The sequence below is a fragment of the Xenopus laevis genome, chromosome 9_10S (genome assembly GCF_017654675.1).
Source record: "Xenopus laevis strain J_2021 chromosome 9_10S, Xenopus_laevis_v10.1, whole genome shotgun sequence".
NCBI classification, from domain to species: domain Eukaryota; kingdom Metazoa; phylum Chordata; class Amphibia; order Anura; family Pipidae; genus Xenopus; species Xenopus laevis.
Window position 1 is genome coordinate 116,362,798 of NC_054388.1, and position 72,089 is coordinate 116,434,886.

Genomic DNA, 72,089 nt, shown 5'->3' on the forward strand with positions numbered 1-72,089 from the left:
GAAAAGAGTCATCTCTTAAAAGTCGATTTCTGTCTGTTTTTTTGACAAATATGTTTTTTCTCCACCATCACATCCAAAAAAGGAATATTATCACATCACAGTACATTGTAAACTTTACATGAGGAATGCATTTATTTCATCTATCCACAAACCTGACTAGGTCTGAGCGTTGCCCCGTTCTTATTGCGAGAATCTCATCTATGTAGCGATACCAACATTTTCAGTACCGTCGGAAATCATTCCGGGGCAACATTTGAACCCATTGCTGTTCCTTTAATCTGTAAATAAAAATCATCTTGAAATAAAAAATAGTTTTTATATAACACAATTTGTAATAATTTCACAAGAAAGTTTTTTTTGTGCTCCATCCAGTACAATATCATTATTCAGATGTTCAATGACACACACCTCCATCATGTGGGATAGACTTGTACAGGCTCCACATCAAGATTAACCAACAATTTACCAGGGGATAGATTTTGGAAATTGCCAATTTTTTGTAAGAAATCAGAGGTGTCTCTGATATATGATTTGGTATGAGACACACACTCCAGAAGCAGCTTATCTAGAGACTTGGACAAAGTAAAGAAAATACCGAGTTTCTGAGGTTTTACAGCTGAGCACAGGCAGCGGCAGGAGTTGGAACATGAGCTCAGGGTGTGAGGGGTTAATATTAACAGAAAGGAGGCGGAGCTGCTGCAACCAGGTGCTCAGAGAGAGACAGAAAAAATACTTAACCCCTACTTGGATGTATTGGGCCAAATGGAAATAGGGATTTAACCCTTAGTGTGTTAGACTTCGTTGCATTAAAGGGTGTGTGTGTCCAGCTTGATGTAACGGAGAGACACTCGGGCAACACCCAAGGAAAAACATTGTGTGTCTGTCTCTGTGTCTCAGTCTGTTTTGTGTTTGAAGATGAAAGTGAAAGGAAATCCAGTCTGGACTCTGTCCCTGCCATGAGGCTCTGCACAACTGGATATTGGATTTGTAGAAATGATTCTGTAACTTTGCCCCAACTGTGTGAGGGGAGGTGAGAGGACACACACAGGAATAAGGGGCACAACATGTGAGGGTTACTGGAGAATAAGGAGGAATGTGGGGGACAATCATGGGAGACCCAGGAGGAGTCACTGTACTGATCCCGTTCCTCAGGATCCAGGGAATTCTCTGCCTCTTCCTCCTGCCCCAGACACGTAAGTCATTCCCCTGCACTGGGGGACAAAGATTTTTATTTACTAATATTACTGTGTATTTATATAGCACTGACACACATTTATTTATTAGTCCCATCACTCACTGGGATGGTTTACCTCGTAAACATCTGTTGGCTAAACATGGCCATTGTGGTAAAGCTATTGAGCAAAAGGGCATAAGAGACAGGCTGACACTCTGCTGACACTCTTCTAAGTAACAGAGTGGAGATCATTTATTTGTATGGCCTAGTATAAGTTATATGAGTGACCATTGTCCACAGTTGACCATTAGCCCTTATAGTCCATCCTGCCTTAGGCCTTATAGTGTTATGGCGTCATAGAGGGCGGGGGTAATAGATATCGACCCCTGACACTAGCCATTCGTCCCTCATAGGAATTAGACCGTTCCAGGTATAAAAGATATAAAATATATGAACATTTCTTTCTTGAAACGTTTCAAAAATATTTCATATTAGTATATTACAGGCACAGTAAGAGAGCTGAGGAACAAGGGAGGTCTGTTATAATTAGGACAGTGGTGTGTGCTGTTGTCAGTTACAGTTCAACGTCATGGCAGCACCAGTACAGAAGTGCAGCTGAAAGCTGAAATCAGTGTATCACGGACACGGTACTTCCAGCCGCACGTGACTTTAGGTGGGACTATCAGGGGTCACTCAGTCTCTCACCCACCTTGCGCACAGGTTAGACTAACACAACAGCCCCCCCAAACACCAACCAACACCCACAAAACTCATTCGCTGACACCATCTATCATTCACAGGCGATAGAAACCTAATGTGACTATTCCCCTGTTCTCTCTAACAGGTAATAACTCACAATACACCAATGCATTAAACACTCTCTCTCACTATAGTCAGTTAGTTCCTAGTGATTCAACAAGTACTTTAGCATGCAGAGGGTTAAGGCTCACAGTTAACTCTTTCAGGCTAGGTTCATTTAGCGCACCAAAGACAATCTTATTAAATTCTCTTTAATATTATAAAAGGTATAACAGTGCAATATACAAAAGGATGTTACAAAAAGAGACATACATTCAATAATACAATTACAAACAGTTGTAAAATAAAAGGGAAAACATGGAAAACCTATACTTAACTCCAAAGATATAGAATTCCTGGTCCTGGAGGAAAGGGGAAACAAAAGGGATAACTACCAATCGCAATTGGTCCTCCAAAGTAAATCCCACGTTTAGTCAGAAGAGCTGACTATTTATTAGTGATTTCAGGGCATCAGGTCACTACACACTCCCCCTCCCTCAGGTCTTCCTATTCTTTTATATGGCAGGGAGGAATCTATAGTAGGCAAAAGGCTATGTTGTTTAACAGGAAGTCTTTAACATGGATTGGAAAATTCTCTTGTGATTGGTCAACTTTGACCGATATGGAAACGATGAAGAATTTGCCAGTTTTTCTCTCCCTATGGTATTACGGGATAGGGAAGTTGAGGCTTACTAGGCACAGGTCAACACATGGCGATGTGTTGGAATGTTAGCTTTTATCATGGGAGTGCTTAGGCAAAGGGATATGGGACTGACAGCTCTTGTCATAGAAGGCTGTGGGTCTTCCTATTCTTTGTATGGTACGGAGGAATCTATAGTAGGCAAAAGGCTATGTTGTTTGACAGGCAGTCGTTAACATGGATTGGAAGAACTCTTGTGATTGGTCAACTTTGACCGATATGGAAATGAAGAAGACTTTGCCAGTTTTTCTCTCCCTATGGTATCACGGGATAGCGGCAATGTCAGATTGTCATAGAGCCTATGCAAAGGGCTATGTTGTTGACAGGCAGTCTTTGACCTGGATTGGAAAGTCCTCTTGTAATTGGTCAACTTTGACCGATATGGAAATGAAGAAGACTTTGATGTTTTTTCCTCTCCCTATGGTATTACGGGATAGGGAAGTTGAGGCTTACTACGCACAGGTCAACACATGGCTATGTGTTGGAATGTTAGCTTTTATCATGGGAGTGCTTAGGCAATGGCTAATTTGCCATAGAGCCTAGGCAAAGGGATATGGGACTGACAGCTCTTGTCATAGAAGGCTGTGGGCCTTCCTATTCTTTGTATGGCAGGGAGGACTCTATAGTAGGCAAAAGGTTATGTTGTTTGACAGGCAGTCTTTAACATGGTTTGGAAAGTCCTCTTGTGATTGGTCAACTTTGACCGATATGGAAATGAAGAAGACTTTGCCGTTTTTTTCTCTCCCTATGGTATACGGGATAGCGGCAATGTCAAATTGTCATAGAGTCTAGGCAAAAGGCTATGTTGTTTGACAGGCAGTCTTTAACATGGATTGGAAAGTCCTCTTGTGATTGGTCAACGTTGACCGTTATGGAAATGAAGAAGACTTTGCCGTTTTTTTCTCTCCGTATGGTATTACAGGATAGCGGCAATGTCAAATTGTCATAGCGTCTAGGCAAAGGGCTATGTTGTTTGACAGGCAGTCTTTAACATGGATTGGAAAGTCCTCTTGTGATTGGTCAATTTTGACCGATATGGAAATGAAGAAGACTTTGCCGTTTTTTCTCTCCCTATGGTATTACGGGATAGGGAAGTTGAGGCTTACTAGGCACAGGTCAGTACATGGCTATGTGTTGGAATGTTAGATGTTATCATGGGAATGCTTAGGCAATGGCTAATTTGCCATAGAGCCTAGGCAAAGGGATATGGGAATGACAGCTCTTGTCATAGAAGGCTGTGGGTCTTCCTATTCTTTTGTATGGCAGGGAGGAATCTATAGTAGGCAAAAGGCTATGTTGTTTGACAGGCAGTCTTTAACATGGATTGGAAAGTCCTCTTGTGATTGGTCAACTTTGACCGATATGGAAATGAAGAAGACTTTGACAGTTTTTCTCTCCCTATGGTATCACGGGATAGCGGCAATGTCCGATTGTCATAGAGCCTATGCAAAGGGCTATGTTGTTGACAGGCAGTCTTTGACCTGGATTGGAAAGTCCTCTTGTAATTGGTCAACTTTGACCGATATGGAAATGAAGAAGACTTTGCTGTTTTTTCCTCTCCCTATGGTATTACGGGATAGGGAAGTTGAGGCTTACTAGGCACAGGTCAACACATGGCCATGTGTTGGAATGTTAGCTTTTATCATGGGAGTGCTTAGGCAATGGCTAATTTGCCATAGAGCCTAGGCAAAGGGATATGGGACTGACAGATCGTGTCATAGAAGGCTGTGGGTCTTCATATTCTTTTTGTATGGCAGGGAGGAATCTATAGTAGGCAAAAGGCTATGTTGTTTAACAGGCAGTCTTTAACATGGATTGGAAAGTTCTCTTGTGATTGGTCAACTTTGAACGATATGGAAATGAAGAAGACTTTGCCGTTTTTTCTCTCCCTATGGTATTACGGGATAGCGGCAATGTCAAATTGTCATAGAGTCTAAGCAAAGGGCTATGTTGTTGACAGGCAATATTTGACCTGGATTGGAAAGTCCTCTTGTGATTCGTCAACTTTGACTGATATGGAAAAGAAGAAGAATTTGCCAGTTTTTCTCTCCCTATGGTATTACAGGATAGGGAAGTTAAGGCTTACTAGGCACAGGTCAACACACGGTTATGTGTTGGAATGCTAGCTTTTATCATGGGAGTGCTTAGGCAATGGCTAATTTGCCATAGAGCCTAGGCAAAGGGATATGGGACTGACAGCTCTTGTCATAGAAGGCTGTGGGTTTTCCTATTCTTTTGTATGGCAGGGAGGAATCTATAGTAGGCAAAAGGCTATGTTGTTTAACAGGAAGTCTTTAACATGGATTGGAAAGTTCTCTTGTGATTGGTCAACTTTGACCGATATGGAAACGATGAAGAATTTGCCAGTTTTTCTCTCCCTATGGTATTACGGGATAGGGAAGTTGAGGCTTACTAGGCACAGGTCAACACATGGCGATGTGTTGGAATGTTAGCTTTTATCATGGGAGTGCTTAGGCAAAGGGATATGGGACTGACAGCTCTTGTCATAGAAGGCTGTGGGTCTTCCTATTCTTTGTATGGTACGGAGGAATCTATAGTAGGCAAAAGGCTATGTTGTTTGACAGGCAGTCGTTAACATGGATTGGAAGAACTCTTGTGATTGGTCAACTTTGACCGATATGGAAATGAAGAAGACTTTGCCGTTTTTTCTCTCCCTATGGTATTATGGGATAGGGAAGTTGAGGCTTACTAGGCACAGGTCACCACATGGCCATATGTTGGAATGTTAGTTTTTATCATGGGAGTGCTTAGGCAATGGTAAATTTGCTAAAGAGCCTAGGCAAAGGGATATGAAACTGACAGCTCTTGTCATAGAAGACTGTGGGTCTTGCTATTCTTTGTATGGCAGGGAGGAATCTATAGTAGGCAAAAGGCTATGTTGTTTGATAGGCAGTCTTTAACATGGATTGGAAAGTCCTCTTGTGATTGGTCAACTTTGACCGATATGGAAATTTAGAAGACTTTGACGGTTTTTTCTCTCCCTATGGTATTACGGGATAGGGAAGTTGAGGCTTACTAGGCACAGGTCAACACATGGCTATGTGTTGGAATGTTAGCTGTTATCATGGGAGTGCTTAGGCAATGGCTAATTTGCCATAGAGCCTAGGCAAAGGGATATGGGACTGACAGCTCTTGTCATAGAAGGCTGTGGGTCTTCCTATTCTTTGTATGGCAGGGAGGAATCTATAGTAGGCAAAACGTTATGTTGTTTGACACGCAGTCTTTAACATGGATTGGAAAGTCCTCTTGTGATTGGTCAATTTTGACCAATATGGAAATGAAGAAGACTTTGCGTTTTTTCTCTCCCTATGGTATTACGGGATAGGGAAGTTGAGGCTTACTAGGCACATGGCAATTTGTTGGAATGTTGGCTTTTATCATGGGAGTGCTTAGGCAATGGTTAATTTGCCATAGAGCCTAGGCAAAGGGATATGGGACTGACAGCTCTTGTCATAGAAGACTGTGGGTCTTCCTATTCTTTGTATGGCAGGGAGGAATCTATAGTAGGCAAAAGGCTATGCTGTTTGACAGGCAGTCTTTAACATGGATTGGAAAGTCCTCTTGTGATTGGTCAACTTTGACTGATATGGAAATGGAGAAGAATTTGCCAGTTTTTCTCTCCCTATGGTATTACGGGATAGGGAAGTTGAGGCTTACTAGGCACAGGTCAACACATGGCTATGTGTTGGAATGTTAGCTGTTATCATGGGAGTGCTTAGGTAATGGCTAATTTGCCATAGAGCCTACGCAACGTGATATGGGACTGGCAGCTCTTGTCATATAAGGCTGTGGGTCTTCCTATTCTTTGTATGGCAGGGAGGAATCTATAGTAGGCAAAAGGCTATGTTGTTTGACAGGCAGTCTTTAACATGGATTGGAAAGTTCTCTTGTGATTGGTCAACTTTGACCGATATGGAAATGAAGAAGACTTTGCCGTTTTTTCTCTCCCTATGGTATTATGGGATAGCGGCAATGTCAAATTGTCATAGAGTCAGAAGAGCTGACTATTTATTAGTGATTTCAGGGCATCAGGTCATTACACACTCCCCCCTCCCTCAGGAATATAAGGGGCGTGGCCTAGCAGGACACGATTGAGTGAGTATGAGCTCCTGTGAGTAGGAACTGGACCAAGAATATAATGACCATAACTCCTTATAGGAACATAGGAGAGAGATGATATTATATTCATCGGTTATTAATTCTCTCAGGGATTCCATAGATACTAAACATCAATACTGTGTGACCTGCCCCTGCCCAGATATTCACATCTAATACACAGAGTAACTAACCCAGTCATGTTTGGACTCATCTGAAATCTGAAATTGCCTTGAACCCACCAGCAGTTCTTTATACTGTTGGTACAACAGGTCTGGGTTCTGTGAGGCTAAATATATTCGAGTATACCTTATATGTGACCTTTACTTCACCTGTGAGGGTCTTGCTGGGAACTTTAAGTTCTCCCTCCTTGGGCTTCCCCCTCCCCATGGAATGGCTCTTATCAGCCAGGACTTACAGGAGGGCATTACAGCTCTGACCCCTCTGACCATGGTAAAAAGAGGCCTGTTATGTGTCTGATTTAGATACTGGCAGAAATATTTCTCATGATACCTTGTTTTATTAACTATTACAGGCCTGTATCATGACACAGTGAAAAGAAAAACCAGGAAGCTCGGGAGCTACATATAAATCCTGTTTCATGAAATAACTTGTTTAAGTGCAGCCGGGAACAGAAAACCCTATTAAAATGACAAAGAATATATAATATATATATATATGTAACATGTAATATGTAACCTCTTATAAGAGACTAATATAATACTGATTTCATTACTATTGATTCATTACTATATCCCCATGTACGGCTGAGAAAAGCTTTATCTTATAGATGTAAATCAAATGAGAGCAGAAGTTGGGAGGAGCACAAATTCTAACAGAGAAATATAGAGCAAGTATTAATGCTAGGATAACATGGATAGACTTAATGAAACTTCCAATGGAGTTGTTTAACCAGCTATAAACTTTACCTAATCATTTGGAATAACTGAACTCTTCTATGAAAAGAATACACTTAGAGACACATTTACTTAGCTCGAGTGAAGGAATAGACCATCAAATTGGCTACTTCGACCTTTGACTTTGACTTCAAATCGAACAATTCGAACTAAAAATCATTCGACTATTTGACCATTCGATAGTCGAAGTACTGTCTCTTTAAAAAAAAACCTACAGAGCATCAATGTTATCCTATGGGGAAGGCTTTCTAGCCAATTTCTGATTGAAGGAAAATCATTCAATCGATGGATTAAAATCCTTCGAATCGTTCGATTCAAAGGATTTAATCATTCGATCGAACAATTATTCCTTTGATTGTTCGATCGAACGAATATCGCTAAATCTTTTGACTTCAATATTCGAAGTTGAAGGATTTAACTTCGAGGGTCGAATATCGAGGGATAATTAACCCTCGATATTCGACCATTAGTAAATGTGCCCCTTATTGTTGCAGCTCTAAAACTTTGACTATATGACATTCAACAAACATTTCAGAAACAATATGAGTACAACCTTCTTTCTCCTATCAAAACACATACTAATCTAAAGTCACACTATGTTGGTCAGTTACTCTATTTATTTGGACAACCTCTATGTTTATGACAGTGATAGATTTATAGATATTAATATTATGGGCGGGGCTAGTCTTGGAATGTTGACTCTATTCAATACGAATATTAGCACATGACAAAGTTCTATTATTATGGGGTCTATCATTATGTTTATGTCAGTGCCGTTTACACACAACCAGCTACATATAGAGCTGAGGACCTGGGGCAATAATACAATAATAAGTAATTACAGGAAACTTTCCTTCTAAAAACTTTTTTAAACAAATACAATTTTACCTTTGTTGTTTTTATAACTAATCTATAACTAAACATATAGAGAAAATGTTACATTATCACATTTCCATTGTTCTTGTCTATTGCACACAATTTAACTATATCACATTCAATACTGTATGAATCTAAACCTTATAATTAACCCATTTCAATATCAGTCCATCAGTTCATTATAAGGGAAAGTCCAATCAGAGAGACATCATGGCTGTGGATAGACACATGAAGAAATATTCAACAGTCACTTGTATTCAGTCAATGCAGCAGTCTCTGTACAGTTCTTAAGAGTTCATAATCAGTCCATAGATCTGATATTAGGATATGCAATAGATGTAAAGGCATCACAGATATGAATGGAAAACTTATGAAATGGCTCTTTGTATGTATGTAGAGTTTCCTTCAATGAGTGGTGGGATCAATGATAGCTGTTCTATTTGGAATGGATTGGAATATAGTGAATAATCTCAACAGCTACTGATGGAGTTTTGCTCAGATCACCAACCTGGAAACAAAGAGACAATTGGGGCTCATTTATTAACGCAGCGCAGCGCTAAAAAGAGCGCAGTGGCCAGACATTTGCCCAGCGCATGCGAGTATTTAATAATGTAGCGCACGATACCTTAACAGTGCGATTTGTGCGCTAATGTAGACACAAGACAGGTGCGACGTGTGAAACTGCGTATCAGCTGTCGCAGTGCTTATAATAAATTGTGCGCACAGGAAGATACCGCAAAGGTAAGGATTAGTTGTGCTCATGTATGAATGCGCTGCTTTAATTAGTTGCGTCACATATTGCGCATATTGCGTTCTCTTAGACGCATCTGCATTTGTTTCTGTGCTAATATTTGTTTGGTTGCAAAGGTGTTTAGCCTACCTGATACCCTTAAAGGAACCTTGGTCAATATAAACATGTTGGGTGGAAGGCGTGGTTAATATGCACTTTACAAGGGTTGTTCATCTTGAATATACTAGCGCAGCTGGGCAGGAATGCGCATTTTGAAGAGCGTTACTATTACGCCACGAAGAGGCAGGCGTAAAAATTGTGGTGCTGTTGCCCGGGTGCAGTTTTGCACATATACAGACGCAAATCTGCGACGGCCGCAGTGCAAGCGCATTGTAGCCACGCCCACAGCCACGCCCCTAACAACCACGGCATCGTTTGCGACATAAATGCCCAATCTTTTGCGCAATGCGCATAAACAAAACCATCGCAAAAGCTCTGTGTTATGCGCAATATCACGCAAATATATTAGCGATCACGCTTGTGATGGCGCAGACAACCTTTTGCGTCCACTTATGCGCTGCGCTGCTTTAATAAATGAGCCCCAATGTGACAATATCTGGTGTTCTGGTAATACTGACTTATCTAATGTACTAGCTAAAGAACTCTAATGAAACTACTGTATGAACTGTCAGTAATGAGAAGTGGTTGTGTATTTATGATATGAGTGAAGGACGTTTGTTTTCTTGTGGTTAATTCAAATTTAGAAAGTCCACAACAGCTGATAGGATTGTTACAGAGAATTGACAGGACAACTGGGAGTAAATCCAACCAAATGCTGCCAGTGATTGTGTTGTTGGAAGTGGGATGATACAAAGACACAACTCCACTTAATATCAGTGTCATTTGCAAACAATGTAATTGTGTAAACTGTCAAATACAACCTGTACTGTTTCCTACTTATAATAAAACCATTTTTTAATTAATCATAACTAGGAAAAAACATTTAATAACATTTTTATATCTTTAGCCTAAATGAGAATGACATAGACCCATTTTAGTAGCATCATTTATTTCTACAAATTTGGTAGTGAAATGACTGGTTATCAGATGAAATGAACAATAAATCCATTAAGTCCCTTCTGCATTTTCTTACACTTGCAGACGTGAGATACAAGATACACAAGTGCAAAGATTACGGGAGAATTATTTCTGTAGCAGCGGCACAAGCACATAAGCTGCATTTTTATGAACTGAAACTTATTTAATTAGAAAAAATACAAACAACAACAGAACCCACAATATAATACTCCCCTCTTGTTGTACTGCAAATGCACTACAATAATATGAAATAATAGATTCACATTTGTGTAGAAAATAATGAAAATAATTTAACCTGTACCAATGAGTGAATCGGGTATGTGTCCAAACTGCATCAAGTTCACCTTCATGTTGGTGAAAAAGATCCAGATTGAGGAGATACAGAAAAAAATACAGATGATTATGAAATGGTAAAGTTAAAAGTATTTGCTGTGGTTAAAAGTTCCTGAGCCAGCGGCTGACAAACGAGGAAGTTACAAAATATTGAGAGAAGTTGAGCATTTGAAATATTGTGCAACGGAGGATTCTGGGAAGTGTAGTTTTTATTTCAATTGGAGTAGACCCTCGCACACCCGTTATGCAGTATAGATTAGCTCGGTGCTCAATGGATGGAGGATATGGTGACCTCCCAGTAACTGGAACAAGAAAACACACCAGCACACGAGACTTTTATCTGCAGGGCGAGCCCTTGCAAAAGTTTTTACTGCGGTGGTGCAACGTTTCGGGGCTGCGCCCCTTTGTCAAGCATACTACATACAGGTGCAGATGAACATTATAAAGGCAAACCAATTAGTGCGTCATTATACAAAAATGTGAAGAATCAATTTCAATACAAAAGGTTTTTCATTATAAAAATTACCAAATTATCAAAGATACGTAGAATCAATTCATATCAGAAAAAAGATTGTTATAAAATGACTTTGTTCTTTTCGCAATTATTGTACTTGGGTGTCCGTATAAATAGAAAAAACACACAATACTTAATAACACAAAGCAGCAAATTCAAAGTCCCAGTGTTGAACACCTCAATTGAAACAATTGTTGCAATTGACCAAAGAGGAAGATAAAAGTTACAAAAAAAATCTATACAAAGATAAAAAAGTTAAAAAGTAATCTTACCCTACATATCAAGGGAGAAAAATTACAGATACCTGTCCCTGTAGTTTAGGCAAAGAAATTTTCTTATCTGTAAGGGAAGTAAGAAAGCTTATTAGACACTTATTTTACAAGAAACAGGACAAATTAAACTCTTCATTTAATCCCCTCGGATATCTTGTTTGTAGTGATGGGCGAATTTATTCGCCAGGTGCTAATTCGCGGCGAATTTGCGTGATTCGCGGGCAGCGAATAAATTCGCAAAACGCCTGTGAAAATTCGCGGGAAAAATTCGCTGGCGTTCGAAAAAACGGGCGCCGGCGTCAAAAACGAGACGCCGGCGCCGTTTCGTGAATGTTTCGCCATTTCGTGAATTTCGCGAATTATATATGAAAATAAAGGGGGGGCCTGAAACAAATGTCCAAATTTAGGATCAGATTTTAATAATCCCCAATGTTTGAGAATAATTATTTTACAAAATTGGGAATTACTATCAAACGAACTAATAAAAGGAATTCTTTTGACTTTATCCCCCTGGCTGAATTGTTTTTTAACTAGTAGCTCACCCCTTGGGAGTTTTCGTACTTCTTCTTTTTTTGTTTGTAGGTTTGCTCTGTCATTGCCGCGTTCTTTAAATTTGTTAAGCATTAATTCCGCTTGAGTATCATACAGGTTATCCGAGGATGTAATACGCCGAACGCGTAATAACTGACTTTTTGGTAACCCCTTAGTAAGCCCAGGGGGGTGGAAACTAGTGGATATTGGTATATTATTTCTGTCAGTGGGTTTAGTATAAAATGAGGTTACAAAACTTGCCCCTGTAGCTGTGATGTTAACATCCAAAAAATGTATTTCTTTGGAGTCAAATTCAAGGGTAAATTGGATTGTAGGGTGGACTGTATTTAGATGTTTCAAAAAATTAGTCAGTGTTTCAGGTGTGCCAGACCATAGAAAAAATGTGTCGTCCACATATCTCATGTATATCTCATGTATGCATTGATATATTTGGCATACTCCTCATTGAAAAAATAAACGTATTTTTGAAAAGATCCATAAAGATGTTAGCGTAGGCTGCTGCCATGTTGGCACCCATGGCACAGCCCTGTAACTGGAGGTAGTACTCCTTATTGAATAAAAAGTAATTTTTAGTTAATACGTTCTCCAATAGGTCACAGAGAAAATGTATTTTAAAATTAGGTAGGTTACCTTGAGACACCACCGCAGTAAAAACTTTTGCAAGGGCTTGCCCTGCAGATACAAGTCTCGTGTGCTGGTGTGTTTTTGTGTTCAAGTGTAGTTTTTATGACAGTTCCAGCAAATAGAATCCTACTTGTTATTGTTTGGACTATGAACTAGATTTCCTCTAAAGGTGCTGTAAGTCTAATGCACCATTAAGTACGTCAGTGTGAGTGGGCCCTGGTGTTTGAAACAACTGACTGTGATTTATTTGGTTGTCAGGACTTTTCTCTTCAGAATATTCAGGGGAAGTACTACTGTTAATATACTACTGTTAATATACTACTGTTAATATACTACTGTTAATATACTACTGTTATTATACTACTGTTAATATACTACTGTTAATATACTACTGTTAATATACTACTGTTACTACTGTTAATATACTACTGTTACTACTGTTAATATACTACTGTTAATATACTACTGTTAATATACTACCGTTAATATACTACTGTTATTATACTACTGTTATTATACTACTGTTAATATACTACTGTTACTATACTACCGTTAATATACTACTGTTAATATACTACTGTTAATATACTACCGTTAATATACTACTGTTAATATACTACTGTTAATATACTACCGTTAATAAGCTTACAACATTCTGAACCATTAGCCCAATAAGAATCTTTATTACTGGGGCTGCACCGTCTGTGGAAGCAAAAGTTGTGAGATTGTGTAACTCTGTGTCACTCTAAGGTTGCCAATAGGAATATTTAAATGGCATTTAATTGCTCCTGAGTTTCCATATTAAGGACTGGATCTAAGTTTGCTGAGCAAGGAGCAGAGAATAGGTGTAATGTCTCAGCTGAAGTATATGTGAGAAATATCACTTTCTATTGGTTGGCATAAGCCTGCTAGATCTAATGGCATGTAATGTGTATAGTAATATATTTGCTCTTACACTTATCCTTTATCTGTCACAGTAGAATCTCAAGTTCTGAGGGGAGAAAACTGTCGCCTTCTGACCAGGAAAACGCAGTCTTGTCCCCTCCACTGTGACACTTAACAAAGGCTTTGATACTTAAAATCTTTTGGGCACTCAACTAGTATATCTAGGAGGATTGTTACATATTCTAAACTAATGGAACATGCTTCTTTCAGATCACAAGTAAAACATAATACACTAAGAAAAGAGTTATCAATCTGACACATAGGGACACATTTACTATGGGTCGAATATTGATATTCGACCATCGAAGTTAAATCCTTCGACTTCTAATATCAAAGTAGAAGGATTTACCGCAATTCTTTTGATGGAACAATCGAAGGAAAAAACAATTAAATCCTTCGAATCAAATGATTCGAAGGATTTTAATCCATCGATCGAATGATTTTCCTTCGATCAGAAATTGCTAGAAAGCCTATGGGGACCTTCCCCATAGGCTAACATTGGTGCTTGGTAGGTTTTAGGTGGCGAAGTAGGAGGTCAAAGTTTTTTTTAAAGAGACAGTACTTCGACTATCGAATGGTCGAATAGTCAAACGATTTTTAGTTTGAATCGTTCGATTCGAAGGTCGTAGTCGAAGGTTGAAGTAGCTTATTTGATGGTCGAAGTAGCCAAAAAAATACTTCGAAATTCAAAGTATTTTTTATTTTAATCCTTCACTCAAGCTTAGTAAATGTGCCCCATGAAGACAAAAATAGAAGTAAAGTTAGTTTGAGACAAAAACTATAACAGAGAACATTTAAAGAGACAACACTAATATTTCTGTTAACACTATAAAGACAATTGGAGTGTATTAACCTTATTCACAAGTAAAACATTCACAAACAGAAATACACAAGAGAACTAATGTTACTATGAGAATAATAACAAAGAAGACAATGTTAGGATAAGATAAGAATAGTGACATGATAGTCAAAGACACAATGACAATATTAGTATAATAGTCACAGACACATAGAACAATATTATATTACAAGAGGTACCTATGAAAACATATAAACATTAAAGAGAACCAAAAACAGTAAGATCAACATATTCATTACAGACACATCAAATTCATATAACCGTCAAGTCAAATCCTTTTCTTTCTAACTAGTGATGGGCGTCTCGTTTTTGACGCCGGCGCCCGTTTTTTGACGAATTTTTTTGGGCGAATTTTCGCGGGCGTTTTGCGAATTTATTCGCTGGCAGCGAATCGCGCAAATTCGCTGCGAATTCACGCCTGGTGAATAAATTTGCCCATCACTATTTCTAACATACAAACAAGTATTACATTCAAAATATGCTCTAGCAGACCTGTAGGATGCAAAAAAGCTTAGCAGCGAGCTATTAACATTGGTTTATAAAACAAACAGGGAAAACAGACATATAAACTGGAGTCACCTGCAGGAAAAAATTAAGTTATACTTTTCTCTGTAATTTAGAAGAGGCTTACAATTGAGTGGAAAGGGAGAAAACAGGTTTGAAGTTGGACAACACCTAGATGTTTGTAGGGCTCTCGTTTTTCATCTGACAATTCAGGCAGGAAAGGAAAGTGATTTACACTCTAAAGAATTTCCTTTAGAAAGACTAGTTTTCGGTATTTCTGGCCTGCTAGGTCGCCCCATAAACAGGAACCGCAGAAAAACTTGTAAACAGCAAGCAGACTCTGAGATAGAGCCACAAATTCTCTCATGTACTATCACACCGATTACAGTTACACTAAAGTTACTCACACACTCAGCTAGGCAAACCTTCAACATTCATTTTGCATTCATCATACAACGTGTAATTTATATTTCAAGATGTTTTAGACTAAACTTCATGATAAGGAATAAGAGACGTACAAAATACAAAAACAGGAAGGAAACTGCGGATTCCTATCATGAATGGCAAATCATTTCAGCTGATTAACACAACAATTAACAAAACAAGAGGCAAAAAGAAGAAGTTAGAATAAACATATACGCCCACCCCAAGGGGCCTTTCCGCGTGTGTCAACCATCCGGGGGTAAAGCTCCAGGGAAAACCTTCCGGGAGTAGAGAGCTCCGTGGGTAGACTCCAGTTGCCTATAGCGGCCAGAGTACTCGACTTCTCAACTTGCCTGAAAATATGACTGGGAAAAGACTGGTCGGCGGGTCACCATATGATGGTATTTTTAGTATTCCCATTTTGACCTTGTGTAAGACAAAACTCAGCAAAGGAAAACCTTTAGTAATAGACAGGCAATTAATTCATACAGAATATAACAACAGTTGTGTCTGGGTAATCTGTTGGAGTAACACACAGAATGTCACCCAAGGACTCGCCAAAGACCTACCACTTGGTCCAAGCGTTATATCGCTTTCAGAAGGTATTTATAGTAATTGTGACAAGGGGAATACAGAAAAATACCATACATGGTCTGGAGAGGTGACTTACTGACATATATATTTATACATTCCTGTAAGTTGTGCAGTTTTGCAACATAAGAGATTTCTGGTTCCAACTGTCCACAGTCTCATAGACATCTGTTGGCTAAACATGGCCATTGTGGTACAGCCAGTAATTGAGCAACACTTCTGCAAAAGGGCATAAGAGACATGCTGACACTATGCTGACACTCTGGAATCTAAGTAACAGAGTGGAGATCATTTATTTGTATGGCCTAGTATAAGTTATATGAGTGATCATTGTCCACAGTTGACCATTAGCCCTTATAGTCCATCCTGCCTTGGGCCCTATAGTGTTATGGCGTCATAGAGGGCGGGGGTAATAGATATCGACCCTCTGACACTAGCCATTCGTCCGTCATAGGAAATCCAGATATAAATGATATAACATATATAAACAACTGCCCCAAGGGACTTTAATCTGCCCTTAGATTTAGTCATATTCACCCACTGCCTGACCATCCAACAATAATCCTGAAATTCTGTAGGACTTAGAAGCTTCAGCGCAATTCTGCATCATCCTCACTCTATAGAGCTATACATTGCAGGCTGTTGGAGGTAGTGGTGAGCCCCAGGTACCCGGTCCAACACTGAACAAAGGGAAAGATTTACTAACCATTCAGTATATGGGCGAGACCTGCATGTGGGGGTTAGAGATGGGACATGTAAATGTAGATCCGTACTCACACACCCGGGCCTACGTTCTGGTGATTGAATTCCTGATGCCCAAATCCTAAAAGGGCAAGAGAATTCACTGAATTGTTTAATTGGACTGAACCACAAACCCAGAGCTATTGATACTGTGTTTCTTCTGCTTGTGTTTAAACTGTGCAGTCAATTTTAGTTACTGTACAGATATAATAAATCCTTATTGGAGACAAAACCAGATTTATCACACCTCAACCTTGGAAACAGTTCTAATTTGAATATTCGCCAACTAAAACCTGCCAAGTTAATGACAAAGTCAATAGTAGACATGAGCAAAATTTTTGACAAGTAGACGTCCCAATGGGAGAAATAAAAAGTTGCATGTCATAAAAAAAATTCATGAGAAATATTAGAGGTGTTTTTTTTTGGAGTTCAAATTTGATTCAAACTTTCGGGTTGGGACTATTTAATCAATTTGTTTTCTCATAAATATTGTTTATATAAACTATAGTAGTACTTATCCGTTATCTACTGTGTATCCTGTGCTTGAATGGCTGCCCCCATGGCTACACAGCAGCTTGTTTATATAAACTATAGTAGTACTTATCTGTTATCTACTGTGTATCCTGTGCTTGAATGGCTGCCCCCATGGCTACACAGCAGCTTGTTTATATAAACTATAGTAGTACTTATCTGTTATCTACTGTGTATCCTGTGCTTGAATGGCTGCCCCCATGGCTACACAGCAGCTTGTTTATATAAACTATAGTAGTACTTATCTGTTATCTACTGTGTATCCTGTGCTTGAATGGCTGTCCCCATGGCTACACAACAGCTTGTTTATATAAACTATAGTAGTACTTATCTGTTATCTACTGTGTATCCTGTGCTTGAATGGCTGCCCCCATGGCTACACAGCAGCTTGTTTATATAAACTATAGTAGTACTTATCTGTTATCTACTGTGTATCCTGTGCTTGAATCACTGCCCCCATGGCTACACAGCAGCTTGTTTATATAAACTATAGTAGTACTTATCTGTTATCTACTGTGTATCCTGTGCTTGAATGGCTGCCCCCATGGCTACACAGCAGCTTGTTTATATAAACTGTAGTAGTACTTGAATGGCTGCCCATTCAAGCACAGGATATATATATATATATATATATATATATATATATATATATATATATATATATATATATATTCCCTAGCAAAGTTAGGGATAGGGGAACATTAAATAACATGGGGGTGTCATGGCATCACATCAATACACTATACGGCATTACTATGGGGTTTCAGTATGGAATACAGAGATGGAGCAGGATAGAGAATGGTGAATGGAGACATTTCCCTATGTCTTTATTCCCTAATCTGGACTATCCACACCACAGGTCACTTTCCAGCTAGTTAGCAGAGCATGGTTATATTTGGACTCACACCTCAGGATCAGGGCCTTCGCTAAGTGGAAGCATTCCCTCTAAGGTGTAGTGCAACTACAACACTCAGTCTACTGTGCATATAAAACATACAAAATGATTGGGTGCCAGGAGGTTCTTATGATGCAAACAAGAAACTGTTTATTAGTCTGAAGACAATATCCCCAGGTTTACTCACGTACACAGATGAGTTATTAGCACTTGACACACAGTCACATCAGGTAATGGGTATTTCAGCTGAGGAAGGACATCCATTCGGCATTTGCAGTATTCAGTAGCCGTCCCCATCCAGTGTAATGATCAGGAACTGACAGATAACCTAACACCCTCTTCACTGAGGTCCCTGACTGGAGCCAATCACACAGAGGGGAAGCTACTCCCCAATGCAAATCCTTGTTGGAGCTTCAGCTGCTCTTTCTCTCTCACCTCTCTGCCTTTCTCTCCTAGAGAGACTATGACAAGTCTGCCCTAGTAGGGTTTCCTGGTCCTCAACTTGTTCTTTCAAGAGCACATGGCTTTCTGGGCCTTACTATACTCAGGCTCCCCTGGGCACACCCAGTTGGATCAGCATCCAGCAGCCAAAGAAGAAGAGGCCACTCCTTACACTCACTATAGCATACCTCCCAACTGTCCCTTTTTTGGAGGGACAGTCCCTCATTTGACAGCTCAACCCGCAGTCCAAAAATTAAAGGATGAGGAGAGCACTTCTCAATAGCAAAACGCTGTGGTTATGTTTATTAAAGGCTACTACAGGACGTTTCGGGTCATTACATACCCTTTCTCAAGTGTAACAAACACAGAACAAACAAGGCTATAAAAGCCCTTCCATCGAGTGAGAAATTAGTCAAAGGGGTGTGCCATCAATTAAGTTAACATCATATGAAAAACAAGCAATTTTTTAAAAATTTCTAGAAACATTATTGTGTTAAAAAACTTTTGAAAAAACATTAATGTCCATATATCCATATATCAACATAGATTAAAATCTTCTGTGTTCCCATCAGTGCTGTAGAATAATGATATAAATACACACTATTTAAAAACATATAAAATCCACATGAGTACAAGGCATATAGAACCTAATGCTGTTCTTATCTTGTCTTTTTCGAAACAATGTATTACAATCACATACTGTATCAATTCCTAATGTAACATAGTATTATACTTGATTAACCTGCAATGGACAGGATCCTCTATTCAATTTGACATAGCTATTAATTCACCGTTTATTTAGCATGTCTTTATTATCAGCATTAGATAAATCTTACCATATACTTTATTCCTCTATGTTGAAGTAAAATCAAGGCCTGCAAAATCAAAAAAAAAGAAAAGTACAATATAAAATATTTTATAGAAATGGTTTTAAACTCCAACTGTCATTTAACCCATCCGGGGTTAGTGTATTCAGCCTTGAGATACTTTCGTTTCGTGGACGACATTTTTCTTGTTTGGATTGGCCCTATGGCTGACCTAGTGAATATGATGGAGGAGGTAATCGAAGCCATAGTACCATCAAATTCACGTATGAATGTTCACAAAAAGAGCTGAACTTTCTGGATGTTAAAATGTCTCTAAATGAAGGGATAATACAAACTGACCTGTACAGAAAAGCAGTAGATAAAAATAACCTTCTACACGCCAAAAGTTATCATAGCCCTTAAGTGAAAAGAGCGATACCTAAGGGACAGTTTATGAGGGCAAAAAGGATTTCTTCTAGCTCAGAAGGATATGCGGAGGCCTCTGAGGTCCTCGTCAATCGTTTTTTGGAAAAAGGTTATAGACCTGAGTCTATTAATAAGGCCATTAAAGAAACAGATTCACTTTTAAGAGACGACCTACTAGTCAAAAAACAGAAAAATGTGAGTGAACAAAGAACAGCATTTGTATCCACGTATAGTCAGCATAGTGATAGAATAGAAAAGGTGATCACTAAATACTGGCCGTTACTACAAACAGACAGACAATATGGTCAGTTGTTTGCTAAGCCGCCATTATTTTGCTATAAACGTCGTCGTACATTAAAAGATATGCTTTGCGCTTCGGACACAAGACCTAATAAAAGAAAATTCTTCGGTAAACCTAAATATGGAACAGTTCCGTGTTTAGGATGTAATTGCTGCTCGTCAATAATGAAAGGAGCTAAGATTTATCATCCAACAAAGGGACATGAAATCAACATAAAATGTCATGCCACTTGCAATTCGATGTATGTGGTTTATATGTTGAAGTGTCCTTGTGGCATGGGATACGTGGGTCAAACAAAAAGAGAAGTTAAGAAAAGGATCCAGGAACATAGAGGTTACATCGGAAATTTTAAAGAAGGAACACAGAATGACACACAGGTATCGAGACATTTCTATGAACATAGACATAATCCAACGCAACTTAGGTGGTGCCTGTTAGAAGAGATTGCTATTAATATAAGAGGAGGGGATAGACAGAAAAAATTACTTCAGGCAGAAGGGAAATGGATAAAAAGGCTGAATACACTAACCCCGGATGGGTTAAATGACAGTTGGAGTTTAAAACCATTTCTATAAAATATTTTATATTGTACTTTTCTTTTCTTTTTGATTTTGCAGGCCTTGAATTTACTTCAACATAGAGGAATAAAGTATATGGTAAGATTTATCTAATGCTGATAATAAAGACAAGCTAAATAAACGGTGAATTAATAGCTATGTCAAATTGAATAGAGGATCCTGTCCATTGCAGGTTAATCAAGTATAATACTATGTTACATTAGGAATTGATACAGTATGTGATTGTAATACATTGTTTCGAAAAAGACAAGATAAGAACAGCATTAGGTTCTATATGCCTTGTACTCATGTGGATTTTATATGTTTTTAAATAGTGTGTATTTATATCATTATTCTACAGCACTGATGGGAACACAGAAGATTTTAAAGCACAATCTATGTTGATTTATGGATATATGGACATTAAACTTTTTTCAAAAGTTTTTTAACACAATAATGTTTCTAGATATTTTAAAAAAATTGCTTCTTTTTCATATGATGTTAACTTAATTGATGGCACGCCCCTTTGACTAATTTCTCACTTGATGGGAGGGCTTTTATAGCCCTGTTTGTTCTGTGTTTGTTACACTTGAGAAAGGGTATGTAATGACCCGAAACATGTCGTGTAGTAGCCTTTAATAAACATAACCACAGCGTTTTGCTATTGAGAAGTGCTCTCCTCATCCTTCAATTTTTGCCAGATGTTGGGATAGCGGTTTACCCAAGCGAGGATTTGATGCATTCTTTGACAAATTGAAAGGGCAGTGCGGAGAACGTCATTGGCTTATTTTGCAGTACTCAACCCGCAGTCCCTCATTTGTACTGGAAAGTCCCTCTTTTCTCTGCACCGAACAGCCAGAAAAAGAAACAAAGTTTCTCACTTAATTGGCTTTTAGCAGAGAGCCCAGAACAGCCAACAGGTGCAAATAAGATACTTTGTAACAATTTTGAGACACAAAAACACAGTTTAGATGAGAAGAAATATTTTCAAACTTTCATAACCTGCCAAATTTTGTAAAACAAACATGGTAATTAGGGGGTGTGGCCACAGAAAGGGGTGTGGTCAAAAAAATTGCTGCGCTAAAAAAAATAGCTGCGAAAAATTTTTTTGTCCCTCTTTTTACTTCCAAAATGTTAGGAGGTATGACTATAGTGCAGTGTGGCAGGCAGGGGCGGATAATAATGAAGGCTTGGGTTGGCTAAGCCTCCCCAAACCAACAGTGTCAAACTTCCAGAACAGGTTGACACTGTAGAAAATGTTTCCCTGGTTCACACTTCACACAGACTCACTGCGAATCTCCATAATGTAAAGCTGTCAGTGCAGCTGGAGAGACGGCATTTGCGAAGACGAAACCCCCTTCTACCTTCCGATTGGATAGTAAGCAGAAGGCTGAGCATCCTCCTACTTTATGATTGGTTGGTAACATCATGAACAGCCTTGTTACTGTTGCCTGTCCAATCAGAATGGAGTAGGAGGGGTCAAGTTGCTTCCTGCTTCCAAATAGAAAATTGCTTTGCTTCACTACTAAGGTAAGCCAGCTACCACTTGTTTTGTTGCAGCCACAGTAAACTACTAGAGAAGGATGTCTGGGGAAGCTTGTATTATTGGGTTTTATTATTTTATCTGGATTTTTTTGTAATAGTAAATTCAGCAGCTGTTCCTATTACTGCAGCCAAGTGTAAAAGGCAAAATGACACTCTCCAAATGATCTTGCTTTAGAACTCCCACCCGTGGCTAAAAGGCTGCAGCATTTTGAGAGTTATAGTTCAACAATACCTGGAAAGCTTTTCCCAATTGCTGTGTTAAAGGACAAGGAAAGGCAAAAAACTAAAATCCAATTTTTAGTTTCTTTAATGAATAAGAAACCTATCTCCAATAAACTTTAATTAAAAAATGTGTACTGTTTTTATAAGAAACCTGACTGTATGCAGTGAAATTGTCCCTTCATTTACTGCTGTGGATAGGAATTGTCAGACGGTCCCTAACTGCTCTGCAGGGAAACAATCATACTTATGTACAGCAGGGGGAGCCCCCGCCTTACTTCCCAGCCATGCAGAACTCAAGCAGCTTTGTTTATGACGATCCCTAAGCAGCCCAGACCACACTGAGCATGTGCAGGGTCAGGGTCAGGCAAAGATGTATAACAAAGTTACAAGATGACAGTCCCCTGTGGCCAACTTTGAAAGCATAAATCATTTGTTTGATTAGGCTTGTGGTGCAGTAAGTTCATGTTTATGTTTAGTGTACAAAATACAGCATTTCTAGCCTTATTCTATTTTACACTTTCCTTGTCCTTTAAGACAATGTAAAGTGAACAAAAACAAATTGAAAGGCAGATCAGAGAGAGGAGAGAGAATAACTGGTAAACAGCATTTTGATGTATGTATTTTATTGTTTTTATAGGTGTATTATATGTATAATTCACAGTATTTTCTTTAGTGTGTGCTCCAAGTGGCACTATACCTATAACTGCCTCTTTATTTATTTGGACATATTCTGGGGTATGACACATTGAATTCACACTTTATTTCTCATATGTTTTATTGCCATTATTCATGGAATTGGTACTGTCATTTTCTGCTATGTGAACTGGGTATAATTTTCAGTATATGGTTATGTTGGTCATATTCCCAAAGTTCAAGGGGCTTTGATATGATTTTGCTTTGAGGCCCAGTATCTTCTAGCTATGCCACTGGTTATTATATAGTGAATAAAGTACCCCCTCTTGTAAAATATAAGGATATTATAAGTTACTGAGGAGTTTCATGACCATATAAAAGTACGAGGCCGAAGGCCGAGTGTTTTTATACAGGTCATGGAACTCCGAGGTAACTTCTAATATCCTCATATTTTACAACTGGGGGAACTTTATTTATTATAATACACAAATTCTAGTGAGTCATGTGACAGAAATGACATCAGAACTCACCGTTTATAACTGATGACATCAGAACTCACTGTTTATAGGGATATAATTTACAAGATATTCATGGCTTTTGTGTATTATACAAGGATATAACACTGTATTCTGCCAAATGTTCTCAGGGCATTATCCATTAATATGGCAATTTATTTATCCTGCAGTGTGTTCAGGTGGCATTATACATGGCATTGGCACTGCATATATTCTGCCACATGATTAAGGGGTAATACACATGATATTGGCACTGCATTTATGAAGCATTCTGGGTAGTGATTTGACCCATTTTGTCAAAAATTCACGGAACGGCAGAAATTCGCTGAAATATATAGAAGTAAATGGGCGACAATTTTTTTTGTCTTTAATTAGCCTCCCCAAACAAAAAAATTACCCTCCGCCTATGGTGGCAGGAAGTTGTCATTACACCTCTTGGCCAATAACACTGAGCTACACAAGATTTTGCCTGGTAACTGAGAAAAGGGTAGGGCCTTAAAGCCATAGGGGCAGATTAACCCCTATTGCCCCCTTCATATATTATTTGCTTCATCTCTCCTCCTGCAGGTGCTGTTCTGGAGGTGACTGCTCCTTCCCCCCACATTGCCCAGAAAGGATCCGACATCCTTATTCCCTGCACATTCCAAGTGAATAAATTCCCTGCTGATCCAAAATTCTTGGCCATACACTGGGATTTCAATGGAAGGAGAAAACTGACATATGACAATGAAGTGAGCACAACAGATCCCCGACTCTCCCTAAACTCAACTACAGCCCCATGGGGAGAGGCCTCTCTGTCTGTGTCTAATACACAGGTATCTGATGGTGGGAGATACACTTGTACAGTCACTTACAGCCCAGAGAAGCAAGCAAAGGAGATTATACTGACAATTCAAGGTACAAATAAAATGTTACTTTAATTTACTATTTTGTCCAGTTATATGAGTTTCATTATCATGTATTTCGGGGGGGGGGGTGCAATGGGCACTTTTGTTTACCATAAGATTTTGATCATTATAATAAATTGATATGACTGAAATGATATTTTTACCTGTTGCAGCCCCCCCTCGCATCTCAATTTCTAATAAAGTAGTGGTTGAGAATAAGGAAAGTGACCTGAGAGCCTCCATCACTGGCTTCTACCCCCTGGATCTTGATGTTAAATGGCTGAGAGATGGGGAGATATTACCTGGTGTTACTGTGAATAAGCCCCAGAGAGACCCAGATGGCACCCACAGTACAACCAGCACAGTGACCATTGTACCCACCAAGGAGAACAGGGACCAGATCTTCTCTATCCAGGTCCAACATTTCTCTCTCATTGTCCCTCTCCAGGAGGACTTCCAACTGATCTATGCAGGTAATGAAGGAGCTTCAGTTTTTATTCCATTTTCATAATTAGCTTTCAAGCTCTTCAGTGTAATAAAACTCTAAAACTCTTCTGTTTATCTCACTCACAAGGAACAAATGTGAAGGAGCTTCATTTTCCCTGTTTACCCAGTTAAGCTCAAGACAACCGCAGATTTTTCCATCATTATATTAAGGACATTAAAACATTTTGTGCATTAAGCTACTAAATAAAACAAGGAGTGTCTGTCCATCCCTTTGGTGGCCAATAAAACGGACAACCATTTGGAAGTTTCAACTTTGGTACCACAGTACACCATAGTAAGAAGAAGACAGGGGCGTAGTGTATGGTGGGTCAAACAAAGCCTTACTCCATTTATTAGCTTAGTACCATGATACCACAACTATAAAGGGAGGGCCAATTTATTGGGTGTGAAGGTCTCTTGTCAGATGAAGCTCCTCACAGTTGGACTTAGTGTCCATTCAAGTTATACTAAGGTTTTTGTACTTTACCATCCCGTTATATGAATTGCAAGCCTTTGGACCTTCCGCTGTACTTCCAAGGGAATCCAATACTTCTCTTACAAGGCTCATTTCAAACCTTATCTGGCAAGTCTGTATACTCTATTGCTCCCAGTTAAGATCTAAAAAAGTAATCTTTCCATAGTCAAAAACCAGTTGGCATAACTAGGGGCATATCTACTTCCCATCATTGTGACATATACTTGTATATAAAAATTGTCCAAAAAAATTCAAATATTTCAAAGTAACTGTGAGTGAAAATAGTGGAAATACTAAAGTCTTTTTTTCAGGATATGGAATATAAGTACCCAAAAACAAAAAGTATTTAACCGTATAAAATAAGTAAATGTCAGGTTTGTAGTACAAATAATCAAGTTCTCTATCTGTGCGCCTTTTTCAATGTCTCTGAGATGAGTCTCTAAAGTTTAGTTGATAGGTGGTTGGGTAGGTGGCCAGTCTGTGAAATGAGTCTCAGTTCTGTCACATTCTTCACATTTGTGTTTCTAAATTTGTTATCTGCATGAATATTTGGTGGAGCAGACAGCTCCTCATGGGTCCCATGGCCCAACTTGCTCTATATTGTGGCTTTGTGCTTTGGGCTTCCTCCTCCTCTATTGGGGGCGCACTAAATGTAACATGTAATATGACATTATTTAAAGACTGAGTAATAATTTGGCTTTCACTTCCAGTTGCTCCCTTCATAAAGATCAGTCATGAGCCGTTTTATGAGAATAAGGAACAGACTCTGATGTGCCGAGTGTGGGGGTATTACCCAGAAGAATCCATTGCTGTGAGTTGGTTAGCAAATGGAAGTCATGTGGAAGCCTCCGAGATAAAGAGGATTAACAGTTATGTTCTGGAGTCTTTCTTCCGGTTCCTCCCAACAGCTGAGAGTCAGGGGATGGAGATCTCTTGTGTGGTGGAACATCAGGCCCTCACCCAACCTCTTGTGCTCAAAGTGCCCGTGCAACTCACAGGTGAGCAATTATTGTCTTTTAATTATTAGTTATGGGGCTAATAAAGTGTCACTATCTGAACAACCCATAGCATGCTGGAAAGTGTGATGAGATGCAGTTATAAGTTATAGGTACAAACTCATCCCTACCTTAGGGGCCTACATTAGCACAATGTACCCACAAGTGTATGCCTATTCAATAGGGTGATATTAAAAGATTGTTTAAATGTGCTTTTTTGGAAACCGTAGCCCACATGACCCTCAATATTGTGTGGTTATCATGGGTCACTAGTAAGCCACTCTAGTTTCTTCTTGTTGGGACCCTATAAAATTAGCTTGAGTCTCTTTCAAATTGTGGTCCTCACATTTTGTTTTGTGCCACATTAATTCTCCTCAGTGGCGCAACAACTGCTTTTATGAGGTAGCTTTCCCTAGTTTATACTCCTAATGATTTCTATGACAGGGTGCCCTAACACTTCATTCACAGGGTCCCAGTTTTCATGACTTTATTTATACATCAGTTACTTTGGGGCTCACTCTTCTCCTCAATAAATCCTTCCAGCACATCCAACCCAAACAACAGGTGGAGACCAAAGAGACAGAGACATGTGTTCCCTCTTAAAGACCTTATCCCTTATTCTTTTGGACAATCAATCAATACACAGTAAATATTCAGATAATAATATTCAATGAAACCCAGATTGTAACTATTGTCTGTCCTCTTTCTTTCCAGATGCTCAGGGGAGTATTACACTAATAATAACAACAATAATAGCTGCTGTTGTTCTGATGGTGGTAGTTGTTGCCATTCTGATCACAAAGAAGAAGAAAATATGTTGTTTCACTACAGGGGATGAAGAAGGTAGGCAAGGTCTAATATACTGGTCACTGGATGGGCTGCCCAGGCTCCAGTGTGAAATGCAGTCAGAGTGAAATCTAAGAGTCTGTGCTTATTGGAAATACGTGTAATGTTAATATTGCTGCTAGGATATGTAGGGCTGTACTTTGTAAGTAAATGTACCCACAGGGGATTAAGTGCCATGTGGTAAGAGACACAGTGAGAAGAAGGAACCTGTCTAGAAGAGCTTACAGTCTAAGTGTCACCATGTGCTGCTGAGTGGATCTATAATACTGTGCAGTGGTGAGATCTCACTGGTGTGTTGGGCAGGTGTGTGGGGTAAATGGGTGGCAGCTCAGTGCCTCTGAAAACCTCTAGGTGCCCTACAGATACTGAAATCTGATTGGTCTGATAGATGGGGGACAGATGGAGGTGCAGAGTGTTGGGGGGCACAGACCATCTCTATCCTTAGTGGCACAAGACCCTCCCTTATGGGGTGCCATTTGTCCCAAATACATTCTGTTTACAAAACTATCCCTAATACACAGAATGAATGTCTCTCATAGTATATAAGTATTTGTGACCATACCCAGATAAAATAAAATATACAAAAGACTTATTTTTATTAAAGAATTAGAACAAAATCTGGTTAGTGCACAAAAGGATGTCATTATATCACAAACTCCATTCTGTACAGTTTAACAATCAATCTGTCTCACAAATGTATAACCTCCATGTAACGGACGCACTCATATACAAAGTTACTTACAGAATGAATTATGTAAAAAAAACTTGGACATAATATATAATAGTGTAAGTAACTAGTGCTTGTCAAGCTAGATTTGACTGACAAAATAGATATTTGTGACAGAAAACAAGATTTTATAGAACAAGATTCATTCTTTCCACAAAATGAAAAGCTCAGTTTCACAAAACAGATAAAATAACCATTCTGTGAAGCAACACTGTCAGTCACATTCCTGAACCAATAAGAACAAATCTTATTGCCATATAACCAACAAGATGAGAAGTTGCCAGTTCTGCTCCACATGCTGTATCATCCCATAGGCATAGGATACTATCTGGTCTGCTATAGAGGGCGCCCTCTAATGTCCCCTCTGCTGCATAGCAATAAACATGAAAATAATCATTTCCTGAAAGGGCTGCGGTTAAATACTATGGGGGCAAATTCACTAAGATTCGTAGTTGCGCCAGGCGTAACTTCGCCACACTTCGCCAGGCGTAGTTTCGCTAGCGCTCCGCAAATTCACTAAAATCCGAAGTTGCGCTCAGGGGTAGCGTAAGGTTGCGAAGTTGCGCTAGCATTGATTCGCTAAGCAAAGCGAAGTTACGCTAGCGATGGTTAATTTGCATACGGCGCCAAATTCAAATTTCAATGGAGGAATACGTACAATCACTACAAATGCCTGGGAAACCTTCAAACCTACCTACAAATTTTTTTTTGCCCTACACATGTGCCCACTGTATAGTTAAGTTGCCATGAGTCAGGAAATGTAGGGGGGAAGGAAGGGAGCCCCAAAAATCTTTTCGATGTTTTTCAGCCTATCACCCATAATATAGAAAAAACGCCAGCGTTTTATGGGAAAAAATTTGAACTTTTTTTGAAGCAATCCCTATCTACTCTATTGCGCTTCGCCTGGTCTGAGGTGGCGAGGAAGTCTAGCGTAAAAGGTAGCGTTCAGTACAATGCGTGCGTTAGTGAATTTGCGTAGTTACGTCCGTTGGTTTGGTTTGGTGAGGGTGAACTATCTTGCCTTGTGTTAGCAGATTCTTCCAGCATGGAAACTTGAGTGGTTGATCTTTGGAGAGCATCATGATCTGGCAGAACCGTGGTCTCCTTGGTCACCAGGGGGCTACCAGTACTACTTCTGCTTGGTCCTTCTTTATCTTTCTCAGAACCCTTTGGATTAAGGGGATGGGGGAAAATATGTATGCTCTGTGAAATTCCAATTGGAAGGAAAATGCATCCATCATTAAGGCCTTCTGATCTGTGGTCCAAGATAGAAAAGTCATTAGTTTTTTTATTCCTGCTCAATGCCCATCAGGTCCGGCAGAACAGCCCGCATTTCTCCTGGATAATGGAAATGCTGCTTGATGGAGCTCTCATTCCCCTGGATGGGTAGTGGACCTGCTCAATCTGTCTGCCAGTATGTTCTGAATTCCTGGTATATGTTCTGCTCTCAAGTCTGGTTATTTTCCACCCATGAGAATATAAGAATGGCCAAGTCTAATAAGCTTTTTGGCCTGGTTCCTCCTTGCTTGTTCCGACATCTCACTGATATGTAATTGTCTGATCTGATCATGACTGGTTTGTGGAGGAGGAGATGTTGGAAGGATATCAGTCCTTTCCAGTTGGAGGATCTTGAGATCTCTGAGGGTGCCCATCTACCCTGTGTCTTGAGTTCCGCAGATTGAGCTCCCCAGCCCCACTTTCTGGCATCTGTTGTCACTATAACCCATTCTGGTTGGAGAAGGGACACTGGCTGTTGTAGGTTAGCAGAATGTTTCAACCATAATACAGTGATTGTACTGTTATTGGATCTAGGTGAATAGGTTGGTGAGGCATTCGATAACCCTGATCCCATATTTTCAGGAAGTCATTCTGAAATATCCTTGTGTGGAATTGGGCCCATTTCATGCAGCCCATAGTAGAGATTAACTTTAGCATTAGCTTTTGACATTTCTCTGATGGTTGGATAGCTTTGGCTAGGAAAGTGTTTACAGTATGTACAATATTTAACTCTCTCCTGGCCACGAGGCTGAGATTGTATACCACTGTGTTGATTGTCAAACCCAAAAAATCCAGGAAAGTAATTAAATCTTTACCTTGTTTATCACACATCCTAGGTATTGTAAATAGGAGACCACCTTCTGTAGATGAGCAATGAGGTTGTCTTTCGATGGGGCTTTTGTGAGGATATCGTCCAGATAAGCAAACAGCTGGATTCCTTATAGTGTCACGTTTGCTATGACTGGAGCTAACACTTTTGTGAACACCCAGGGTGCAGTGGCCAGGTCAAACAGAAGTGCATTTTCTGATGGGGATGTGAATGTACGCATCTCTTATGTCCAATTTTGCAAGCCACTCGCCCAGATCCAAGAGCTGTGAGATGGATCCCATTTTGAAAGATGGAACTCTCAAATGTTAAGTTTAGTTTTCTCAAGTTGAGAATGACTCTGGACTGGCCATTTGGTTTGTTTTTGAGGAATAGGTGGAAATATAATCCTTTGTATTTTTGATTAATTATGGGGAATGGACTGAGTTCTGTTCTTCCATTGTCTGGAAAACTGCCTCCCTGGCTTGTATTGTCTTGTTTCTTTTTATGGACCTTCTAGGAATTCTAGACAAATGTTCTTCGTTCTTGCGGTAGAAAGTAAGATTTTCCTGCTGATGCTTTTCATAATAATATACTTTTTTAGTACTATGTGCCATTGGATCATCCTAAATAGAAAATTGCCATTATAAAAAATAAGAGCTACCCCCTGGGATCCTAGGATTCACGGTGCACACAAACCATACATGTTAGGTCACATGAGCCAATTAACAGACAGAGTTGTGTCTTTTGCTTCCACACTTCTTCCTGTTACAGTTAGAGCTGTAATATTTGTGGTCAGGTGATCTCTTCCTGTTACAGTTAGAGCTGCAGTATTTCTAATCAGGTGATCTCTTCCTGTTACAGTTAGAGCTGCAGTATTTCTGGTCAGGTGATCTCTTCCTGTTACAGTTAGAGCTGCAGTATTTCTGGTCAGGTGATCTCTTCTTGTTACAGTTAGAGCTGTAGTATTTCTGGTCAGGTGATCTCTTCCTGTTACAGTTAGAGCTGCAATATTTGTGGTCAGCTGATCTCTTCCTGTTACAGTTAGAGCTGCAGTATTTGTGGTCAGGTGATCTCTTCCTGTTACAGTTAGAGCTGCAGTATTTCTGGTCAGGTGATCTCTTCCTGTTACAGTGAGAGCTGCAGTATTTCTGGTCAGGTGATCTCTTCCTGTTACAGTTAGAGCTGCAGTATTTCTGGTCAGGTGATCTCTGAGGGACACATAGACCATCATGAAATGGGGATTTAAGGTAAAATATGTAAAAGGGCAATATTTACTTAAATATATATTCCAGTTTGTTAAGATTCTTTAATATGTCACTTAATTTGATATTAACTATCTGTTGCCTAAGTATTCATTTTGGTGATACAGTTTTCCTTTCATAGTATATGATATTATATTTATGATCTGATCTATAAAAGCAGAACAAAAATTAAGGAATCTCGTTGGTCTTTTTCCTTTCCTCATCCGAACCTTTTTGCTTTACAGATGTCCAAGGAACTGAACTGACGACTCATTGGGGCAGCGAAACTGATCCTTTTATTAATAGCTCCAGTATGGAAAATAATATGGAGCATGGAGGTATGTGTGTCAGCATCACATTGTATTTCGTTTTATGGAACCATTAAAGGGTTCCATTACTATTACATTAAATCTACTAGACAATGCTTGGGGCCCTGATGCCCTGAACCATTAGCAGAAGGAACACACACAAGGAACATACACAAGGAACACAATCAATACTGTAATAAAGTTCAGGTTATTGAGAAATGTTCTGTCCTCCCTACGTATTACCCTGGGGCAGTGTGTAGTTCGACATACAGCTAAACCTCCCCACACTCCAATAAAGATACTGTGAACTGGAGTCTGTAGATTTTACTGGATAGCAAAGGGGAAGTGCTTCTTCCACAGCATGGTTGTAAAATGGAGTCCTGGCTCCCACAAGGCATTGCTCTAGGTCACATGGTGGGACTATGGTAGCCTGATTAGTCCAAATTCTACCATAAGCATTATGGAGGTGTAAAATGGATATAGGAAGTGACCTTGTGCACTTACAGGAAGTGTCCTTAGGAGGGAGCTCCGAGCAAATGAATTGTGGAATATGATAGCATGGTAGAAGCTTATGCTGGAGACATGACACTCCCCATCTGGCGTCTATAGATGCCACCACTTTATTCCTCAGGAGACAACAGTAAAGTCAGTTCAGTCACTGGTCTGAGGAACAATTTGGTTTCTCCTTGCTTGGAGGTCTTGACCTCAACTTTGCAGACTCTCCCATCCTCACTTGGAAATGTATTTGTGATGAGACCTAAGGGCCATTAGTTTCTCTGTGATTGACAGTCTTTTCGCAAGAACAACCTCACCAAGTTTGAGATTGGGTTTGGTAGTTTGCCACTTGTTTTGTGGATGTAAAGTGGAGATAAACTGTTTTCTCCATCTATCCCAGAAGGTGTTTTCGAGACACTGTACTTGTCTCCACTGGTAGTAAACTCTCCAGAAGGAACACTAATTGTCTCAGTCTTTTGAGTAAGCAGAGTGGCAGGTGTAAGCAAGAAAGGATCTTCTGGGTCATTTGAGACAGAAATAAGTGGTATGGCATTTATAATAGCTGAAACTTCAGCCATGAATGTAATTAGAGACTCATGGGTGAGCCTTGCAGTTCCCACTTGTAGGAATATGGAATTGAGGATCCTTCGGGCTATGCCGATCATCCTTTCCCAAGCTCCTCCCATGTGAGAAGAGTGAGGTGGGTTGAATGTCCAGATGCAATCCTGATCAGTTAAGTATCTCTCTACATCCATAGCATTGATGTTCGAGGCAATATGCAATTCCTTGGTTGTTCCAACAAAGTTAGTAACGCAGAGGTTGGAAAGAGTTGTTAGAGAACTTCTCCATTCTGCCCACAAATTCTTTTTGTCAGGAGCCAGTGGGGTGTCCCAATTGGATGTATCGAGGGTTAAGCCTCTTAGAAGTGCTTTACCTTGTATGGTGACAGGAGCAGCGAATCCTAAAGGATCATACAGGCTATTTATTGTGGACAGAACACCTCTGTGAGTGAAGGGTTTTTCTTCCCTGTTTACTTGGAAGGCAAATGTATCAGACTTTAAGTTCCACAGAAGCCAGAGGCTCCGTTGTATGGGTTAAGAGTTGGCTCCCAAGTCTAAGTCTCTTAGATCATTTGAATAGTCTTGTGAAGAGAAGGCTTCCATGACTACTTTGCTGTTAGAAGCTATTTTGTGAAGCCTGAGGTTGGAGCAGGCAAGTGCTTCATGCGCTCTTTTGAGAAGACTGATAGCAGCTTCGCTTGAAGGTAGCGATTTTAAGCAGTCATCTACATAGAAGTCTTTTCCTACCAATTGCCTGACATCTGACCCATACTCTACCTCACTTTCTTGAGCAGAGCATCTGAGCCCGTAGATCGCAACTGCAGGCGAAGGACTGTTGCCAAAGATGTGCACCCTCATATGGTACTCTATGATGTCCTTGGAAGGGTTGTTGTCTCGGAACCAGAAAAATCTCAAGAAGATTCTGTCTGTCTCTCTAACAAGGAAACAATGAAACATTTGTTGAATGTCTGCAATAAAGGCAATAGAGTCTTTGCGAAAATGAAGGAGTACTTCCAGAAGTTTATTATTGAGGTCAGGGCCTTTTAGGAAAATGTCATTTAGGGAAACACCTTTGAATTTGGCGCTGGAATCAAAGACCACTCTAATCTGTCCTGGTTTCTTTGGATGGTATACCCCAAATATTGGTAGGTACCAACACTCCTCTGAGTCTTTGAGGGTGGGTGCTACCTCTGCATGGCTATTTTCTTTATTGACTTCTGATGTAGCGAGGGACTGGATTTATTTTCTTTGCACCATTTGGACAATTTTTCTCACACTGCAAAATTTCTTTGCAGGGTGCAAGGTTTTCTAGCCACCATTAGTGTGGAGGTGGAGCCTTTTGAAAGTCCTGATGAGGCTAGATCCATCCTTTCAAAAGCCATGCTGTTAATGCCCATTTGGTTTGGTGAGGGTGAACTATCTTGCCTTGTGTTAGCAGATTCTTCCAGCATGGAAACTTGAGTGGTTGATCTTTGGAGAGCATCATGATCTGGCAGAACCGTGGTCTCCTTGGTCACCAGGGGGCTACCAGTACTACTTCTGCTTGGTCCTTCTTTATCTTTCTCAGAACCCTTCGGATTAAGGGGATGGGGGAAAATATGTATGCTCTGTGAAATTCCAATTGGAAGGAAAATGCATCCATCATTAAGGCCTTCTGATCTGTGGTCCAAGATAGAAAAGTCATTAGTTTTTTTTATTCCTGCTCAATGCTCATCAGGTCCAGGCAGAACAGCCCGCATTTCTCCTGGATAATGGAAATGCTGCTTGATGGAGCTCACATTCCCCTGGATGGGTAGTGGACCTGCTCAATCTGTCTGCCAGTATGTTCTGAATTCCTGGTATATGTTCTGCTCTCAAGTCTGGTTATTTTCCACCCATGAGAATATAAGAATGGCCAAGTCTAATAAGCTTTTTGGCCTGGTTCCTCCTTGCTTGTTCCGACATCTCACTGATATGTAATTGTCTGATCTGATCATGACTGGTTTGTGGAGGAGGAGATGTTGGAAGTATATCAGTCCTTTCCAGTTGAAGGATCTTGAGATCTCTGAGGGTGCCCATCTACCCTGTGTCTTGAGTTCCGCAGATTGAGCTCCCCAGCCCCACTTGCTGGCATCTGTTGTCACTATAACCCATTCTGGTTGGAGAAGGGACACTGGCTGTTGTAGGTTAGCAGAATTTTTCAACCATAATACAGTGATTGTACTGTTATTGGATCTAGGTGAATAGGTTGGTGAGGCATTCGATAACCCTGATCCCATATTTTCAGGAAGTCATTCTGAAATATCCTTGTGTGGAATTGGGCCCATTTCATGCAGCCCATAGTAGAGATTAACTTTACCATTAGCTTTTGACATTTCTCTGATGGTTGGATAGCTTTGGCTAGGAAAGTGTTTACAGTATGTACAATATTTAACTCTCTCCTGGCCACGAGGCTGAGATTGTATACCACTGTGTTGATTGTCAAACCCAAAAAATCCAGGAAAGTAATTAAATCTTTACCTTGTTTATCACACATCCTAGGTATTGTAAATAGGAGACCACCTTCTGTAGATGAGCAATGAGGTTGTCTTTCGATGGGGCTTTTGTGAGGATATCGTCCAGATAAGCAAACAGCTGGATTCCTTATAGTGTCACGTTTGCTATGACTGGAGCTAACACTTTTGTGAACACCCTGGGTGCAGTGGCCAGGTCAAACAGAAGTGCATTTTCTGATGGGGATGTGAATGTACGCATCTTTTATGTCCAATTTTGCAAGCCACTCCAATCCAATCGGATCCAAGAGCTGTGAGATGGATCCCATTTTGAAAGATGGAACTCTCAACAGTTACAGTAAGTTTAGTTTTCTCAAGTTGAGAATGACTCTGGACTGGCCATTTGGTTTGTTTTTGAGGAATAGGTGGAAATATAATCCTTTGTATTTTTGATCTTAAGGAACCCACAATTATGGGGAATGGACTGAGTTCTGTTCTTCCATTGTCTGGAAAACTGCCTCCCTGGCTTGTATTGTCTTGTTTCTTTTTATGGACCTTCTAGGAATTCAAAATGCAAATTTTGTTTTTTAGGGTGCCAACCTTCCCCCCCAAATTTGTTAACATATGGCACATTACATATACTGTGGGCACATGTGTAGGGCATTAGAACACCTATAAAACCTTTTATTAAGTTCCCCATGGCTTGTGTAATGTTCTGTATGCGCTGCAGGATACACGTCCATTCAAATTTATATTTGGCGCCATATGAAAATTAGCCTTCACTAGTGCAACTTCACTTAGCCTGACGAATTAACGCTGGCGCAACTAACTTTCGCCTCCTGAGTGCAACTTTGGATTTTATTGAATTAGCGGTGGCCTGGCGAAAATTTGCCAGGCAAAGTGCGGCGAAGTGTGGCGAAGGCTGTGCTAGCGTAACTCCGCAGCTTAGTGAATTTGCCCCATAGAGATGAGTTCAGAGTTGTCTTACACGTGTGACATAAATTATAATTTAGCAACTAATGGAGGGCTGCACGTTGTCTTCCCTAGTAATTCACCCATTGGACAATTTGCTTGTAAATTAACTTGAAATGATGGAAATAGGATATGATCACTATATATAAATATATAAGGGGGATATGATCACTATATATAAATATATAAGGGGATATGATCACTATATATAAATATATAAGAGGGATATGATCACTATATATAAATATATAAGGGATATGATCACTATATATAAATATATAAGTGGATAGGATCAATATATATATATATATATAAGGAGGATATGATCACTATATATAAATATATAAGAGGGATATGATCACTATATATAAATATATAAGGGGATATGATCACTATATATAAATATATAAGGGGATATGATCACTATATATAACTATATAAGGGGGATATGATCACTATATATAAATATATATGGGGATATGATCACTATATATAAAAATACAAGGGGATATGATCACTATATATAAATATATAAGGGGATATGATCACTATATATAAATATATAAGGGGATATGATCACTATATATAAATATATAAGGGGATATGATCACTATATATAAATATATAAGGGGGATATGATCACTATATATAAATATATAAGGGGGACAGTAATGAAATAGAGAAAGTACAGAGAAGAGCAACTAAGCTGATAAAGGGAATGAAAGGGATTAGTTATAGAAAAGGCAAGTTGGGTACCTTCAGAATACATATTTTACCAACTATTTTTATAATGTTATATCATTTAGAGCCCTATTTAAGGGATATTGTAGTGGGAAACGTGTTTTTTCAATATACATCAGTTAATAGTAGGGAAACAGAATTTAGCACTGAAATACATTTTTTAAAAGGGCAAACATATTGTCAGTTTCCCAGGTGTCCCAGTCATGTGACTTTTGCTCTGCTAATTTTCAGTCACTCTTCACTGCTGTATTGCAAGTTGGAGTGATATCACCCTCCCCCTTCCCTCCTCCATTGCCCATCAGCAGCCTATCAACAGAACAATGGGCAGCCAACCAGATAGCAGTTTGGGAGCTATTCTCGTGTTTAACACTAACTTGAGTCTTATTGAAGTACAATGAGAAGGGGAGAAACAATAGCTGTCTCAGACCAGTTCTATTGTGCAGCACTGGCTCCTTCTGAAAGCTCAATGCACTGAGATGTCATACTTACTATATTTGTACATATCACTACCCCTTGCACATCTTTTCCCTTGAGAGCCGTTTTGTGTTGGTCTGGGCCAGTGTCGCTTACTGATCACCTGACAGGAAGTACTACAGCTGAAACAGGAAGTAGTGTGGGAGTAAAAAATCCAACTCTGTGCATTCATTGGCTGATGTAACCTAGCATATATGTGTGCCCTTTGTTTGTGTGTGAACACAGTGAGCCAGAGGGTGGAGTAGTTAAAATGACAGTTTTTCTGTTTTGGATTATCCAATGGCACTTACTACTAGAAAACTATAATTCTTAAGAAAAAAGTTGTATTTTCCATATAGGCTGTGATTTGTTTTTATAGAGACCTGTAATGGCTTGGGCTATAGTTTTTCTTTAGATTAAAATTTTGCTTGTTTGAGAAAAATCTGCTCTAGTAATACCACCTATAATAATGTATATTTATATTTGTTTCTTGCAGCTTCTCCAAAACCCGGGGACATCCAGCTGAACACACAAGGGAATTTCTTCCTAGAGGTGAAAGACTTTTACCCTAAAGATATCCAAGTAGAATGGAGAGGTTCCCCTGGGACTGCAGGGAAGGAATTTGTGACTCTCAAAAGTGATTTGATTTACAACAGAGAAAATGAGAATGGGACGTATAATGTGACAAGTACCTGTGTGAATGTGTTTAATATGAGTGGTCCGTACACCATAGAGGCAAAAGTACGGCATACGTCTCTGCAGTCACCAAAAATAATCACAAAGAAAAAAGGTATATAATAAACTTCCAAAATGATTGTGCCAAAATATCATGGTGATCTGTTCCTATGTAACATCATTCAATATGCAGATTATTAGCGTTCACTGTTCTAATATCACCAGAAATCCTGTCTCTCTACATGCAGGAATTGTGCCAAAATCAGATATTTTGTTAGATTGTGGTTGTGCTGGAATCAGTTATTTCAGTGAACTCTTAATACATTTTCCAGGAAAATGATCCCACCCAAAAGTTATATTGGATCTAACTGTCATTAAAATCTGACCCTGAAACATGCTGAAAAGGGGACCATCACTAGGCCTCCTCTAACTAAAGAGGAGGCCTAGTGATCCCTCTCAGCTCTGTTACTGGTAGTAACCAACTCCATTGACTGAGACATTGAGAGACTATGTAATATCACTAACCATAACAGACTTCCTGAAGCTGAATGAGTCAATAAATACAATGAATGTCTAATTGTGGTCTAGAAATAACTGCAAAAATACTATACAGCCTTCAATGAATATGTGACTGTTACTTCTTACTCAGTAAATTGAGACATCAATGATAAAAATGTATTAGTTCAGTAATATTTTCCATTTTCCTTTTAATAAGCCAACACGTCACAGGATGAGAATTTACCCACAGAAACCTCAGAATCGGGGGCCACTGATACTGGAGAGAACGGAGAACAAACAGGACTGGTTGGGACACAAATTGATAAAGAAACTCAGCAATTTGCTCCCATAGAAGGAAACACGGCAGACGAAGGAGACCAGGAACCAGGTGAAGGAAATGGACATTTGAACTTATTACTGGTGATGGGCGAATCTGGGAACATTTGTGAAACGCATTGAAGTCAATGGGTGTCAAAATAGTTTTGACAAAAGCGACAATTTTTGATGTGAGACAATTTTTATATGCAACATTTTTTTTTTTGTGGTGGATTTTTTTACCAGCAAATTTTTTACTCAGTTTCACACATTTTGGTGTTGCAAAATGCGAAAATTTGTGTATTTATTTATTTATTTGTAACTACTTATTACTTATAGCCAGTTGACACAGAATCTCTAGCTTCTTCCCATGTCAAACACGTTGTGTAACCACAATAGGAACACAATTATTTATCAGAGAGCAGCAAGGTATCTGCATATTAAAAATACCTTTATAAAAACATATGTAGAGGAACCTTCTGAAAGCTCAATGCCATTCTTACTATATTTGTACATATCACTAAATATTGCCCTTGCACATCTTTTCCCTTGAGAGCCATTTTGTGTTGTTCTGTGGTGTCGCTTACTGATCACCTGACAGGAAGTACTTCAGCTGAAACAGGAAGTAGTGTGGGAGTAAAAAATCCAATTCTGTGCATTCATTGGCTGATGTTACCTAGCATATATGTGTGCCCTTGGTTTGTGTGTGAACACAGTGAGCCAGAGGGTGGAGCTTAGTAGTTTTTCTGTTTATGATTATCCAATGGCACTTACTACTAGAAATAATGTTTAAGAAAAAAGTTGTATTTTCCATATAGGCTGTGATTTGTTTTTATAGAGACCTGTAATGGCTTGGGCTATAGTTTGAGAAAAATCTCTTCTAGTAATACCAATTATAATAATGTATATTTATATTTGTTTCTTGCAGGTTGTCCAAAATTCAGTGAGATCCATCTGAACCCAACAGGGAATTTCTTCCTAGAGGTGAAAGACTTTTACCCTAAAGATATCCAAGTAGAATGGAGAGGTTCCCCTGGGTCTGCAGGGAAGGAATTTGTGACTCTCAAAAGTGATTTGATCTACAACAGAGACAATGAGAATGGGACATATAATGTGACAAGTACCTGTGTGAATGCACAAAATGTGCTTAATATGAGTGGTCTGTACACCATAGAGGCACAAGTACGGCATACGTCTCTGCAGTCACCAATAATAATCACAAAGAAACAAGGTAAATAACACACTTACAGAATGATTGTGCCAAAATATCATGGTGATCTGTTCCTATGTAACATCATTCAATATGCAGATTATTAGAGTTCACTGTTCTAATATCACCAGAATCCTGTCTCTCTACATGCAGGAATTGTGCCAAAATCAGATATTTTGTTAGATTGTGGTTGTGCTGGAATCAGCTGATCTAACTGTCATTAAAATCTGACCCTGCCACGTGCTGAGAAAAAGAATTACTTGGTTATTTTGGCAACAGTTCAAATTGTTTAATCAATTGTTTTCAGAAAGATTCCAATTTTAGTACTATGCTTATATTACATATTTATTTAATTGATAGTTCCACTTTAACTGTGAATAGACGGTGACAAGAGGCAGACCGGATTGTGATTGGTTAGTGTGTGTGTATGATTAATAGTGAATAGGAGGAGACTAGAGGGAGAAGACAGGACTGTGATTGGTTAGTGTGTGTGTATGATTAATAGTGAATAGGCAGTGACTAGAAAGCAGGGCCAAAACAAGGTATTTTGGAACCTCAGGTAAGTTCTTCAATCAGTAGCCGCCAAGCACAACACATGTAGCCTCTCCAAACATTTCTAACTAATGCACCCCCAAGCACAGACACATCCCCCCAATCCCCAGATAGTCACAGAGAGATACTGATTGTCTGATATTTGAGGCTTGATAAACATCGCCATGCATTGATGTCTACTTTGAGCCAATTAAAATCAGCCTTGTATTTACAACAACAGACCAGTGTGTTACATTGTGTATTGCCTGTTATTTGTCAGGAGAATCTGCAAAATACAAGTTGTTCTAATCACTGGTCACTGGTTGTGAATGTCTGTAAATGTAAATGTGTCATATAAAACAAATGGTCTGACCCTCCTTCAGATTCCATGTACTATACAGGCTGCAATATCTCTTTACTGGGCCATTAGAAATCCCTAATTATAATGCACTAGAAACATGTTCCATACTATCTCTGCCTTTAGTGTGTCTTTACATGATATATTTTCATAAGTTGCTGTTTTTCCTTTTCTTTTCCAGCAAAACCCAAAGGAAAGATTGAAGAATCCTCAGAGGAACCAGGAAAGTTTATCTTCACTCTAGAAAGATTTTATCCTCGTTTTATTGAAATTCAATGGTCAAGTCTTGGCAAAAGACTAAATAAAATGAAGAAAATTACCGAAAATACAGATGGAACGTTTACTGCTAGAAGTGAAGTAACATTTTCTGAGCAGGAATTGAAGTCTGGGATAAAAGTGATCTGGGAACATGAATCTTTACCCAAACCTGAGTGCCGACACCTGCCCTTAACAAGTGAGTGGGGAATGAGTATGGGAATTGCAGGAGATTCTGTAAGAGGAAATGGGAGAGATAAATGGAATACACATATATATATATATATATATATATATATTCCATAGGTGGCACACTGCTTGTCTGTTTAATACCCAGGTGCTCGGTAAAATTTTATGTGCCATTCAAAAAAGCAAAATATTGTATTTATGAGTGCAAATGCTGTATATGCACCAATAAATACAATATTTAGCTTTTTTCACTGAAATCCTGCTACTGCTGGTCTGTTTGAATGATATATATATATATACAGTTGAAAATGGACCAGCACTCCAGCAGTTTTGTCAAACAATTTTATTGACACATCACTCGTGTATTCGAATGTTTCGGCCCTCGTTGGGGCCTTTATCAAGGATAAAGTGCAAGTGATAGAAATGTGATTTATACAGACAATTTCCTTTCAAAAAAAGGCGCTAAAATGACAATTGGTTGTTGGTTGTTATTGGTGCAAATAATACAACTGATTGTGTTTGTAAAAACATATTGTGGTTTCTCCACTAGATGTCGCTCTAAGACATAGCAATATATATATATATGTCATTTTGGCGCCTTTTTTGAAAGGAAATTGTCTATATAAATCACATTTCTATCACTTGCACTTTATCCTTGATAAAGGCCCCAACGAGGGCTGAAACATTGGAATACATGAGTGATGTGTCAATAAATTTGTTTGACAAAACAACTGGAGTGCTGTGGATATTATACTTTGACCGTGCAACCACCATTGACCAGTATACGAGTGCAGGTACTTTTCGGAATTATTATATATACATATATCTTCATCATAATTTATTTATACAGCTCCAACAAGATACACAGAAACAGGGAATAAATTGTGGATAACAAACAAGGGTTACAGATACAATAGGATTAGGGGGTCCTACAAATTAGAGTTTCCAAACTAAAGGTTAGGGTACAATTGAGACATTAGGATTTTAGAAGCAATTTTGGGATTTATGATACAGCAATGACTGATTAATTAAGGTACAGTGAATAAGCTTCTTTAAACAGGTGGGTCTTTAAGGAGCGTTTGAATGTTTGGAAAGAAGGAGAAAGTCTGATTATTTGTGGTTTTTGACTTATTTAGCTTTTTATTCAGCAGCTCTTCAGTTTATGATTTCATCCATCTGGTTACTTAATTATGTTGGGCACATGTCTGTCCCCTGGGAGAAAAGAGAAGAACGTGGCAGACCTCTCCTAAGTGTCCTCTTTGTAGCACTCTCCTGAGTGTCCTCTTTGTAGCACTCTCCTGAGTGTCCTCTTTGTAGCACTCTCCTGAGTGTCCTCTTTGTAGCACTCTCCTGAGTGTCCTCTTTGTAGCACTCTCCTGAGAGTCCTCTTTGTAGCACTCTCCTGAGTGCCCTCTTTGTAGCACTCTCCTGAATGTCCTCTTTGTAGCACTCTCCTGAATGTCCTCTTTGTAGCACTCTCCTGAATGTCCTCTTTGTAGCACTCTCCTGAGTGTCCTCTTTGTAGCACTCTCCTGAGTGTCCTCTTTGTAGCACTCTCCTGAGTGTCCTCTTTGTAGCACTCTCCTGAGTTTCCTCTTTGTAGCACTCTCCTGAGTGTCGTCTTTGTAGCACTCTCCTGAGTGTCCTCTTTGTAGCACTCTCCTGAATGTCCTCTTTGTAGCACTCTCCTGAATGTCCTCTTTGTAGCACTCTCCTGAGTGTCCTCTTTGTAGCACTCTCCTGAGTGTCCTCTTTGTAGCACTCCCCTAAGTGTCCTCTTTGTAGCACTCTCCTGAGTGTCCTCTTTGTAGCACTCCCCTAAGTGTCCTCTTTGTAGCACTCTCCTGAGTGTCCTCTTTGTAGCACTCTCCTGAGTGTCCTCTTTGTAGCACTCTCCTGAGTGTCCTCTTTGTAGCACTCTCCTGAGTGTCCTCTTTGTAGCACTCTCCTGAATGTCCTCTTTGTAGCACTCTCCTGAATGTCCTCTTTGTAGCACTCTCCTGAGTGTCCTCTTTGTAGCACTCTCCTGAGTGTCCTCTTTGTAGCACTCTCCTGAGTGTCCTCTTTGTAGCACTCTCCTGACTGTCCTCTTTGTAGCACTCTCCTGAGTGTCCTCTTTGTAGCACTCTCCTGAGTGTCCTCTTTGTAGCACTCTCCTGAGTGTCCTCTTTGTAGCACTCTCCTGAGTGTCCTCTTTGTAGCACTCTCCTGAGTGTCCTCTTTGTAGCACTCTCCTGAATGTCCTCTTTGTAGCACTCTCCTGAATGTCCTCTTTGTAGCACTCTCCTGAATGTCCTCTTTGTAGCACTCTCCTGAATGTCCTCTTTGTAGCACTCTCCTGAATGTCCTCTTTGTAGCACTCTCCTGAGTGTCCTCTTTGGCAATTCTGTTGAGTGTATACTAGATACAAACATCTCAGATAAACGTCTGTACTGTACATGCCTGTGCCCTAACTAAAGAGGAGGCCTAGTGATCCCTCTCAGCTCTGTTACTGGTAGTAACCAACTCCATTGACTGAGACATTGAGAGACTATGTAATATCACTAACCATAACAGACTTCCTGAAGCTGAATGAGTCAATAAATACAATGAATGTCTAATTGTGGTCTAGAAATCACTGCAAAAGTACTATACAGCCTTCAATGAATATGTGACTGTTACTTCTTACTCACTAAATTGAGACATCAATGATAAAAATGTATTAGTTCAGTAATATTTTCCATTTTCCTTTTAATAAGCCAACGTGAGCACGTCACAGGATGAGAATTTACCCACAGAAACCTCAGAATCGGGGGCCACTGAGACTGGAGAGAACGGAGAACAAACAGGACTGGTTGGGACACAAATTGATAAAGAAACTCAGCAATTTGCTCCCATAGAAGGAAACACGGCAGACGAAGGAGACCAGGAACCAGGTGAAGGAAATGGACATTTGAACTTATTACTGGTGATGGGCGAATCTAGGAACATTTGTGAAACGCATTGAAGTCAATGGGTGTCAAAATAGTTTTGACATAAGCCAATTTTGACACACAACATTTTTTTTCCGTGGTCGTTTTTTTTGCCGGGAAATTTTTCCGGTTGACACAGAGGGCAAATTCACTAAACGACGAAGCGCCTAACGCTAGCGTGAATGCGCCAGCGTAGCACATTTTTGTTATTTCGCCGATTCACTAACGGACGCTGGCATAAATTCACTAGTGTTACTTCACACCCTTACGCCTGGCGAATTTGCACAACGGACATAACTACGCAAATTCACTAACGCGCACATTGTACTGAACACTACCTTTTACGCTAGACTTCCTTCGCCACCTCAGACCAGGCGAAGTGCAATAGAGTAGATAGGGATTGCTTCAGAAAAAGTGAAACATTTTTCTAAGTCCCAAAAACGCTGGCGGTTTTTCATTTTTTATGGGTAATAGACTGAAAAAGATTGAAAATTTTTTGGGGCTCCCCTCCTTCCCCCCTACATTTCCTAACTCATGGCACCTTAACTATACAGTGGGCACATGTGTAGGGCAAAATAAACATTTTATTTGCTGTTTTGAAGGTTTCCCAGGCTTGTGTAGTGATTCTACATATTCCTCCATTGTAACTTCAATTTGGCGCCGTATTCAAATTAACCATCGCTAGCGTAACTTCACTTTGCTTGGCGAATTAACGCTAGCGCAACTTCGCAACCTTACGTTTCCCCTGAGCGCAACTTCGGATTTAAGTGAATTTGCGTAGCGCTGGTGAAAATACGCCTGGCGAAGTGGGGACGCTGTCGCTATAACGAATCTTAGTGAATGTCCCACTCTCTAGCTTTGAGTTAACTTTTAGTATGATGTAGAGAGGGATGTTCTGAAACAATTTGCAATTGGTTTTCATTTTCGATTATTTGTTGGTTTTTGAGTTATTTAACTATTTATTCAGCAGCTCTCCAGTTTGGAATTTCAGCATTACCCAGGCAACCATGCACTGATTTGTATAAGAGACTGGAATATGAATAGGAGAGGCCTGAATAGATAAATGAGTCATCAAAAAGTAACAATAACAGTAAATTTGTAGCATTATAGAGTATTTGTTTTTTTAGACGGGGTCAGTGATCCCCATTTGAAAGCTGGAAACATATAGAAGAGGGAGGAAAATAATTCAAAAGCAATAACAAAAGAGATAATGAAAACCAAAGTTGAAAAGTTGCTTGCCATTGATTTGGCCATTATATAACGTACTAAAAGTTAACTTAAAAGTACTTACATGTAAAAAGGACATGTAAAATTGAGGTTTCACTGTATAATAATGATATAAGAAATAATGAACCCCTACTGAGGGGTTATGTGATATTCTGAGACAATTTGCAATTGGTTTTCATTTTTTATTATTTGTGGTTTTTTTAGTTATTTAGCTTTTTATTTAGAAGCTCTCCACTTTGTAATTTCAGCCATCTGGTTGCTTAATTATGTTGGGCACTCTCCTGAGTGTCCTCTTTGTAGCACTCTTCTGAGTGTCCTCTTTGTAGCACTCTCCTGAGTGTCCTCTTTGTAGCACTCTCCTGAGTGTCCTCTTTGTAGCACTCTCCTGAGTGTCCTCTTTGTAGCACTCTCCTGAGAGTCCTCTTTGTAGCACTCTCCTGAGTGTCCTCTTTGTAGCACTCTCCTGAGTGTCCTCTTTGTAGCACTCTCCTGAGTGTCCTCTTTGTAGCACTCTCCTAAATGTCCTCTTTGTAGCACTCTCCTGAGTGTTCTCTTTGTAGCACTCTCCTGAGTGTCCTCTTTGTAGCACTCTCCTGAGTGTTCTCTTTGTAGCACTCGCCTGAGTGTCCTCTTTGTAGCACTCTCCTGATTGTTCTCTTTGTAGCACTCTCCTGAGTGTCCTCTTTGTAGCACTCACCTGAGTGTCCTCTTTGTAGCACTCTCCTGAGTGTCCTCTTTGTAGCACTCTCCTGAGTGTCCTCTTTGTAGCACTCCCCTAAGTGTCCTCTTTGTAGCACTCTCCTGAGTGTCCTCTTTGTAGCACTCTCCTGAGTGTCCTCTTTGAAGCACTCTCCTGAGTGTCCTCTTTGTAGCACTCTCCTGAGTGTCCTCTTTGTAGCACTCTCCTGAGTGTCCTCTTTGTAGCACTCTCCTGAGTGTCCTCTTTGGCAATTCTGTTGAGTGTATACTAGATACAAACATCTCAGATAAACTTCTGTACTGTACATGCCTGTGCCCTAACTAAAGAGGAGGCCTAGTGATCCCTCTCAGCTCTGTTACTGGTAGTAACCAACTCCATTGTCTGAGACATTGAGAGACTATGTAGTATCACTAACCATAACAGACTTCCTGAAGCTGAATGAGTCAATAAATACAATGAATGTCTAATTGTGGTCTAGAAATCACTGCAAAAATACTATACAGCCTTCAATGAATATGTGACTGTTACTTCTTATTGAGTAAATTGAGACATCAATGATAAAAATGTATTAGTTCAGTAATGTTTTCCATTTTCCTTTTAATAAGCCAACATGAGTACATCACAGGATGAGAATTTACCCACAGAAACCTCAGAATCGGGGGCCACTGAGACTGGAGAGAACGGAGAACAAACAGGACTGGTTGGGACACAAATTGATAAAGAAACTCAGCAATTTGCTCCCATAGAAGGAAACACGGCAGACGAAGGAGACCAGGAACCAGGTGAAGGAAATGGACATTTGAACTTATTACTGGTGATGGGCGAATCTAGGAACATTTGTGAAACGCATTGAAGTCAATGGGTGTCAAAATAGTTTTGACAAAAGCGACAATTTTTGATGTGAGACAATTTTTACATGCAACATTTTTTTTCTTGTGGTGGATTTTTTTACCGGCAAATTTTTGACTCAATTTCACACATTTTGGTGTTGCAAAATGCGAAAATTTGTGTATTTATTTATTTCTAACTACTTATTACTTATAGCCAGTGGACACAGAATCCCTAGCTTCTTCCCATATCAAACACGTTGTGTAACCAGAATAGGAACACAATTATTTATCAGAGAGCAGCAAGGTATCTGTATATTAAAAATACCTTTATAAAAACATATGTAGAGGAACCTTGTGCTTTCTGCATTTTGTGGCACTTTGTGAGAAGCTGAAGGTCCCATGATGCAGTTCACAAGACCATACTTCCCACTCTCTATTTATAAGCCCTCATTGGTCATCAAGTGAAATGTCTGGGAGTCTCCCTTTCATTTAAATCACCCCTCCTGATCTGAAATTCAGTCAATTATTCAGAGAGTGATATAAGCAGTATCTTCCTGGTAGCAAGACATGATTAGCCATTGTTGATTTATAGTCAGTTCCTTCTACAGCATATAATATAATAATATATGTTCCATTAAATATTTTTTGTGCATTACAGGACACCAAGTACATGGCCCCTTTGGATAAACAGTTGAAATAATGTTTAATATTTGGAACTATATAAAAAAACACAATATTCCAAAAAGGATTGGTGAAGACATGTGAGGGTGGAGATACTTATCTGTAGAGAGGTATAGGCGTTGTCTCCTTTCAGTCTCTGGGGTTCAAATCTCCTTTGTGGGTCCTTCAATAAAGTCCTTTCCATCTAAACATACAAAATATGTGCTCCTCATAGAACCTGATGTTTATGTTTGTGGCACCTTGACAATCTGTGTGAATTATCAGTAACTATTCTACATCACTGTGTTTGGTTCATTTTATCATTCAGATATCACAGGACTATTCTCAGAATGTGGTTAGAACCTGAACATTTGGACACTTTTATCTTAGATATTTCTCTTTTGCTTTGTGTTTCCAGAGGAACTGAGCTCTGATCTAACAGAAGATTTTCAAGGTTTATCCATTAGTTCTACAAAAAGTTCCGATATTGTGGGAAAGTGATGGACACCAAAAATGTTGGAGAGAAAGAGACAATTCCATTCATGGATGTAAGAGAAACCCCAACTGTAGACAAGAATGAAGAGGAGATGTGTCAGGCCCTGGGGAAGAAGAATCAGAAAATCAGCAATCCTGGAGAGTGAGATACGGAATGGGGATGGAATAGGACACTGATCAGTTAATTCAACAGAGTTTGATTCTCCCATAGGTTTGGAATGTTTCCATTATCTGGCTGGGAGGGAATTTATTTGAGCAGCAGATTTGAATGTGACCTTTAAATGAAAAAAGAGTTTGCGTCTAAAGGGTAAAAAATTTAAAAAGGCAGATTTATCAAAATGTGGGACCAGAATTTAAGAAACAAAATCAAAATTTATCAAATGGTGAGTTCTAATTTTCACCCATTGATATCGAAATGAATGAATAGAAAGTGAGTGATTTATTTCTGTGGTGAGTTCTAAATTGACACAAATCTGCCCCTTATTTTCTGTGTTTACAAGTGTAGCACTTCTGTGATTTTCTACAATGAATTCCTGCTTTTCCAACTCTCTCCTTCACCTTAATCTGTGGATCCCTCAATTCAGCAGAGAAGTAAATTGTGTTTGTTCCATGTGTATGTTGTTCCCAGTGTTTCAGTCACTCTATGACTGTTTTACGTTCAATAAGACACTTTCCTGTATAACTGACCCTTATACACATCAGATACACAACTGCAACAACATCACATGAGACTCATTCACCAATAGGAATATGACTAATTGTCCACTAGGTGTCACCATTGCACAGAGGGAGAGAACGATCCTGTCCCACTAGAACCCTGGGCTCCATATGGTACCGACTGTCTCCTGCACTCCTAATGCTCAGTGTGCGGCTCCTGCTATCCCAGCACTGCTGAACAAAATGTGAAATAATAAAAAAAACACAAATAATAAAAAATAAAAAGCAATTGCAAATTATCTCACAATATCCCACTCTGCATCATACTAAAAATCAACCCTTTTAATATTTAGGATATTGGGTACAGGGAATGACTGCTAAGTATAATCTCAGCCACATAATTCTCGCCATTAACCCCAGCGCCGGATTTCATTGACTGGCGCCCCTAGGCCGCGCGGTCCGACCAGGCGGCCGCGCGGTCCTAGCGCCCACCTCACCTCCCCTTCCCAGCGTGCCTGAGAAAAAACGCCGGCGCAGCTGCTGTAATTGAATGGGGACGCACACGTCCCCATAAAGTGGCTGGGCGGCATGCCGCCCCTATTTTTTTGCCGCCCTAGGCCCGGGCCTATGCGGCCTTGCCGCAAATCCGGGCCTGATTAACCCCAGGGTATCACTGCCCCTCTTCCTTGTTCTCCTGTGAGCAAATTGTGTTTCATTATAATGTATTTTTATGATCAATTTATATTTATTTGTGAATGTTTAAAGGAAACAACATTTGTAATAAAATCGCAGCCATCTTATTGGAGATTTGTACAATTGACTGCACTGTCACTGCGCCATTCATATCATTGATGTTGAGAGAGAGAGAGAGAGAGAGAGTTGGAACCAGCAGTGCAGAAGGACCAAGAAACATCACAATGCATTGCCATTACTGTATATGTACAAATAACTTTAATAAACAAAACATTTTTAAATCATATCAGGTTTTTTTCACTATGCAAAATGTTTTCAATCAGTGCAGCCCAGCAAGTTGCATTTATTAGAAGTGTGATTATATTAATGGCTGTAGCATTACCCCGGGGAAGGTAAGATGTTTAGTTTTGCACAAATAGAGTATGTCAGAGGCATAATTAGGAGCAAAGGAGTTTGGCCCCTCCATTCTGTACCCACATGAGGAAACATGACTCATGACCTACACACACTTGTCCCCCCCCCCCCGCTCCCAGTGTCAGGGTCTGCTCGCCCTATCACTGATATGTGTTTAAAGGGAAACTAACCCTTCCCAACCAACCAATGTCTGGTATTTCTAATAAAGCAGAGGCTGTGTGATTGGCCGGATTGGGTGAATGCATGAATGATGGCAATGTAGGGGTTAAAGTTCCACCTATCTCACAAGACTGGTTGGTTTAGATCTGTATCTGTATTGGAATGTGTGTCATGTGAATGAGCTTAATCCCCATACAATGTGGTGTAACTGGGGGTACAAGGAGGGAAAAAGACAGGATTACCATGAGGTGACAGAGGGGCTCAGGGGAGGAGCCTAACAATACAAGGCTTTTCATTGGTGAAATTACAAAAGTATACAATATCTTTAAAAACCCAAGGTGTCCATTGTGACCTTATGTAACATTGAATTGTGATTGGTCAGACACAACGATAGCCTGTTGTGGGTGCGGAACCAAAGTTTAGTTAACAAACAGTCATTGTCCTTCTCCCATGTGATCACTGAAAAGCTCAGTGATTATTTTGTCATACACTCTATCATACACTCTATCTAAAATAAGACAAGAGACTGCAGAGCATGTGGTACCTATCTTGTCATTTACCTGCCTCTCATGTGAGACAAACGGAAAGTAGAATTTAAAGGGAAATAGAAGGTATTTGTTAAAGTCCAACCTGGAACGTTTCTGTATCAGAATATTTCTTTCTCTCCCTGGTCCATCCTCTCAACATGGGAAAGTGGGTCACACAGAGTTAAATATCCAAACACCCACCAACTGCTAAACAGAAGCAGTCACACAGCTGAATGGAGAGCTACAACTCATTTATTGATTAATAAAGTTTGTTATAGAAACTAAATATTGAGAAAACTCCTTTCAAAAACAAATATCTCCCCACCATTCCCTCAATTCATCCATTTCTTTTTTTTTTCTATTTCAACATTTTTATTGAAGTTTTATAAGAAAACAATCCAAATTCTGAGACACATCTCAATAAAATGCAGAAACGAGAACATTTATACTTAACATAAAAAAAGACATCTAGTCCTCCATAAATATTATGCAATAAAATTATACAATAAAATCAACAAATGAATCAAACAAATAACATATAACAAATAACATAAAATAAATATACGTATACCCAGTGGATATAAATGTAAACAGTACAGAAACATAAGGAAAAGGACCATTTTCCATTGACATGAATTTAGATATGAAGGAACTTAAAAATGTGATCCTTGTTTTTAGAATCAAAAAAAACTGCTCTGCGGGGAAACAATCATACTTATGAACAGCAGGGGGAGCCCCCGCTTTACTTCCCAGCCATGCAGAACTCAAGCAGCTTTGTTTGTTTCCCTGTAGAGCAGTCGTTGAGATTTGTATTGGATTTTATTTTTGCCTTGACATCCCCTTTACTGTTTCCAACTCCAGCTGCAGGGACAAAGATCATGGAGCCAGATTTAAACAGATAAACTGGGATTCTATTTGGAGGATTATTTTGCTGAAGCCACTGGTTCTGAAGAGTCGGAGAAAGTTTGTATTAAACGAGACAAAATCTATAAAATCCACATTAGATTACATGACAACACAGGACCCAGTGCAGTCTGTATATTCTGATTATTAATCAGTCTTGTTGTATCGGCTTCTGGCAGATATTATTTGACTTGTGCTGTTTTCATAATTTATGACGATCCCTAAGCAGCCCAGACCACACTGAGCATGTGCACAGTCTTGGTCTTGCAAAGATGTATAACAAAGTTACAAGATGGTGACCCCCTGTGGCCAACTTTGAAAACATAAATTATTTGTTTTATTAGGCATGTGGTGCAGTAAGTTCATGTTTATGTTTAGTATACAAAATACAGCATTTATAGCCTTTTTCTATTTTACACTTTACTTGCCCTTTAAGAGAAGCTTATTGCCTTCCATATGCAATAAAGCAAAGCTAGGGGATAATTTTATATTTGTTTGTAACTTAGAATTTAGAAATCTAGCAACTTTACTACAATAAATACTTATCTTGGGACAGGACCAAAAATAGTACATCCGGTTCTCCACATTTAGGGCAATAAGGATCAGATCAAGAGGACTAATCTTTTCCATATATTTTTCCATAACCTAAATAGACAAGCTTGAACTGTTAAACCCTTCCAACTCTCAGAGAGGATAATTTTGTTATAATCATAAATAGACTTAACAAGATCAGAGGAGGACATGTAGGGGCACATTTACTTAGCTCGAGTGAAGGATTCGAATGAAAAATAATTTGAATTTCGAAGTACTTTTTTGGCTACTTCGACCATCGAATTGGCTACTTCAACCTTCGACTATGACTTTGACTTCGAATTGAATGATTCAAACTAAAAAACGTTTGACTATTCGACCATTCGATAGTCGAAGTACTGTCTCTTTAAAAAAAACGACCACCTACTTCGCCACCTAAAACCTACCGAGCACAAATGTTAGCCTATGGGGAAGATCCCCATAGGCTTTCTATGTAATTTATGATCGAAGGAAAATCGTTCAATCGATGGATAAATATCCTTCGATTCAAAGGATTTAATCGTTCGATCGAATGATTTTTCCTTCGATTGTTCGATAGAACGAAATGCAGTAAATCCTTCGACTTCGATATTCGAGGTCAAAAGATTTAACTTCGATAGTCGAATATCGAGGGTTAATTAACCCTCGATATTCGACCAATAGTAAATGTGCCCAGTATTGTTGAAGAAAATCAGACCATTTAGATGAGATGTCTAGTAATGGATGATTATCTATTAGAAGGATGTGTTGTAAATTCTAACATAGCTTCAGCTAACCAATGATTGGAAACCACAAAAATGATTCCTATTCTGAATCAAGGAAAGGCCACATTGCCAAGCGAGATAATAATATCTATCGGGTTTCAGTAACTTGAATTTTTCTTTAAATTCTGACCAGGAGATTAGAGTCTTATCAATGGGGTCAATTAAATCTTTCATGTATATGTTACAGTAGCTTTCCCCTTGGTAGAAGATAAAAAAGAGGAAGGTTTCACAAAGTCTAAGGTTTTCAATAAGAGTTTAGCTGGCAAATAGGAGTTTGTGAGTAACTAAATCTATGGCACGAAAATAAAGAGAAAATAGAAACCCGAAAAAAAGATTCTTCTTGAAATCACTTGGAACATATTTCCAAATATAATGTATTGTAGATGAAACGTCAAAATAAGGTTCTTGAAACAATTCAATATCTGAGTTTATCTAGTTGTTACCTTGGGAAATCCATTCAATGAGAAATCTTGTGAGCCACCTACAGTAGTTTAGCAGTTAATCTCAACTTGGAGAGAGCAATCTTAGATTGTTTCACATTCCAAATAAAATGTATTAAAGCAGAGTCAAGCTTCTTAACATCTGAATGGCTAATAAGCAAGGGCAGGTTAATTAAGGGATATATCAGCTTGGGAAATATCACAGATTTTAAGAAAATAGCCCTTCCTTTTAAGTTCAATGGAGAACTAGCCCATTTAGTGCACATCAGAATTATTTTGTTGACATGCTGGTATAATGTTTAGTGAATATAAATTATTCAGATCCAAAGGAATTCTTAATATTTCATTTGAGTTTTTTGAGTTCTTAAGTTGCAAATATTTTATGAGAGAATCAGAAATAAGAACCATATAAATGCATTATTTCAGTTCTGTCTACATTTACTTTGTAGTCCAAAACAATTTCCGCTTGCACTCACCGGCCCTCCTTCGTTGATCCTGCTAGGTGCCCAGTCCTTGGGGGATACAGCGATCCCCATCAGCTACAGTAATAACATTTCTGTCTACAGTCTTCAGCAGAGAAGGTAATCCAAAAGGAGTAAATATCAGACAACGGACCACATTTTGTCTCATATGAGTTTGAATCCTTTCTGAGAGAGAGAGGAATATTGTGCATAGGAAATCTTCAGTGTATTACCCACAAGCAAATGGAGAAATCGAGCGATTCAACAGAAGTCTGAAAGAAACACTACAGACAGTAAATCTTACTGAGAAATCTTGGAGAGTATTTAGAACAGAGTTCCTACATAACTACAGAGCAACGTGCCATTCAACAACCCAATCATCTCCAGCTGAATTATTACATGGCAAACAGATGCGCACTAAGTTACTTGTTGCAGACATCAAACTTCCACAAAAGATTTATACTGAGCTACATTCTATATCGCTTGTGGTTTTAGAGTTGCTTACTGTTGTGTAATGGCTGCATAAACCTGCTGATAAAGCATTGTTATACTCTAATCATCCTTGGCTTCCAAAACGTAACACTTCTGTTTTCAAACTGTGTGGAGCTTAGCCCGTAGGAATTCTGCCAGGTTGAATGTTCTTATAGAGGGCCCAAGAGAGATAGACCATGAGATTGTTCCCCATGACATTGATGCAGAAGGTGAAGGGCCATGGAAAATGATTTTGCTGATGAGTTAACTTCCCATGGTGATGCCCTTCATGGTGATAGTCCTGAGGCAGAGAACGGGATCCCTTTTTGAATAGAGGCACCACATTAGCAATTCACCAGTCTCTTGGCACTATGCCAGACCTCAAAGAATTCTGAATAATTAGGTAAAGAGATTTGGCAATCATAGAGCTAAACTCGCTAAGTACCCTGGGATGAGTACCATCTGGCCACAGACCTTTGTTTATCTTTACATGTTCTAGTCATTATTCATTAGTTGTATTTATTCTGACTCCAATTGCTGTAATAATGGCTGTTGACCTCCCTGTTGGGCCTGTATTGAGGACAATCTTTGCCAGATAGCTGAACTCAGTAGTCACTTGGAATACACAAAGCTGCTTTATTTGTAGTGGATGGACAAATGTAGCAGTGGATTGTGATAGACAAATTTATTTGAGTTTCTGCGTTGCGCTGTGGGCAAATACATTTGCAAAATTGCATAAAAATTTGCCACAAAGTTTTTTGATGCCGGCGAGAATTCTGATGCCAGTGACAATTCTGATGCCGGCGACAATTAAATGTACTCCCATTGACTTTAATGCGCATCAAATGTCGCTGGGGTCGGATTTGTCACCGGAGTGTTTCGCGAATTTCACAGGAAATTTGGTAATTTTTTGGCAAAGCAAAACAGGACAAATTCGTCCATAAAGAATGATTAAAGTAATTGCTATAACTCAAAGAAAGAATTGCTATAAATCAAATAAGTATGCTCACTGGGAAATGTTAGGATCATTATAAAAAAAAAGTTGAGGCTGAAATTTTCATTACGGAGACACTGGGCCTTATTTATCAACACTGGGCAAATTTGCCCATGGGCAGTTACCCATAGCAACCAATAACGGATTATCTTTTTAAAGCCAGCTGCAAGTAGAAAAATGAATGCAACAATTTGATTGGTTGCCATGGGTAACTGCCCATGGGCAAATTTGCCCAGTGTTGATAAATGACCCCCAATGTTTTTAATCACCATATCCAATATGTCTCTCATCTTAACAAAGAACATAAATTCACATTACCTTCCTCTCTATTTATAACCTACACAAACTGCCATCTGAGCTGAGATACGTTATGTTTAGCCTCAAAAAAAAGTTTAGCCAATAACGTTTCTTTCTTTTTCTTTCATTAAAGTAACCTTTGTATCCTCCCCATTTTCCTCTGGTTTGAAATTCCTTATCACCACTATCGTGTTCATTTAAGACTTACAGGTATCAAATTGTTTCAATCTTATATCAAATCCTTGACTGGGATGCTTGCAGACTCCACCTTTTATCTAAAGGTCCCCCTATCAAGACCAAGGACATCTCTTCCAGTAGACTAGATTCTACCTTTTCATATCCTCTCTCACAGAATTTTCTCACCAGTCCATCAGTTTAACTATTATACAGTTCATCAGATGATGTGGTTCTTCTAGATTCTAGACCTTACAAATTGACACTTTAAAAGTCCTTTAGTGCACCTATTGGATTAAAGCTGTCTCTGCACAACATGTTATTTCTATTGGTAGGTTTTTTAAACAGTAATCAAGATACCATCACAAAATGTCACCTGCACATCAAGGTAATTGACAGTTAGTGGACCAATGCTCATGGTAAATTTAATGGTGTCATTTATATTATTAAAGAACCAGTAATGTCAACATTTTTTACAAAGAAATTTGTAAGAATACAACAAAAAACAAATACCAACACAAATTAAAATTTAAAACAGCAAAGCCTTTATTGAGAAATAACTTACAGAAACTCCACTTCCTGTCCTCTTCAGAAACGGCGAAAGGGCGACCATCCATCCTGCAGCACTCGATTTCTCCTCCTGGCTATTCACTGACAGCGTGTCTTCTGCCCGATCACCTTCTCCAGCTCTTCTTCATCCTCCTTCATCCAGCAGCAGTAGGAAGGCAATTTCTCCAAACCTCGCTCCTCCACTCCAGGAAAGCAGCCCTGACTGCCGACCCCGTGCCCACTCCGTCACTCCATGCCCACTCCGGCACATGAAATAAATAAAGTAAATAAAATAACCCCGGCTCTTTGCAGGTCCGCATTGAGTGTTAGGAGGCTGCAGTTAAATCAAATTAAAGTTAAATGCTACACAATTACTTTAGCAGGAATTAGCCCATTTAGAGCTTCCCTGGGAGGGAACTCACCAATCCGGCGTCCAGGAGGTCGCTTGAGACAGCATCGCGCACCGCTCTATTTAGTGCTTCCCTGGGAGGGAACTCACCGATCTGGAGTCCAGGAGGTCGCTTGAGACAGCATCACGCACCGCTCCAGGTGCGGTAGGAAGGCGATGTCTCCAAACCCCGCTCCTCTGCTCCAGGAATGCAGCCATGACTGCCGACCCCCATGCCCACTCTGTCACATCATGAGAGGCTGCCCAGAGCTCCTCCACTGGTCCCAAGCAGCAGGCTGGATTTGGGGGGACAGGCTTTCACACTGGAGTGGTGCAGCCTCCTAATACACTCAAAGACCTGCAGAGAGCTGGGGTTCTTTTATTTACTTTATTTATTTAATTTGCCTTGAGCGTGATGGAGTGGGCACGGGGGTCAGTAGTCAGGGCTGCATTCCTGGAGCGGAGGAGAGGGGTTTGGTTTCCTACTGCTGCTGGATGAAGGAGGATGAAGAAGAGCTGGAGAAGGTGATCGGGCAGAGGACACACTGTCAGTGAATAGCCAGGAGGAACATTAGGAGGAAATCGAGCACTGCAGGATGGATGGTCGCCCTTTCGCCGTTTCTGAAGAGCACAGGAAGTGGAGTTTCTGTAAGTTATTTCTCAATAAAGGCATTGCAATTTTAAATTTTAATTTGTGTTGGTGTTTGTTTTTCGTTGTATTCTTACAAATTTCTTTGTAAAAATTTTTGACGTTACTGGTCCTTTAAGGTATTTGTAAAATTCCGACGACAGTTCAGGTGAACCAGTCCATACCAAGACATGCCCACATAACAGCACCAAACTTCAATATGTTGCCTCAATTTAGGATAATTAAGTATAAACGTGTGTTCAAAATAATGCATGTATATATTTGCATACAACAGTGCCATGTTAGCACCCATACTTGTGCCCTGCACCATTATGTAGTAGTTTGAATCAAAGCAGAAGTAATTGTTTTTTTCACTTTTTTCACTGTGTAAAGTGAATTTGGGCTAAAACAAGTGTTAAAAGTCCTGGCAAAAGTGTGTTTGAATCATTGCTCTGTGGTTCAGAAGCTGCTGCTGAAAGTCTGCTCACAGGTGCAGGTTAATTAAATTGGCTAAATGATTCAGCTTGTGTATCCAATGCTCAGAGTGCAGAAATGGGCAAGAACAACAGAAAAGGTTCTGTGAAAGCAAAGTGTTTGCTGAATGTGTGTCATAAACAAGAGGAAAGTTATGCTGCTGGAAAATGTTTACCACAAAATAATGTGAATTGTGTCCATAAACATAAAAATGCTGTTGGTGTTAAACAAACATGGGGCATAGACTGTACATTGCTTGGAGTTGGCAATAAATGTGATTCATGCAAAATATCTCTGTGTCAAGGTGAAAATTGTGCAGCTAAAGTGTGTGGTTCACACCCCAAGGGAATTAACACTTAGGGCTCTTACACACGGCCGTTCCGACCTGCGCTCCCCTGCGTCCCGTTTTTTGGCGTTCAGCCGCAGGGGAGCGCAGGAATAGACGCAAGTCATTATTTGAAATGGGGCTGTACTCACTCAGGCGCGTGTAGGCGCCGAACGCAGGAAAAATGCAGCATGTTGCGTCTGAACCTGCGTTCGGCGCCTACACGCGCCTGAGTGAGTACAGCCCCATTTCAAATAATGACTTGCGTCTATTCCTGCGCTCCCCTGCGGCTGAACGCCAAAAAACGGAACGCAGGGGAGCGCAGGTCAGAACGGCCGTGTGTAAGAGCCCTAAAGCAAACTTCCAGGTGCAGCAATGGTCAAATAGAGTGAAAACTGACAGTGAGAGTCAGAAGCTGCAGTGCCCTACTGAAATAGTTCAGTGGTTAAAAGAAGGTTCTGTGAAGCACTTACAAGGGTTTCCAATAAAGAGTGTTGGATCTACACTTATTAAACTGCTGGAGATGAATCATAAATCTGATATTATGAACTTTACCTACCAAGCATTAAAAGCTATTTTGGAAATATTTCCTGGCTCTTCTGAGGTAGTAGTTGATGCAGTTCCCATACTACTGGAAGAGGTACAATGTGGGCAAGACCCTGATGTTATTGAACAAGCTTTTGCTATCCTTGAGATGTTGTCTCATACACATGGCAGGGCCATATTACAGACTGGAGACCTGGGTGAATGTTTATATTGCCTAGAATTCTTGAGCATTCAAACACAGAGAAATGTTCTAGCCATGGTGGCGAAGTTTTACCAGGAAATTCTGCCCAGTGATTTGCATTTGATTGATAGAGCTTTGCCAGAATTATCACAAAGGTTGAATCATCCAGACAAGGAGTCAACAGAAAGCATACTCCTGTGTTTCTTGCACCTCATAAATAACTTTAGATTCAACCGAGTGCTTTTGGCTAAAGTGTTGCGTCCTGAACTGGTAACCTACATCTTGCAATGTGATGGCAAGGAGAACAAGATGGTGGCATCCCTACTCCCACTGGTAAAGGTATTGACAAATCGTGAGAGTGAATCTGTGGTGGGGAGTGTGCCAGTTATAGAGCGAGAATGTGCTGTAGCCTCTCGGGAGGTTGGTGCTTCTACTGCAAACAAAGCAAAAGAGGTAAAGTCTGCAGCTCAAGTGCACGTTTCCACAAAAGCTTTGGTAAAAGAGGCTGAAAGGAGTTATCAGACTGAACAGGTAAAATTAATTGAAAATTTGAATGCTGAACTGGCCAAGGCTTTTAAAGAGAAAAAAAGCCAGCTTGAAGAGTGCCAAAGAGAGCGAGTGACACTTAAAGAAGTGCACTCTGTAAAGGTCCTTGATCTGGAAAGAGAAATCCAGTCTCTAAAGGGGAGCCTTGTTTCAGAGATTGAGAATAATGCCCTGGAGTCAGAGCAGAAAAATAAAATTGTAACCGAGCTACAAAAGGAGGTCACTGACCTAACAAAGAGGCTTGCTGAGGCCTCAAACCTTCACAAAGAGACTGCTGAGAAAGTGCAAAAATATGAGCAAAAGTGTACAAAATTAGCCCAGGCAAATGCAGCACTGCACACACATGTAAAGACAATGTACAGAATTGACTGATGCCAAGGATCTATTGGCTGAGAGTGAAAAGAGCCTGCAGGAACAGCTGAGAAGAGACACTGCAGAAAGAGCAACATTGAAGTTATTGTTGGATGAGCTTTCCAAGTCACACGGGTTGCTGGAGAAACAACTGTGTGATGTGCAAACCCAGAAAGAGGATCTGGAGCAATACATACAAGCAAAGGCCAGAGCTATGGTGCAGCTTCAGGCCCAACTTAAAGTGAGTCAAGCTGAGAGTAAGTTTCTGAGGGATCAGAACTTTGATTATAAAGCTGAGAGCGATTCTTTAACGCAAAGATTTTACAGGTTACAGGATCAAGTGTTGCAGGCGAAAGAACACCAACTCACATTACACTCCCACAACAGAGGGAGTGTTTACAACTTAAAGTCCATCAGAAGAATGCGGAGATTCAATTGTTAAAGGAGAAGTTCCAGCAGACCAAGTTGAAGGATGCGTTTCAAGACCAAAATGGCTTGTTGGTGAACAAGAAATCTGAAAGTGGAGTTACCCCTGAGAAGTTGTAAGCTTTACTGACCAACTGCAAGGGAGTGCATTTGCACAATATCCTAAGCTTGAGGAAACCGGTGTGTCTAATTGTAAAGCCTTACATTCTGGTGAGCCAACAAAGTTGGTCCAGTACATACCAGAAAAAGAGCCTTGATGTCAAGCTTGCAGAAGTGAAAATACCCCAAAGGAAAGGACTTTGGGACAGAAAGTCGAGTTTGTCATGTGGAGCCAGTCAGTATGGCTGATGAAAATTGTATTGATGCTATAGTTCCAAACAGAACTGCTATTGAGAATTCAGCTGTTGATCCATGTTCTAGAACTATGATGTCAGAGATTACTAAGAAAGTACCTCATGCAAAAGAACAGTTTAGAGACTGTAGTTATGATGTGCTGACTAACAATATTTCTCCACAGTTTTCGGATCCAGTTGTGCTACAACAGAAAAGTATGGTAAATGTGTTGCCTATGATGTTATTGCAAGGAGACTTTAAATTGCTGTGGGGGTCACTAAATAGGAAAAAGGTACCCCTAGGACAGGTTTCCCAAGCAATAGGGATTCCAACAATGCCCTTAAATCTCCAAAATGGAAGGGCTGATGACCTAATGAGGAGTAAAAAGGTTTTTGCTCCAAGTTTCACTTTAAGTAAGCAAATGTATATGGAACTAAGTTCAAAAGGTCAGAAAACCCCCACAAGGGTCAAGTCCCTAGAGCAAGAGAGCAATGGGATGGCTTATTGTGCTCACCCCTACAGGCTGAAGCAGAGGGGGAGGATATGTAGAGTGACCAAAACAATGTGCGAAAAATGTTTTCCCTTTAAGTTCTCCTTAGTGGGAGAGGTAGGCACCAGGAAGGGTGTTCATAAAGAGAGAATAGGTTCTCTGTTTAAAGGCTTTGGTGGCCAGGCCCTGGAAGCTGGAGTATTCTGGAAAGAACAGGCAAGCCAATTACTCCAATCCAGTAGCCCAGCTCATGGATTAGAGCTCACCTTCCATAGGAAGACTGTCCTGTGGAAAGGTATTTAGTTCTAGTGAGGCTGTTAGGAAGGTCTCTCAGAGCAGGACTCAGAGTAGGAAGGACACCTGCCTGTGTGAGGAACTCCCAGAGGGGCTGGGGGTGCCGTTTGCTACTGCAGAGTGCGGAGAGAGGAGACCTAGTGACAGAGGGTCTGTCTGACTGAGGAAAGCCAGGAGGCTGAGCAATCCCCCAGAAGATTTGTGAGTACAGGGGTGACCCCTACTTTTGTGTTTGCTTACTGGTAGTCCACAAGGGGCCCAGTTTAGTAAGGGAACTCTTCATGTGTAAAGGTAGCGCCCAGTGGGCAGGATTTATTTTTATGATTTGTTTTGTGTCCTGAAATGGTCACCCCTGTATGTAAATAAACTGCCTTAAAGAGAAGAAAAGTGTCTGTTATGGATCCAGCCGCTTACAGCATGTATCAAATTTTGGTAAAATTTCCTGCAAGTATCTACATATATTGTTAACGGGTGCAGAATGGTATCCACACATGGCACTATAGGTCTTCCTGACAGGTTTACTAAAGTTTTATGAACCTTAACCTGGCCATAGATGCAAAGATCCGATCATACAAATCCTCGATTCATACTATTTTCGGACCATGTGCGGAGAGTCCCAACAGTTTTTGTCCCATGGAGATCTGCCGTTTGGTCGATCGGACAGGTCAAAAGATTTCTGTCGGCTGTGGGTAATATCTCTGCGTGTATTGCCAATCGAATGATTTTCACCAGCTTTGTCAGACATAACTATCGTACGATTACTGTCAGGGGCAGGACATTGGCTGATCTGTTCTTTTACTACTTTAATCAATCTGAATGGTTAGTGGCAGGTCGGGAGATGGGGAAGTCTGATCGTAAGTTGATTTGAATGATCAGATCTTTGCATCTATGGCCAGCTTAAGGTAATAGATGATTTTCTGAACTTGGTTATCATCTAAAGGTCTGTCCCCTGAAGAACTGACTATTTTGAACAAAGAGCTGGGATTTCTTCCCACATATAAATGTGATCCACTTGTAGTGCAAATTGAGATGTTTACATTTCTGAGATCCCTGAAATGAATAATGTTGTATATGGATAAAAGTAATGGGTATTGGTCCTGTAATAAAACAGAGGTTAAAGAAAGTTATAAAATCATAGCATGTACAACCCCTCTCTTAATAATGAGTCTTTGGAAATGTTCACAAATATTATTTACAATGAATCTAATGGTTAAAGAAAGAGAAGCCCTATCCCATCTTCAGAATAATAAAGAAGGGACCATAGCATTGTGGTCCTTAATACAGATGATTATGTTAATGAAGCAATGCAACAGTTAACTCATCAAAACCACTATCAGAGGTTGGAGGGTGATCCCACAGACAGACTGAGGAAGGGAATAAAAGGTTTCCTTAATGATTCTTGTTTATTTGGTACCATCACACCTAAAGTTGAAGGTCTTTTGTTGAAAGAGCATCCAAGCATTCTGCTCTTTTATCTATAACCAAAGGTACATAAAAGCTTCATAAGACCACCAGGAAGACCTACAGTTACAGGTATTGATTCCATCCTGAAACCAGTAGCAATATATGTAGATACATACAGAATTCAGATTTGGTAAAACCCTCAGTGATGATGCCAGTTGGAAAGCATGTTCCCTGTCTAATGAAGGGGATGCAAGCTTACTGAAAGTTCTAGCTACCCAGAAAGTGGTACCTCCAGTTAGAAAAGGGGACACACTGACCAATTTAAATCGTTTGTACAGGTATGGGATCCATTATCTGGAAACCCATTCCCAGCAAGTTCTGAATTACAAAAAGGTCATCTCTCATAGACTCTCTTTTATCCAAATAATTCAAATGTTTAAAAGTTATTTCCTTTTTCTGTTCAATTTAATGACATGGTAAAGGTTTATAGAGTTTACTTGTCCATTAATGTATAGGCTTATTTGCATAGTAAAAATGTGTTAGATTTGGGATATGCTGGTCTCTTTACCTATGTGAGACACACAAGTAATACACACAAGATGGCAGCCAATGCAAGGGAGAAATGAACCAATGGCCTTTGCATTTATGTGACTGCTTACAAGTGCACAATCAACCAATGAATTACAAGGGGAGGGCAGTATCAATGGCCAATAAGAAGCAAGTAAGGGCAAAGGCTGAGAGTGATGATGTCATCATATAGGAAGTGCAGGTGTAAAACAGGCCACTCCCATCCTTCAAAAAACTGATCAGAGAGACAAGAGGACAGATTTAAATGATTTATAAATTAGCTTTTACAATGCCAGTTTTACTTTTTTTGATGGCAAATGGGTTTTCTAACACAATGAGAACATTTTTAGTAGTTTCATAAGATTTGGACATTGAAGGTGAACAAGCACTTTAATGTATCTGTACAAGGGCCCAAATACTCTCAATATTGCAAAGGAATATTCAGTTTGAGCAGTGCTGAGTGATTCACAGTGAAGATTGATAATATGGCCAATTTCATTCAAATCCTTTTCTTATGGATAATGTTATAGACTTTTCTTTATTCACTTTATATGGATTTGGGACAGACGTTACAGACTATGTAGCAGGCGACTGTATCAATAGCACAATAGTGAGTTTTATCTGAGAAACTGATCATTATCACTAGTGGCATCTCAGCACCACCAAACAACAGGCAGTATCTGAACTGCATTGTATGTGCTGCAGAAGAATACTCAGCTCAGGTAGGGTTAATATTAACTCTCCGCCAGGTAATTAAGTGGCAGCTGAGAGAGGATCTACCTGACAATATAAAAGGGCTGTGTGAGCACAACTCAGGGGTCTCCAGGGAAGTGAGGGGCTGTGAGAGACAGAGCTGGGCAGAAGAGAGTTCCAGAGGTTGGAGCCTAAATCCCTTGTGGGGAAAGAAAGAGAAAAGGACTGGCAGAGGCTGCTGAGTCTGAGTCCCAGGAGGGGAAGCCAGCAGGGCCAAAATACTTCAAGGTGCAAGAGGGGGAGAGTTTCCCTTGATGGTGAGCGACCAGAGGGGCAAAACCCTGAATGTATTTGCTGAACTGTACCCTGCATGTTCTACAGTGAAGTTGTTGAACTGTAACCTGATCATTTTTCTGTTGCCTTTTCATTGGGAATGTCCAGTGCTTAATAAACCTGTGTTTTTGTCTGAAGCCTTGGTGTCCCTGTCTCTAAGCTGAAAAATTCTACACTTACCTGCCTACCAAGCGCTAATTCCCCCATAAAAGTGCATGTGCAGGCCAGTGGCATATCACAATATATATATATATATATATATATATATATATATATATATATATATATATATATATATATATATATATATATATATATATATTGTGAGACACCAGCTGGAAAAGTTATAAATGGTGTCTATATTTCACCTAGGTTTCTTACCTATACATGGTGAGGGGCTCCAGGGAATAGATATAGGGAGAAAACCAGCTTATGGGTTTTCTCCGAGTTGTTTTGAATCTCTGGTCTGGGTCCTGGAGTCCGGAGGCTTTGTAGAGCATTCGGTGGGATGAAGCTTCCATTCCTAGGTCCAGTACGGATTTTGTGCCAGGAGCATGTTCAGCTGACTGGATAGTAAAAGGAGTGGTACAATTCAGAACGGTGAGAAGGGGGAAGCACTGAGAGGAGAGATCAGGCTCCCTAAAACCAAGCCAGCCACACTCATTGGGAGAGGTACTGGGGCTTGTAAGGAGGCATTGAAAATTCCTGACTGTTTGGATTTATGCCATGCTGAAGTAAGCTGTTTTCATTTTACACTTGAACTGTGTTATTTTGCTGAATAAACGAGCAGGCCCTGTCCTGTTTACAAACTCCACTTGCTGATCATTTCATGTTATGCAAACACTGCAGCCACCAATTGAGCAAATCCCCACAATATATATATAATTTTTTCCTGGAGTGCCCGCACCTCTGACAGTGGTTGATTGGAGGTGCTTGATCAATGTTTGTGATATAGGTGATAGAGGATCCGCACTCTCATTTTCAAAGTATAACAACTTTTATTTATCACATTACAATCCAATGTTTCGGTCCCTCCTGGGGACATTTCTCAAGGATATTGTGCACAAACAGTGTAACCAATTAAATACCTTCCCCTCCAGTGAATTTGGCGCCCTCATGATGTCATTAGTCCATATATAGTCATTTGAATAAACATTTTCTTCTCTTTGTTGAAAAACCTGTGTGTCCTCCTTTTCTTGCACCACTAGGTGTCAGTGTTGTGCTTACAAGTGTCCATACAGCCACACCTCCTATTACTTCTTAGGAAGGAAAAATTGTGTGTTGTTATATTGGTAGGGGTTCCCTTCCGGAGCAGGTATTTTGCCATTTGGCAGACTTAACCTCTTCTAAAGTAATTTCCTGATTTATGAACTTAATCATTTTCTTGAAATACAGGTAGTTTTGTTTGTCTAAAGAAATTTTCCAAATGGAGTGAGATTCGCTACTTGGTAAATTATAAAGAGTTGTGAATTCATTATTAAATTGGTAATTGATCTGATCAGGGTTATAAACAAACTGACCTGAATTTCTTTGTACAGCAATTGCAATGTTTGGTCTCTCAACTTCCTTGCTAGCAAACTTCCTTGCTATTATCCATCTCATTTAACCCTTGTCTAGTCCAAATGAACACGTTATCAACCTCTTGCAAATGAAATGCTTTAAGTTCATTTTGTGCTGTGAGTATTTTAGACAACAGCCTGTCAGTTTTGGTTATATTGAATTTCAAGTTTTCTTAGCTGTCATATGAGAATCTGTAGATGTTGTGTCTGTTTGTTTTTGTTTTTTTTTTGCAGAGCTAATGGCAATAAGGAATCTTCTAATGTTGGCCTTATGGGCTTTCCAAAGTGTAGCTACGGATGTGACTGATACTTTGTTTAGAGTGAAATATTCCTTCAGGGACTTTTCTATAGATTTATATAAACTATGTTCATTTAGCAAAATCTCATTCAACCAACAGTGTAGATTTCTACCTGAGCTGCTAGATTTAAGGAAAGTTGGATTGGAGAATGATCAGACCATGTAATGGGGGCAATATCAGTTGAGTAAGATTTAGTAAGACAGGGTTGAGAGACCAAAAAGTCATCTAGATGAATGTGTACTTTATGTACAGTAGAGTAAATGTTATACTATCTTGCCCTTGGGTGATCTATAAGTCAAATATCATATAAGGATGCCTGGTTAATGGTGTGTTTCCCAAGTCAAAGTGTGAGAGGTATAATCTGGAGATGGGTGTGATCTGTCTTCTATTTGGGATAAAAGGACATTAAAATCACCTCCCAACTATTACTTAGGGTGAGTTGTAGGTAGCTAGTTTGTTAAACAACCTGTTTCAGAAACTGGATTTGGACAGTTGTTTAAAATCCAATTAATTTGCTAAATGTTCCCTATACTTTGTGCTTTGGGTTTTTAGTAACAAAACGGAATAATTCCTTCCATCTGCATCATGTGAGCAGCCTCGGTTTGTGCTGTGAGGAGCATTTGGTGCAATGTTGGCAGCTTGACCAGCTTATAACTTCCAGTGGTTAAATCATCATATGAGGGACAATTAGACAGGGCCCCTGTTTCGTACTGACCCCATAATTGTGCCCCCAATCCACCTAAACTTCAACCACTGTAAGAAGAAGCACCAATGGCAGGAGTGTAGCTTGATCCTTTTAACTTAAATTACTGACTGCAGTGGATATGGGAGTGATACACCGGCCCCCTATGATATGATCTGCCTACACTCCTTTATGTTTGTGAGTACAAATGTTCTATTTTATGAACTGTATGGTATGTGTACTGTATGTGCTATGGGTGCATGAGGGTACTTACAGTATTAGGCTAGTGGCTCACAAACTGGTGCAAAAGACTTCCATGTTTCCTCAAAACTGCTCAGTGTGTGTTCTTCTAGGCTAACACCAGGCCAGTCAAAGCACTAGTAAGAAGGAGCAGAGACATTATGTGAGGAGGGAGTGAGCGAGGAGCTGAGGGGTATGTTACTAGAAGGGGTAACTAATGGATTGGTGAGTATCTGGAGGTAAGTACAGAGATATGGGGTAGGGCAGGGTTATGATCTGCTTTGACTGTTACAGGAATTAGATTGAACATTATGTTGAAAGGCAGTGGAAGCTGAATAGTCAGGTATGTTTGACACCAAGCTAATCAGTTGGAGAGGCTGGGGACTCAGAAATCTTTGCTGTGAGTTACAAATGTTTGAAAGGAAGCCACACAGCAAGTACCAGCTAGGGTTGCCACCTAAACTGAAAAAAATACCAGCCTTCCTATATATTTATCTTTATTCCCTATTAATAACATTGGGATCACTGACCTTCCTATATATTTATCTTTATTCCCTATTAATAACATTGGGATCACTGACCTTCCTATATATTTATCTTTATTCCCTATTAATAACATTGGAATCACTGACCTTCCTATATATTTATCTTTATTCCCTATTAATAACATTGGGATCACTGACCTTCCTATATATTTATCTTTATCCCCTATTAATAACATTGGGATCAACCATCATTTTTACTGGCCAGGTGGCAACCCTAGTACCAGCAAGGTCAAGACTTCCCATAATTCCAAGGTTTTTTTGTGTTAATTTCTTCAGTTACACACAACTCATATGTCCTTGATGTGCGGTCAGTTGATCTGGGGCAGGTACAGACACAAGCACCTCAGTGAATAACAGCAATGCTGTCTTGTCTCTTGGTCATCCTTTTCAGTTTGACCGGGGTCACATAAGATTGGTGGAGAAACTTATAATATATACACCTATCTCTGATTGAGATCAGGAAGTCATACGCTGTAGCAGTGGCTTCTTCCCAATGCTCCTGACTGAGACCAGGGATAGCGTCCAACTAGAGATTATGGGCTTAATCAAAAGGGGGTTTGACCGTGCCCTGTAGGTCCTTGTATCGTTAGACAGGACAGGGCTAGGAGAGTAAAGAGTGGTTTCAATTCCCGCCACCTTATCTGCAGGAGAGAGCGATCCAAATTGTGCTACAAAGGCATGCCTGAGCTGCAGGTATCTACAAAAATGTATCCTTTTGTTTGGGGATCAGTCTTGCAACTCCTGGAGAGTAAGGAATTGCCCCTTGGGAACTAGGTCACCCAATGTTTTGATGCCTAGTTTTGACCAATAGATGAAATCAGGTATGTTCCAAAAATGGGGGAGAAGTGAGTTGCCCCACAATTGGAGGGGATGCTTGAGAAGTTTCAGTGCTGTAGCCAACATTGTTTCGGGTAGGATGGCCATATCTGTGGGGTGCCTATATGGGAACCTGGTTAGTCCCTCCAAGGACTGTATAATAGAGGCCTGCAGGGCTGTATTGGGGTTATAGGGGTTTCGGACTAAGCACTATTGCAAATAATATAATTGGGAGGCCTGGTAATAGAGATAGAAAAGTGGTAAAGCTAATCCTCCCTCTGATATGGGGGCAGTGAGTTGCTCCCAGGAGATACAAGGTGTTTTTTGGCCCAAATGAAAGGCATTATGATCTTATTTAGCTTTTTAAAGAAGGAGCGAGGAATATAGGTTGGTGTGTTGTGGAGAATATATTTGCACAACATTTTTTAAACTGTGCACAACACATTAGAATTTATGGGCATTTTTACACAGCAAAATGTTTTGCTCATCCCTAGTGTAAATGATGGAAGATTCTTTGATAAGTAACTTATTTGAAATACGTTATCTGGTAGTTATGTTTTCTTTAGAAAAAAACCCCTTTCCAATGACTAAACCCATTGTTATCATTGTTCTACAATTGTATTTCTGACATGAACAGAACTAATCCCAGCAGAACTGGACTGGACTTTCCTGTGACTCTTAATACTCAAATAAGTGAGGCAGAAAATACTGATACACACCCACGAGGGGAATGTTCTTTCACTTTCCTTCTGACTCTGATTCATGGGTGAGACAATTCTGTTTGGTTAGGGATTTACTGAGTGCCTGACAATAACCAGTGATACAATGTGTCGCATTTCTGTATTATCTGCTTGAACTCATGCCGTATGTTTATTGCCCCTTATTTACCTTAGGAATCTCTTTATTTGGTGAACTGATTATGACAATGACGGGAAGCTTCACATCTCTGCTTGCTATCTAGTTTCCCATCAGTAAATGTATCAATATACAAAGTCCTTATATTCCAACTCACCTTTACTTGGGGGGAATAGATGAGTAAGATCTGGGGCAGAGACAATAAAGTGGGACAAGAAGAGCAGAGCAGTAGTTATGGGGTGGATGGTGGAAGTGGGGTGTTTCTTATACAAAGGTTGGGAATGAAGGTGCAGTAGGAACATGGGATCAGACAATATAGGGGAGAAAATATATTGGGTAAATAGAGGATATAACAAATAACTTATTCCATTCTCTTCATCACTTTACAGACATCCATTTAATGAATGAAGAAGCAGTAGAATATAGTGACAGGAGAATGTATTTGCCAAGCGCAAATTTGTGGCGAATTTCCACGTTTCCATGGAATCAATGTCAAATCCCAAAATAATGTAACATATAATGAAGGTTAAGGCATGTTGGGAGCTGTAGTCCAGCAACATCATTGTTGTATTCTTTAAGAAATATTGGATTAACATACAAACTAATCCTCCAATGAGAATCGCAGCTGATGTGAGTAACTCTGGCTCCATGTTGTTTGTTCTGCAACTGGAGTTGGAAACATTAAGCCCATTCCTTTAAGTCTGTCCTTTATCCCCATGTCTCATTCCAGTGTCATAGAATTACCCTAGAAATGGCACAATCATCTCTGTATGTAATCAGTATTCTCATTGGTCAGTTCTCTTGCATTTCTAATAAAGTTTTTGGTCAGTAAAATTCGTAACGTTTTAGGGAAAATCTATAGAAATCTAGGGGTGCTGTGAGATGGTGTTACAGCTGGGTTCACATCCTCTGTAAAGCAATAAATACAACTTCTCTCCAGTTCTCTCCTTTGGTAAATGTTCTTGCATCTGAAGGTAAGCTGTCAGTTACCCATTTTGCAGATAGTAGGTTTATGTTCCCTTTAGCAATGGACATATTGCTGCCATGCAAAACACAATAAGGGCTCTTACACATGAGCGTTTTTACCTGCGCTCCCCTGCGTTCCGTTTTTCGGCATTCAGTCGCAGGAGAGCGCAGGAATAGACGCATTTAATTATTTCAAATGGGGCAGTACTCACACAGGCGCATGTAGGCGCCGAACGCAGGAAAAATGCAGCATGTTGCGTCTCAACCTGCGTTCGGCGCCTACATGCGCCTGTGTGAGTACAGCCCCATTTGAAATAATTAAATGCGTCTATTCCTGCGCTCCCCTGCGGCTGAACGCCAAAAAACCGAACGTAGGGGAGAGCAGGTAAAAACGCTCATGTGTAAGAGCCCTAAGGGAGGGGCACCGCGGTGTGGCTCGAGCCGACACTTTGCCATGAGACTAAAGGCATGCGACGTGTTGCATGTTAAGAAGATACAGGAAGTGAAGGAGAAATCGCAGGTAAGAACTAAATTTATTTATGAAAAGGCAGCATGCACGGCCGTTATTTGAAATCCAGCCCTGAAAGTAGGTACTTGAAGACCATCCAACAGCCTACTCCGCCTGCAGACCACTATGGCACAAATTCACTAACCTCCAAAAATTCACCAGTGATTTCTTCGCTCACATCGCAACACTTTGCCAGGCGTAGATTCGCCAGGACAACGCTAATTCACTAAAATTAGCATAGCGCTGGCTAATTTGCATACAGCGGGAAGTTGAAGTACAATGGAGGTATATTTTGCAGCAAATACATTACACTACACAAGACCAGGGAACCTTAATAAAATAAAATAAAGTTGTTATAATGCCCTACACAGGAGCCGACTGTATAGTTTATGTGCCATATGTTAGGAAATGTAGGGGGGAAGCCGGGTACCCCAGAAAAAAATACGATCTTTTGCAGCCTATCACTCTGAAAATGACAGAAAAATTTCCAGCTATTTTTTGAGGAAGTCCTATCTACTCTATTGCACTTCGCCTGGTCTGAGGTGCTGAAGGCAAGTCTGGCGGAACAGGTAACGCTCAGTAAAATCCGCAACTTAGTGAATTTGCGAAATAACGCTCTTTCACCAGAGTGAACCTTCACCTGGCGTAAGCGTGTGAAGTAGCGCTAGAGTCGATCTCCTTCGCTAGCGAAGTTATGCCAGCGACCGTTAGTAAATCAGCAAAGTAACCAAATTTTCTCTGTTAGTCACTTCGCCCTTTAGTGAATTTGCCCCTATGAGTTCTAATAAATCCTGTAATTACTACCAGGTAAGTTCCAGCAATGTTTAGTTATAGGGCAACAGAATGCTCCCAGTTTTGTACCTGCCCCCCACTGCTTACAATTAGTAAATTAGGCCCCAGCTGTGACAGTTCAGAGCCAATGTAACACCTGGTTTCCAACAAAACGTTTATACAAATAAAATAGTGTCTAGTTTTTATTTACTGCTTGTTAATGATATATTCAATACTTACACCAACACACCTGTTTGTTTCATTGTGTATTCATCTAATATCTTTATTGGTGATTATGTAACAATTAACATATAAATGATAATGAGAACAGAAGCAGAAGAGAATTACAATTTGCTTAGAACATCACAAGGATTAACATCAAGTGATCGTTACCCAATCAATGATCTTCTATAACATCTGATTTTCACCCCAGAGTGAGGATTAAGCAGTAAATACAATTATATCTCAGTGTAATTACACAGGTTGTCAGTCCTCATGGAAGGCAGGAATTTAAAGCAGC

The 72,089-nt window shown here is 39.8% G+C and overlaps 1 protein-coding gene across 3 annotated transcripts; it reads left to right on the plus strand.

The window, feature by feature from the left end:
• The first annotated feature begins 708 nt into the window (after nucleotides 1-708).
• Nucleotides 709-49,424, plus strand: LOC108704181. 3 transcript variants are annotated; one of them, XM_041578572.1, is made up of 13 exons: nucleotides 710-1,193; nucleotides 24,207-24,536; nucleotides 24,700-24,999; nucleotides 26,198-26,485; nucleotides 27,197-27,325; nucleotides 31,628-31,720; nucleotides 37,879-38,172; nucleotides 38,773-38,943; nucleotides 39,799-40,101; nucleotides 41,151-41,423; nucleotides 44,152-44,328; nucleotides 46,897-47,073; nucleotides 48,200-49,424. In XM_041578572.1, the coding sequence occupies exons 1-13, from the start codon at nucleotides 1,094-1,096 to the stop codon at nucleotides 48,280-48,282; spliced, it is 2,718 nt and encodes a 905-aa protein (XP_041434506.1). In that variant the 5' UTR covers nucleotides 710-1,093; the 3' UTR covers nucleotides 48,283-49,424. The 3 variants fall into 3 exon arrangements, with proteins under 3 accessions (XP_041434509.1, XP_041434507.1, XP_041434506.1); XM_041578575.1 differs by lacking the exon at nucleotides 44,152-44,328 and having other exon boundaries at nucleotides 709-1,193; XM_041578573.1 differs by lacking the exon at nucleotides 46,897-47,073 and having other exon boundaries at nucleotides 709-1,193; nucleotides 48,200-48,626.
• Nucleotides 49,425-72,089: the final 22,665 nt, after the last annotated feature.

Excerpts from the sequence above, each read along its gene's own strand:
- LOC108704181 (XM_041578572.1), top strand. The coding sequence starts at position 1,094 with ATGTGGGGGACAATCATGGGAGACCCAGGAGGAGTCACTGTACTGATC. Across the intron at positions 1,194-24,206 it reads CTTCCTCCTGCCCCAGACAC|GTGCTGTTCTGGAGGTGACT; the intron begins GTAAGTCATTCC and ends CTCCTCCTGCAG. Across the intron at positions 31,721-37,878 it reads AAATAATATGGAGCATGGAG|CTTCTCCAAAACCCGGGGAC; the intron begins GTATGTGTGTCA and ends TGTTTCTTGCAG.